At 37.2% G+C, this 66,439-nt stretch overlaps 1 protein-coding gene across 1 annotated transcript; it reads right to left on the reverse strand.

The window, feature by feature from the left end:
* Positions 1-6,235: 6,235 nt before the first annotated feature.
* On the reverse strand, positions 6,236-35,033 carry LOC105254287 (laccase-1). The gene is made up of 6 exons (XM_011262843.3): positions 34,881-35,033; positions 31,127-31,265; positions 26,937-27,066; positions 23,683-23,840; positions 21,301-21,574; positions 6,236-6,714 (listed from the first exon to the last, which is right to left on the reverse strand). Exons 1-6 carry the CDS (start codon positions 34,972-34,974, stop codon positions 6,430-6,432), a joined length of 1,080 nt encoding a protein of 359 aa, XP_011261145.1. The 5' UTR covers positions 34,975-35,033; the 3' UTR covers positions 6,236-6,429.
* Between the last annotated feature and the right edge of the window lie 31,406 nt (positions 35,034-66,439).

Below are 66,439 nucleotides of genomic sequence, written 5' to 3' on the forward strand. Positions count from 1 at the left end.
CTGAGAAACACGACATTAATCATATTCTACATATTCGACATTAAAGCGATCGTTGAGCGATTCAATCCGCACGCTGAAAAAACGATCATGGTGGAAGATGTTTACGCTTAAAGGATCTTTACAGTGGATCAAACGTTGTTGCCGGAAACTCGTATCGATACAACGGCGCGCAAGTCATAGAACGATCGTTGGCCCGTACGACTTACCCCACCGCGATCCTAAGATTTGGCACTGTATACAAACCATGAAAATATCGCGGGTCCGGCGAAATCAAATAGGTGATTCGGTACGCGTTAGCAAGTACAAGACAGTTTTCGAGGAAAGGTACACCCAATTGGACAACCGGGTGTTTAAAATTATAAAGCAGTCTACTAATCCCGTAACTATTCTACTGATCGCAAAAAAATCTATCGCTGGGCTTCTACGAACACGAGTGCATCCGCGCGAATATCCGGCGGTATCTCGTGGAGAAAACTGCGAGGAGGATTGATGAGGTTTACGTGAGAAATGGGCTGGGATTTACAATTCGGCACAAATTTCTGGAACATAAACAATGTGATTTAATTAATTAATTTATTTTCATACAGTGGTTATTTTTTTTAAATTTTCTGGAAAAAATAATATGTATAAAATATAATATTTGAAAATAAAATTACATAAAAAATATATATAAAAATCCTTTTCATTATCCCTTTTATAGTATATGTATTTAATTTATAATTAAAGATGCATGAAAACATAAATATATATGAAATATAAAAAATCCTATATATCCTTCATAGTACATGATTTTTTAATAAGATAATAATGTATGAAATACAATTACATAAAAATAATATACAATATAAATATCTAATTATAATTCTTTCTAATAGATAGTTATCGCACACCATTTACATTTTACATTTACATTTTACATTACATATTACAATGTATCATATGTCCCCACGGTAATGTATCTGTGGTTTCAGTACGATTTATCGCTTATCGTTCGTACGACTCAAAGCAATATTTCGTCTCGCAATCGTGGATACTTGGTGCAGTTTTAGATCGTAACCACGACTGTGGCGCGTCATTCAATTCTTCTTCAAACACCGCGTGTAACATCAAACCGTTATCGTTCCTCGCGACAACGTTGCTCTTGACGCACTTTAACTTTTTTCGTGTCTTTCTTTCCCAGCCACTCGTTAATTGCGATACATCTTGTCTTGAGTCCGACCGAATTCCGGTCATTATGGCACCGTTATTTTTCTCCTCATCAGCCCGGTACTTTTTTATTTTCAAGCGGATACCGTACGCATGTTCTACCGCATAAATTCGCTCGTGCAAATCTGTCGATATCCGCTTCATGTTCTCATACACATCAAACGCACTCAAGGAAATCAAACTATCGTATCGGATATACAAATCTACATTTATCGCGATACATTGGCGTCATTCTGTGATATTCATACAACATGTCTTGGATATGTCGAGTATGCACTTACCCACATTAAATCGCTTGAGAATATTCACCTCGAGTTATTACGCCAATTCCACAGCGATTAAGTTTCTGAAAAAAAACGCTTCTGCTGGGAAATTCGGTATTCGCGAGTCATCGCTTCTGCACCTTACTGGCCAATCCCATTTCTGTAATTAATTTACATCGACACGATTCCGCACATTTTCCATCGTTTTTACCAAACAACAGCAATTATCATTCAATTTATATAAATTTTTTCTCGAAATTCGTTTTTCGCAGTGTCTGAAATTGTGTATTTAATTCGAATAATCCGCGAAGCCAGTGAAAATTTGCGTAAATTGTAATACAGCGATGTATTTTGTAACGAAGCCCCGGTGACGCGTCACTGCTGTAGGTTACGGTAGTGTATCAGTAAACGCTTCTTTATCAATCATAACGTTGGCAAGTAGAGTTTGAAATTCCCGCTTACCGGGGCGGCTTGTCGCGCTCGGACACAAAACGAGTAAGGTCATGTGCGTATCGTGAAAGATATGTCGTTGGGTTATTCCGAGATCGACCTTCGAGGAGTCATAGCCTTAAGGTGAAAATCTACGCGATGGGTATACAATACCTAAAAATTCGACACGTACCGTTACGTGAGACCATCGAAAAATCGGTCAATTAGGGGCAACGGTGAACTAATGCCCTTATCCGTATAAATTAATACAGGCGTCAAAATACATCAAAGTACGACGATGGTTTTCGTATGGATCGTACGTACTCCATGACTTGTTATAAGCGCGAGGATCGTATCTGTTGTAACAATATGAGCTACAGACCACTCGACTGTATACCGCGTTCGAATGAATCATAACCATTCGACTACCGTAATGCAACCGATCACGTGAGTTCTTGTCAATGCTTTAAATGCGATGCCACGTGATATCCGGGGAGAGTATTAGATAATAACGCTGGTCGAGTCCCGTAACTTTCATACACATTTATCGCGAAAAATTTTGAAAATACTTGCTATAACAATACGTCGATTTGGAGATACATGTCGCTAATAATCACCCAGCGTCCGAATGGAGGAACCAGCGTCCCAGACCGTAATTCTGCGTGGCGTGCGCGGTAATCGCCTCTCGATAAGTTTCAACGCGTTCCAAAAAACTGACGGTCAAAACGTTAGTTCGCTCAGCGTTGGTAAAACATCGTATCGTTGCATATCTCCTGTCAATGGATCGATGTATTCTCGTAATTGGAAATAACCTTTTTCGCAGCTTTTAACAAAATGAAATATTGGTCGCTAGGCAGAATAAAATTTATGAAAATTCCGATTTTTAGAAATTTTTGAGTTTTCTTTGTCCAAAATGAATGCCAATTTTCACGTAACTCGACTTGTGGATTGAGTTGTATCAAGATGTAATCTTAACAGTAATTTATTTTTGAATTTTTTGATTCTTCTTTATAAATCAAACAACTTTTTAGTAAATGAAATATATTTTTTCTTAGTTATCGGCAATAACTTCAGATATTTCTCCCTTCGCAACGGCTGTATGGCTGCAATTCCTCGATTAATAATAGAAATCTAAACCGGATAAATTTGTGAAAACTATCGGAATGCAACAAGAATCTTTATATTTAGATTACAATGTGAATGTGCAGGACCTCTGTACCGCCCGGTCAGATGGCAATGATCGCGAACGCGTGTTCGTCTGCGAACGTTTTTTGCATATGTACATTGAGTAACGTGTAAATCTTTCTGTTCTTCGAACGTTAATCTCCATGGGGACATTTGTTTTTAAAATATTTTTTACGCGTAATGCCAAATTTTTAAGATCTTTAACGAACCATGCTATACAATCGGCGCTACGATGCGAATGATACGCCGATAAAGATTTGTCGAACGACAATGTACATAGTAAGCTATGCTAAAATACTTGATGATGATTGATATAATTTCTTTCTTCCTTTTTGGCCAGACGCATTCCAAGTCGGCGTACACAATGATATGGAAGCCGCTCTTCCGATTAGGGTTCTGAACTCGAGCCACTTGTCCTTGTCGCTCGGCAATCGGACAGCGCAGTCGTTTAGCTTTCCGCAGTCGACCGTATGCAACTGCAACTTGTCGTCCGAACCAAAATAATGTAGACATCTGTAAAGGAAAAAATTTAATTAAGATTTTACAATTCATATATAATTATACAAATAATAATTATTCAAATAATATAAAATAAACTAACCGATCGCAGATATATTTCTTGTGATCTTTTTTGCTGAGTTGCGAGCTCACTAGTCGGGATAGATTCTTGATCCACGCGAAATGTCCCACGCTGTTGTTACCATCTTCACTATAGGCAGATTCACACTGCTGTCCCGTATTCTGCTGTGAAAAGATGTATCGGGGCAATGTTGTTCTCTTTTCTCGATGCTGTACACGTTGATTGAAATGTTATTTGCATGTTCAAATTTCTTAATCTGATTATAGTCGCTGGAAACTCAATGTCCGGAGATTCAACACTGTCGCGTAATGCGGGTACGAATGATTTCGTTCCGCTGACTTTCGGCGGGATACAGAGCGGCGACCAACTGCCCACGCGAAACATGCATTGTCCTTTTGATTGCACATTAATCACCGCCTCTTCAATCATAAATCCCGCGGTAACTTGATGTGACATCCCGCGTGCATGGGAGTTGAACTTGATTAATATTTACAGTCAAGTTCAATATTCGCGACAAAGCCCACCCGCTATCGCGTTTCACTGAAATTCTTCCAGGACGCTAGGTGGGGACTCGATAACGCGCTGTTCGTACCACTCGCGTAAATTGGATGTGCGAAAGAGTTCATGGTTTCTTGTATTTACACTTTTATTTTCGCATGTTTATCTCCGGCCACAAATTCACCATTGAATATTGTGTTCACTTTTATACTGCTGTGTTTTTCTAGAGCGTCCTGCACATGTTCTATCACAATGTCTTCGGCATCCTTGAGAAATTGACGCGGTTCGATGTGATTATAATTTATCACCGCACCAGTCGATACGCGACTCTCGAACGCGGTATCGATCTCTCGCCAAACGAGTCTCTCCGCGTTATTGTCATCGCTGTATTCACCACCACTGGGAATAAATCTTCTCTGCAATCGAGTTTTTGCACCTTCGAGCTGCGCGATTTTGGCTGCCAGAGATTGCCTCTTTCCGATCGAGAGTCGCGGACGCTTAACACGACTGCGTTTTTCGAGCTCTTTGATCAATTCTTCGCAACGCTGCAGCCATGCAAAATACTCGCCCAAGGTGGTAATTTGGCGAGATCGCTCTATCAGATCGCCTTCAGTCTGCTCGATGTTTTCCATTTTATGTATTATCACACAATATATATATCACAGAAGACTAACAGAACACTATCTTTTTTCTGACAAAACACTTTCCGAGAGAACACTATTTTTTGCTACCGACGTGTCGATGCGTTTTCAAATGATGTACTATGATCTGCTGCGCTTCGATCCTTCTTATATTCGACCAACAAGCTTTCAGAGACTGTTGGGGGTTGACACGAAAGAAAATTTTCTTGCAAATGTACCTAGGATCGTAGAAAAAATGCGCTATTATATTACACAGATTGCTTGAAAAGGTTGGACTGAAATATCTCAAAAATGTAAGTTTATGAAATAAAGTCATAAAAATATGTATAAGAGTAAAAAAAAAAAAAAAGAGTATAAAAGGTTTTCTATAGTATCCCATTTACAAGAAAAAATTTTCTTTGTGTCCGCCGATAATCTCTGAAAGCTTGTCCGCTTAATCTCTATTGTTTATACGTCGAACGGGAAAAAAAACCTGGAATTATCTATTACGGGTGTACCTCGAGAGTACAAAGCAGCCGAACATCGGCGCTGATATGTAAACGAGGGAGACACCTCCGATTAGTCAATCAAAGCCAATTGTGTCCAATTGTATTGTGTCTAATCGAGTAATCCCCAGACAAAGCAGCCGATCATTAGCGCTATTAAAATTTTTCCTTAAAAAATAAAATTTTTCCTTAAAAAATAAAATAAAATACAATAAAATAAAAGAACAATAAAAAGGATTAGGTCCGCAAAATCTTTTTCAAAATATATAATAAAATACAATATATATAAAAATATATATAAAAATATAAAATATATATAAATATATATAAAATATATATAAAAATATATAATAAAATACAATAAAAATAAAATAAAAGAACAATAAAAAAGATTAGGTCCCCAAAATCTTTTTCAAAATATAATAAAATACAATAAAATAAAATAAAAGAACAATAAAAAAGATTAGGTCCCCAAAATCTTTTTCAAAATATAATAAAATATAAAATATAATAAAATATAATAAAATACAATAAAATAAAATAAAAGAACAATAAAAAGGATTAGACCCAAAAAAGGATTAGACCCAAAAAAGGATTAGGCCTAAAATCCTTTTCAAAAGAATACCGCTCTTTTGTTTATGCTTGTCATTAACGTGACCCCCCCCCAACCCCCGCGTGACGTCATACCCCCGCTCCGCTGAGATCCCCTCGCACCTCATCTCCCTCAGAGGACCTGGGTTAGAACCGGCCTACTACATCTACTACAGTGCATAAAGTTATTTGTGTTTTTAAGAAAGTCCATTTTTCGTGTAAGAGAAAATAATTTGAAAGATTATTGATATTGTGTGTGCGCAAAAACGTGACAATATACAGGATGTTTCCGGTATCTCGCAACAAGTAAAACCGTAATTTTACCAAAGTAAAATAATAAGTAGAGCTCGTTAAACTAAATTAAAAAGTCTTATATCATTTTGCAAAAACCACGTAAAATTCGAGATATTAATTAAAAAAGATCGGCCAATGCGCGTGGCTAGAAGCGCGCGGCGGCGAAAGTGATCTCACTGTAATATAATAGCAGCGCGCGGCGAAGCGGTAAGAAGGGAGCGGTGGACGGACTCTTCGAACATGATGATGGTGCGCGGTTATGGTTTTATTTTGTTACGAGATACCGGAAACACTCTGTATATACACATTATATACACATATGTCAAATAAATATTACCTGTAGCCATAGTAATTGCATCTGCATCTCGTGGCTTCACATTTTCACCATCTGTAGCTATTATTTGCATAGGATGATTTTCAATTTTTACTTCAATCAAACAAACTGTACTGCATGCATTAATCATGCGAAATCTACATTTTTTGCCTTTTTCAATCATAAACATCGGAAGTAAAACATTTGTGCTTGTTCCAGATGAAGGATCCTACAGAAATTAATTTAAATATTAATTTAAATATTAATTTAAATATAAATATATATATATAGAGTGTCAGTGAATTTTCGACCTTGACGAAGTAAAGAGGTAGATTGGTTCAAATTAAGAAGGAAGGATCTCTATTGTTTTGTGATTGTCGCAATAATTAACGAAAAATTAAATAAAGAAGATCGGCCAATCTGCGTGAGTAGAAGCGCGCGGCGACGAGAATCGTTCCACTGTAATCTGGTCTAGCGGACGGATCGCTCTCCGAGACATGATGGTAGTTTGCGATATATCGCAATACCCCGCGCCGAAAAATGACCCATCCTTTTAGTGGCACAATATTTCAACTAGTTTTTACCATTTTTGATATAAAAATGACATATTACTAAAGAAAAACGTAGTTTATACGAATCGAAAAATACTTTTAAGACGATCAGGATTATATCAACATTTATTCAATCGAATAATCAATTAATAGCAACATCTTCTTTTTAATTTACGTGGCATTTATACATAATGTATTATGTATAAAGATATAAGTTCATATTATTGCTTGCCTTTTTTGTCTGCAAAATGTAATATTTATTATTGCGTGCATACTTTTAATTTTGCGTATAATTGTAATAATAATGATCAAACCTGATGTGCTGAAATATGTATTTTTATTTATACAGGGTGTCCGTCGATTTTCGACCAAAATGAAATAAATAAGTAGATTGGCTCGAATTAAGAAGGAATGACCTGTATTGTTTTGGGATTGTCGCAATAATTAACGAAATATTAAATAAAAAAGATCGGCCAATCTGGTGTGAGTAAAAGCGCGCGGCGACGAGAGTCGTCCCACCGTAATCCGATACTACGAGCGCGGCGAAGCGGTGGGCGGATCGCTCTCCGAGACATGATGGTGGTTTGCGATATATCGCAATACCGCGCCGAAAAATGACCCGTCCCCCCTTTTCGAGGCGAGAAAATGATGCGCTATCATTTCCACACCACCTTGCGGTAGATAGCATGGTGCGCTTTTTTTTATAGTGATTTCCTCCATAGGCCTATTCCACTCTCAATTTGAAAATTATTCAAAATGCCATTACTATACGCTGAATGTATCGTAAATGTAAAAAATTGATGGTGACAGTACCTTTACAAAAATTGATCCATAGTTGAAAATCCCTCGATAAAATGTATTGCACACGTTAATAATAATACGTTGATAAAATGCTTCAAGAATTTTTTCTTCATCTCGTACACGAAGACGCACTGCCGGTTATCCCGATGTTATGCATGACATCCAATTTCACATAATTATTGCACAACACGTAAAATTGTACGGCCACTTGGTTTTCGTGCACGTCCGGGAAATGATTCCATGTAAATTGTGGCTGCACGATAAGTATTTTCTCCCGCTGGTCCGTATGTCACAATCACATCCGTATATTCCTGCAGAATATACTTCATTTTCACTGTTAATTTACTACGAACACAAGATTTTTATTAAAATGTCTTAGCTGTCGCACGCTGTTGCCAGAGTGCATACGCCAGCAGCACTACAGCTGAGCGGACATGTGAGTGTAAGCGTACGTGTGAGTTCGACGCCTGCGCACTATGATTACACTCACATGTCTGGCTCAGCTGTAGTTGCGTGCTGCTGGCGTATGCAATCTGGCAACAACGTGCGAGAGCTAAGATGTTTTAATAAAAATCTTGCGTTTGCGTATAATTTGACGTTGTGCAATAATTATGTGAAACTGGATGTCGTGCATAATATCGGGATAACCGGTCCAGCAGTGCGCCTTCGTGTACAAGATAAAGAAAGGATTCTTGAAGCATTTTTTCAACGTATCATTATTAACGTGTGCAATACATTTTATCGAGGGATTTTCAACCATGGATCAATTTTTGTAAAGGTACTGTCACCATCAATTTTTTACATTTACGATATATTTAGCGTATAGTAATGGCATTTTGAATAATTTTCAAATTGAGAGTGGAATAGGTCTATGGGGAAAACCACTATAAAAAAACGCACCATGCTATCTATCGCAAGTTGGTGTGGAAATGATAGCGCATCATTTTCTCGCCGCTAAAAGGACGGATCATTTTTCGGCACAGTATTGCGATATATCGCAAACCATCATCATGTCTCGGAGAGCGACCCGCCCACCGCTTCGCCGCACGACTAGTACCAGATTACCAGTGGGATGACTCTCGTCGCCGCGCGCTTCTACTCACGCAGATTGGCCGATCTTCTTTATTTAATTTTTCATTAATTATTGCGACAATCACAAAACAATAGAGGTCCTTCTTTTTTAATTTGAGCCAATTTACTTCGTCAAGGTCGAAAATTCACTGACACCCTGTATTTTTAAATATATTAAAAGTTGAAGTATATATATTAATGATTTAAAAACTTGTAATATTCTTTTATAATCTTTAAAATTTTTTTAATATTTATATTTATATTTATTCAAATATATAAAATATACTATATTCACTACATTTGCATTGTAAATTATCATGAACATTTAAAATATGATTTTAATCTATTTGTTACGAAGTATTGTAATAGTAACATCTAAATCAGTGCTGGGATTTACTTGCAACTTTCGACCGGATTTCTTAGCTTACACTTACTGTTCCCTTCATACCGCTCGCGCCGCTCGTAACTAAGGAGCGCTCAGGAACGTGCGCGTCACAAATGTAATGTAACAATCTTCCTGAGCGCTCCTTAGTTACGAGCGTCGGGTGGCACGATCGCTAAGGCGCGAGCAGTAAGAGGGAAACAGTAGGCGTAAGCTAAGAAATCTGATCGAAAGTTGCAAGTAAATACCAGCACTGATCTAAGTAATGTTGTTTAAAATATTTCAAAGATGCCATTTCCAGAGAAAGATAGGGATATACGAGTATGTGGGAGGAAGTCGGACGTGTTTTTATCATTTGATCAACGAGAGACAGAATCCATCCGTGGCAACGGCATTGACACATATCCTGTGGAGAGAGCATTCATACATTTTTCAGCCTAACGAATAATTGCTAGAAAACAATATTCGCAGACTAGAAAAATATATGGAGGCGCAAGAGGCTGGATCGGGAATCAAACCCAAGTCTTTCGTTTTCCGGGCAACTGCTCTAGACCACAGAGCTATCCAGATCTCACACCTAATGCTGCTGCTTCTTAATACAGTGATATGCGACTCTAGAGCAGTATTCGTACCTCACTCGATAGATGCAATGCCGATTGCCATGGAGGTAATTGCCCTGAATTTTTATAAAATTTTTGTACCAGTTGAAAAAATTTGTTTTTCATTTCTTAAAGTCTGTTTTCAACGTCCGTCGTTTTAAAATATTTTTTGTAACTCAAATTTGTGTTTTTGCTTTTTAAAAGAAATGTTCAAGTTTTAATTTGAGTTTTATTTCATTTTAATACGATGATTTTTCGTTGATTTTTTTTTGTTATTGAAAGATGTTAAAAAATTGTGCTAAAATTTACTGGTCCGTATTTTTGTGTGTGTGAATATAGATATGTGGATATGTACATCTACTAGAGGATATGGACCTCATATAGACATTTAAACATTTATTAGATATCCAGGTAACAAGATGACGTCTAAAGACGCCTATGACGTCATTAAGACGTTATTAAGACGTCTTTAGACGTCATTTTGTTATCTGGGTATCTATTGGATAAATTTTTCCGTGTAGGTTTTATTATACTTTAATTATATAATATTGTTATATACAGGGTGAGTCATTTTAATCAATACACTCGAATATCTCGAAAACAGCACTCTTCAGAAAGAAATGTTTCAAACAAAAATTGTAGGGTGTGAAGGGGGACATAAGATGGTAGCATTGGTTTGACCTTGGAAAGTCATTTGAAGGTCACATAAAAGTCACCTTCAATTTCTTAAATTGAACCCACTATTTTTCATTACATATTCTTGTAGCTTATCTCGAGAGCTTTCCAAAACACTACAGACAAATGTTTTTTCATTAAGTACTTTTTGAGTTATAAGGCTTCAAAGTTTGCAGTACTTCGATATAAAATGCAAAATATCTCGTAAAATATTTAGTTTTCGGTAGTCTTACCCTAATACTTTTGTGCACAGGATAATGAGACAAAACTATTGGTGCAAAGAAAACGTATGATTGTTTATAATAAAAAATGTGTAATTTGCAATGGACTTTTTGTTATAAACGATCATGCGTTTTCTTTGCATCAATAGTTTTGTCTCATTATCCTGTGCATAAAAGTATTAGGGTAAGATTACCGAAAACTAAATATTTTACGAGATATTTTGCATTTTATATCGAAGTACTGCAAACTTTGAAGCCTTATAACTCAAAAAGTACTTAATGAAAAAACATTTGTCTGTAGTGTTTTGGAAAGCTCTCGAGATAAGCTACAAGAATATGTAATGAAAAATAGTGGGTTCAATTTAAGAAATTGAAAGTGACTTTTGTGACCTTCAAATGACTTTCCAAGGTCAAACCAATGCTACCATCTTATGTCCCCCTTCACATCCTACAATTTTTGTTTGAAACATTTCTTTCTGAAGAGTGCTGTTTTCGAGATATTCGAGTGTATTGATTAAAATGACTCACTCTGTATAATACAATTAAAGAATAACGAATTAACTCAACCAAGTCCTTGAAAATGTCTAATTAAATCGACTTTTTGCTTTGCCGAAAAGCGACTTTAATTTTCTGAAAATAGTCGACCTTAAGTCAACTCATAGTCGATAGTTAAAGTCAACAATAAACCGTACCAGAAATAGTTAACTAAACGTCGACTTAAAAAGACGACTTTGACTAAAAAATATCGACTATCAGTCGGCAAATAGCCCTTCATGCTGTGTGAAACTCTATGGGATGGAATTAATTTATCTCATAAATTTCTTGATAACTATCGTAAAATATCGTAAAATACTATCGTAAAATATGAATTTTTCATCATAAAAATTAAAAAAAAAATAAAGTACGATTTTCTTTCGCAGAATAATGATGTATTAAAGTATCCATATATTTTTATTTAACAACCGATAACATTAACATTATACGATGCCCATCACAAGAAGGTTGCTTATTGGATTTGGTGTATGTGTGTATGTGGGCGTGCATGTGTGTGAGTGCGTGCATGCGCGTGCGTGCGTTCGTGCGTGCGTGCGTGTGCGTGCGTGCGTGCGTGCGTGCGTGCGTGCGTGCGTGTGTGTGTGTGTGTGTGTGTGTGTGTGTGTGTGTGTGTGTGTGTACACGCACGTATGCACACATACATAAACGCACGCACACATGACAAAGAAACCTAGTTAGCCAAATCTGCTCTAATACAGATTTTACTAAATGCCTGCTACAAATTATTGTCAGCAGAAAGAATGCAGATTGAATGCAAAATTTATTATCAGATAATAAAATTAGTCGAAATGTAACAAAATCTGCTGATAATTTTATAATAGGACACTAACAGAAACCGAGCAGGATTGGCACAGAATTATCATAGCAGATTGACAGCAGAAATCAAGCAAAATCTGCACGATGCAATTTGTCAGATTGCCGATAAAAATCGATCAGGACTTTGCACACAATATCTGATAATAGATTGAAGAAGCAGAACTTCGCTTACTGCTATGTGATGTATTTTCTTGTAATCTAATTTCTGTTAGAAATATATATTTATAAAGTCACGATTATTAATAAAAGATAAAAAATATAGTAATTATCACTTTAATTTCTGATATCTGATAAGCAGATAAGATTTAGAATATTAAACTAATTGGAGTCAATATGATAAATGGAAAATTATTCATTTACTGTCTATTTGAAGGATAAAGCAAGAATTTAATTCTAAATAAATTATATCTCAAGTTTTATAAGTTAAATTTAATTACTTTTATCATTTGCTTTATTATTAATTCAATTTAATTAAATTAAACTCCTTCGCTATGTAAGATTTAACCTATGATATAATTACGATATAACATATGTTATATTATATGTCATATTATTAAGAGTATAACTAAGTTCCCGCCGCTCATAATTAGATGGTTCCAGCTGCAAATGTAGTGAAGTTAGGCATTTGTAGAAATTGTATACAATTGAGTGCGCAAAGATTCATTTTGTGAAAGAGATATTTTTTGAATTAATTTAGAATGGAACGAGATAAGTTGTTTTTATTGACATGTTATTCAGTTGACATGTACTTCTTCACTACTTTGATTTAAATAAAACTGTAGCTGAAACTCATTAATTGATTTCTGAAACAGTCACGCTGATCGCTACCAACAATTATACTGATTGAATGATGAATTGATGTGAAAAAGGCCAGTGATCGACGTCAAGTGATTCTTTTGCACGACAACGCATGATCTCATGTTGCAAGAATCGTAAAAGAAACACTATTGGAGCTTGAATACGAAGTTCTCCCGCATCAGCCTATTCTTCAAATTTGGTTCCATCGGATTATTATCTTTTCCGATCAATACAACACACGCTTGCCGATACATACTTCTCCAATTACGAAGAAGTCCAAAAATGCGTCGATCAATGGATTGCTTTAAAAAACAAGTCATTCTATCATCGCGTAATCCAACTTTTGCAAAAAAGATGGGAAAAAGTTGTAACGTTCCGTTTTCCGGAGATTCGATTGCGGATAAACTCGTCGGATTCGGGGTAATGAATGGTGAGCGAATGTGTGATGTAAAAGAACAGAAAGTATTTATTCGAATTAAGGCGTGTATACAAGTCGGGTGTGTATCTCGCTGCGATTATAATTGCGAGCGTGTTCGAGTGTATAAATTGTTTGATTACGCGTGCAGAATGCAAGTCAGAATGCGCCGATATAATCGTGGCGTGTATGTTCGATAATTCGCTGGTATAATACGCGTGTATAAAAACGTTGTGTTGACGCGTGCGGATATGCGCTCGGTATCGGTCGAAAACCTCGCGTTGTTGTGACGGTGTTTTTGTCGCGTTTCTTGCACGGGGAATCCCGTCGTTCCGGGAATCCCGTGTACAACGAAAAAGCCGGTGGATTCCGAGAAACGATGCGTTATTTTCGCGAAATAATATGTGGTTCCCGCGAATTGAAATATCGTGCCGATAAATTGGAATCGCGTTTAAAACAGCTGGCCTCGAGAACTCTCGATCGGGGCGGCTCTGAACTCCACCTTCCGTGGGTTTTGCCAGCCGGGATGTGGAGGAGCGGATGGAGGCAGTACCCCGCGCGATAACGAGAACTCTCGGCTTAGGCTGAGCACGCTCAACCTAATTGATCGGGGCGGTAGTGCCGGTTTTCAGGTATCTGGTAAATTCTCTTGAGCGTACAGCTTAGAGCGGAACAGGAGAATGTGTGTTTTAGCCGAAACACGGCCTTTTTATACCGGCTAATTACCCGCGTCGGCGCGCGGCGGTTTACCCCTTCCGAACGGGTTAATTGCGGTACGGTACGGTTGGGCCCGTTCGGAGGGATTCGGATTTTGCGCCGAGCGCGGGTTTTCGCCGGTCGGTCGGTCGGGCCGCGTCGGCTTCGCTCGGCAATTCTCGGCCGTTTTTGAATTTACAACGGCCCCGGTTTGTAATAAGTATTAAAAATGTGGGCGCACCGCGCCCCTGCCTCTGCCCGGCGGGTGTTCTACCGGGCGGCAGCTTCCGGCGATGTTGTTGCCGGGAATTCGGAACGGTGCATCGGAGTGCACCGTTACATCACCCCCCATGTCAAATATGCCCGAATCGGGCATCCGCTTCGGTCGGTCGGTCGGTTGGGCGGGTGGATGCCTGGTCGACGGCTCTGTTTACAAAATAAACATTCGTTTTCCCATGATTAAGCCGCGCGTGGTGGAATGCGGCGGCAGTAACGCACCCTGCCATCGCGGGTGAATCGAATAATCCACCGTCCGGCAGGTGTTCGCGCCTTGTATCGGTGCGATACGTAGACGGCAAAGTGAGGGACCTCTACGGTGATCCCTGGCTCGACTTCCACGAGGATCGGTGGTGGCGGCAGCGGACCCATTGGTCGCAGGATGGTCGGCGGCTCGGCTGGCGCGTCCCCTCGGTTGACTGGCCGGGGTGGTCTTTCATATGGCCGCTGGGCCCTTCGCTGCGGTGGTGGCGGTGGCGGCGTCAGGAGAGCCTCCTGCTTCTGCCGGTTGACTCGGTCGGACCGCTGGATGGTGGTGCCGACTCGAGGTGGCCGCGGCGGTGGTGGTGCGGCAATGCGGGGCGGCGCGGGTTCCTCGGTCCGCGTCGCGAGATTGCTCGCCTCGTACTCCTGCAGTAGAGCGGTTATCTCGTCCAGGATTTCTCGGTTCTGCTCCATCTTCTACGAAGTCTGGCTCAGTTGTGAGCGTTATCGAAAAACGAGGTATCAGGCTCGTGATCGATGTCCTCGCTGGGGGGGATAAGGTTGACATTGTTGTTGTTTTGGTGAGCCGCTTTTAAATCCTGGATATGTACATGCCTTATCCGTTTTCCCCTCTTGCTCTTGAGATCCACAATAACGGGTGAGACGATTTTTTGGATCTCGTATGGCCCGCTGAACTTGGGCGCCAACTTGGCGTTGTACGCTTCGCTTTTCTTAGAAAGAGGGTGGTCGCGCTTCCACACCCACTCCCCGACGTTCGGTTTCCAAGGCCGACGCCGGAGATCGTAATGGCGTTTCTGGCGCTGGAAAGCTTGCGCCATATGAAGCTTCACCACTTCGTACGCCTCGGTGAGCTTGTTTCGGATGACGTCAGGCGCGTCCGGTGCTGCTGTCTGCGGGTCGGTGTCTTCCGGGGCCTGTATTTCGCGCCCGTAATTTAGGAAAGCCGGCGTGTATCCGGTCGCGTCGTGGAGTGCCGTATTATAAGCGAATTGCAAGGCCGGTATGTGCTCGTCCCAGGCTCGATGATCTTTTGCGATGTACTGGGTGATCATTGTTTTGACGGTGCGGTTCGTTCTCTCGACCGGATTGCAATGCGGCGAATAAGCGGGTATCGTGATATGCCGGACATTCCACGCTTGCAGACGCTCCTCCAGCTGGGTGGATCTTAATTGTGTCCCGTTGTCCGATAGCACGGACTCGGGTCGGCCGTGGCGCAGGAGAATGCGCTCGGTCAGTGCCTTGGTGACGGCGGCAGCGGTAGCTCGGCGCAACGGCACAAGCTCTACCCATTTTGTGAACCGGTCTTGGAGGACGAACAGCCACGTATGTCCCTGGTGCGAACGTGGCAGTGGGCCGACGAGGTCCAGCGTCACTTGTTCCCAGGGTCGGCCGACGTACATAGAGTGCAGTGCCCCGGCCGGTCGTTGCTGAGCGACCTTGTGGGCCTGGCAGTTCTGGCAGGCTCGTACGTAACCGGCAATTTCGCGCAACATCCCCGGCCAGTAGTACCTCTTGGCGATCCGGGCGATGGTTTTCGCGATGCCCAGGTGCCCGGCGGTGGGGGCGTCGTGGTATTCCTGCAATATCTTCCTCCGGTCCTCCTTGGGTAGGCAGCGTTTCCACTGCTCGTCCGGGTGGCTGTCCTTGAAGTCCAGGCTATGGTATATGAGGCGGTGCAGCTGTCCATCCTGGATGCGGTAATCGGGATACGCGGCGGGGTCATTCTGGACCCCTTCCCGCGTGCGGCGGTACCAGGAGCATTCCTGGCGTCTGGCAGCGCAGGTAGCCGGGTGACGCGACAGTGCGTCTGCGACCCGGTTTAATACCCCGCGACGGTATCGTACGTCGAAATCGTACTGCTGGAGCTCGAACACCCAGCGTCCGAGGCGTCCGGTTGGCGCCTCCATCTTTTGAAGCCATCGTAGGGCCTGATGGTCGGTTACGACGGTAAACGAGTAACCCTCGAGGTAACTCTTCATGCGGCGGATGCCCCAGACGATGGCTAGGCATTCGAGCTCCGTCGCACTGTAATTCCGTTCGGCTGAATTCAAAGTGCGACTCGCGTAGGCGATCACGCGCTCGCCTTCTTCAAACTGTTGCGTTAAGACGGCTCCGAGCCCGGTCGTGCTAGCATCGGTCTGCAGAGAGAAACGGCGGTTGAAATCGGGGCAGGCCAGAACCGGCGCGGAAATCAGCGCTTGTTTTAACCGATCGAACGCGGTGGATTCTTCCGGGCCCCACCTCCAACGGGCGTGCTTCTTAGTTAACTGGGTGAGCGGCGCGGCGATTGTAGAAAAACTCGGAATAAACCGTCGGTACCATGACGCCATCCCCACGAACTGACGGATCTGTTTCACGGTCTGCGGTTCTGGCCAACCGGCCACGGCGCGAATTTTCTCAGGATCGGTGCGAATTCCCTCGCGGTCGATGACGTGCCCGAGGTATATAAGGCGGTCTACACAAAACCGACACTTCTCCGGGTTCAGGCGGAGGCGCGCGTCACGTAGACGGCGGAAGGTCTCCCTGAGCAGCTCGAGATGTTTTTCAAATGTTCGGCTAATTATGATGATGTCGTCCAAGTAGACGAAAACGTGCGGTTCTAACTCGGGCCCGAGAACCGAGTCTAACAGTCGTTGAAAAGTGGCGGGCGCGGAGTGTAGTCCGAATGGCATCACCGTGAACTGGTAGAGCCCTTTACCCGGTATGGTGAAAGCGGTAACGGGTCGACTTCCCGGGGTCAGCGGCACCTGCCAATAACCGTCCTTTAAATCCAGGGTGGACAGATACCGGGCCCCCCTCAACTTGTCTAGAGTCGCGGTAATTTGCGGCAGCGGGTAAGCGTCCTTATGGGTCACCTCGTTGACCCGTCGGAAATCGATGCAAAACCGCTGCCGGCCGTCTTTCTTTTTTACGACGACGATGGGCAAACTCCACGGGCTATGTGAGGGTTCGATAATCCCTCGGGCCAGCATCTCGTCTACCTCGTTCTCGATTATCGCCTGCATCGCCGGATTGCGGGGCCGATACCGTTGTTTGATGGGAGTATCGTCTCTCAATCGGATAGAATGCTGTGCCCGGTCCGTAGGCCCTTTCACCTCCCCGAATTTTCCGAGCTCGTTGTGCAAAAATTCTCGTAGGCGCTCGCTCTCGGCGGGGGTCTTCCCGGCCAAACCCCCGGTGGTGCAACATCGCCCTCGTGCTCGAATCACGTGCCGAGGAGGGGCCGGCGTGCCCAGACGCAACTTGGCCTGGAGGTCTACTCCGATGAAGACTTCACCGGAGAGACGCGGCATAATTGCGAACGTGTGTGTAGTCTTTCGTCCCGACACCTTGACCGGCAAGGTGATTGCCCCCGCGGTGGTGGCTTCCTGGTCATCGGCCAGCTGGATCTGGCTCTCTTCGGAGGTGACCCTGAAACCCCGTTGTTGGAGGGTCTCGGCGATTTCGTCGTTGATGAGCGACGTTTCGGATCCGGTATCGATCAGGGCGTCGCACGTCAGGTTCCCGATCGTAACCCGTATATGCGGTCGCGGCGTGAAACTTATGCGGGGCTGGGAGTGGCGTCGACCTGTGTTCCTCCCGCCCCGTTGCCTTTTCCCGCCGGTGGATGGCATTGCGAAGTGAGCACCCCGTCCCGTCCGCACTGGGAACATAATTTCTTCGCTGGCCGCTTGCACTGGCGGCGGGTATGCCCACGTTGTTTGCACCGCCAGCAGCACTCGGTTTTGCTATACGCGGCGGCCACCACGGGCTTTACTTCGGCCTTCTCCCTCTTCGCGGCCTCCTGCCGTTCTTTCACCAAATCCTCGTGCTCGCGGGCTCGCGCCTGTAGCTCGGCGATGCTACCGAAATCCGCGCTCCGGATATAAAATTTATACTCTGGGTGCATGTGGCTGTACAAGTATTCGAGCTGCTCAAACGGAGAGAAACCGCCCAAACGGCGCATCAGCGTCATCATCACCGTGGAGTACTGTGCGAACGTCTCGTGGGCCCCCTGGTGCTTATTCTCAATTTCGCGACGCAAAGAAGCTACGTAACGATGGGGCAGGAACTGCAGTCGGAACGCGGCCTCAAAGTCCTGCCACGTGAGCCAGCTGCCTCGATGGTTACGATACCATAAAAGGGCATCCCCCCGTAGCAACTCCGATAAACCGCGCAGAATTTGCTCCGCTGTGATCTGATAGTTATCGCGGAGCTCGGCCAGGCGTTCTAAGAACGCGGCGGGGTCACGGCCGTCGAAGTGACAACCGCTCTTCCGCAGCTGGTTGATTACCCGATTATCGGGCAAGGCCGGCGCTGCCCCGTCGACAGGCGCGTCGCGGACGATAGGAGACGGGGCCGATACAATGACCTGGGGGTATGCAAAAGAAGGTGCCCCATGGTCATGAGGATCGGTCGTAAAATCATCCGGATTCGCGTCCGCGTACTCCCGCATGCGTCGGCGAATTTCATCGAGAGTGCCCGTGCTCTCTATGCCGTAACCTGCGGCTAGCACGGCCAGTTGCTCCTTCGGGAGCGCATACAACCACGACTTCATACTGAAATATTCGTACAACTCGCTTTTACACCTGTCGAAAGCTCACGCAAACGGTCCCTGTTCGGGCGCCAATGTAACGTTCCGTTTTCCGGAGATTCGATTGCGGATAAACTCGTCGGATTCGGGGTAATGAATGGTGAGCGAATGTGTGATGTAAAAGAACAGAAAGTATTTATTCGAATTAAGGCGTGTATACAAGTCGGGTATGTATCTCGCTGCGATTATAATTGCGAGCGTGTTCGAGTGTATAAATTGTTTGATTACGCGTGCAGAATGCAAGTCAGAATGCGCCGATATAATCGTGGCGCGTATGTTCGATAATTCGCTGGTATAATACGCGTGTATAAAAACGTTGTGTTGACGCGTGCGGATATGCGCTCGGTATCGGTCGAAAACCTCGCGTTGTTGTGACGGTGTTTTTGTCGCGTTTCTTGCACGGGGAATCCCGTCGTTCCGGGAATCCCGTGTACAACGAAAAAGCCGGTGGATTCCGAGAAACGATGCGTTATTTTCGCGAAATAATATGTGGTTCCCGCGAATTGAAATATCGTGCCGATAAATTGGAATCGCGTTTAAAACAGCTGGCCTCGAGAACTCTCGATCGGGGCGGCTCTGAACTCCACCTTCCGTGGGTTTTGCCAGCCGGGATGTGGAGGAGCGGATGGAGGCAGTACCCCGCGCGATAACGAGAACTCTCGGCTTAGGCTGAGCACGCTCAACCTAATTGATCGGGGCGGTAGTGCCGGTTTTCAGGTATCTGGTAAATTCTCTTGAGCGTACAGCTTAGAGCGGAACAGGAGAATGTGTGTTTTAGCCGAAACACGGCCTTTTTATACCGGCTAATTACCCGCGTCGGCGCGCGGCGGTTTACCCCTTCCGAACGGGTTAATTGCGGTACGGTACGGTCGGGCTCGTTCGGAGGGATTCGGATTTTGCGCCGAGCGCGGGTTTTCGCCGGTCGGTCGGTCGGGCCGCGTCGGCTTCGCTCGGCAATTCTCGGCCGTTTTTGAATTTACAACGGCCCCGGTTTGTAATAAGTATTAAAAATGTGGGCGCATCGCGCCCCTGCCTCTGCCCGGCGGGTGTTCTACCGGGCGGCAGCTTCCGGCGATGTTGTTGCCGGGAATTCGGAACGGTGCATCGGAGTGTAAAAACAATGGATTATATTTTGATTAATTTATTATATTAATTTATTGTTGTATTGAAATAAATGCATTTTTTAAGTAAGAAAACAGCGGGTACTTAGTTATATACCTAATAGAAGAAAATTGTAATTAACTGATAATTCGCTGATATTCTTATTTGCAGCACCTGTAATAATCAATTTTATTGCATTTATATAACTTTAATCTAAGTAAGCGCAAATTTTGTTCAATTTCTGCTATAAATTTGCTATCAGATTGAGTGCGCGGATTCTGTTCGGTTTCTGCCAACAAACCTGTTGTCAAGTTATGTTGTACAGACTTTGTCGCCAGAACACAAATTCAATGCGAACACAGATGGCTATAACTCTGCTGTGGGATTCTGATCGAATCTGCTGCCAATCTGATGACATTTTGCTGAGGAGTTTGGAATCAGTAAATATTCTGGGAGTGCTTTATTTCTACCTTAACATACACGCACGCGCGCGCGCGCACACACACACACGCACGCACGCACGCACACGCATGCACATACACATATACGCCAAATCTGACTAGCAACTTCCTCGGTGAGCACCGAGTAATGCAAATGTTGTCGATTATTGAACAAAAATATTTTAAAATGTAAATGGACATTTTAACGCCATTACTTCGCGAAGAAAAGTCGTGCTAACTTCATTTTTTTAATTGATAAAGAAAAGTTCATATTTTACAATAGTTGTCAAAAAATGTACAAGAATAATTGATTCCATTCCGAAGAATGCATAAACTATGTAATTTTTTGGATATAAAACACATCTTTGGTTTGAAAATATGGTGAAAAGGGGAAAGATAAATTAAAAATCTAGCCAACTTTTTAAAGTAGAGGCTTTAGTCTTGAAAAAAAAATTATTGAAATACGATAATTTTTGGCGAAGCTTTGCGTATTAAGATCTGTGCGAAATTTTGATGTGAAGTTACCTATGCGATGATTTTGTTGAACAGTATATTATAATTCTCTCAAATTTTCAAACTGTTATCTTACCATGTTTCTAACAAAGTGAAATTTTTCTTACCGTCCAATTTCCCCTGCCATTGATTAAAAAATTGTCCGGAGTTTGGCCAGAATTAGTTCTATAACGACCAGGAAGACGTTCTAACGATAATTCATGCATCCAGTCGCTGATAATAATCACATGTTCCAGACGATCCTCATCATATGATCCGTAATGAGGATTTAATTGTGGCGGATCGCGTACGATAAGAGATCCGTACTGTCCATCTATCATATGCACCGATATATGTGAATGATAGAAATGTGTACCTGAATTTTTTACCCTAAATTGATATCTAGAAAAAAATTTCAAAAATAATATTAAAGAATATTTTTAAAAAAGCCTTAAAAAAGAGATGAAATTTTGTAATTTTAATTTACAATTTAAATTTTGTTCAGAATTAACACTGCAAGATGTTTCCGATAATGTGTAACAAAGAAAAACCATAGGAAGGAATTAATAGAGATAGATTGCGTTAAACTGAACTAAAAAATCTTATATTATTTTGCAAAAAAATCACGAGTTTTTAAAATTTCCAGATATTAATTAAAAAAGATCGACCAATGCGCTAACTAGAAAAAGGCCGTTCCACTGTAACTTAATATTAGGCGCGTGGGGAATACTAAGAAGCGGCGGGTGGAGCGCAGTGATGTGCTGTCGTGGGATTTTTTCCCACGCGAGAGCCTCTATGCGTAAGCTTACATCATAGCTGATACCACATATGTATTTAGATGCAACATTAGGTGCGCATAAAAGGTCCTTCTCCATATAGTTTTCTCGCGTTTTTCAGTAACGCGTAATGTGTTATATACAAAGTGTATTATTATATTTAATGTATTTAATTTCTTGGATAAAAATTTTCTTCTCTTCTTGCAATTTAATATTTTTTTTCGCACTGAGGGGAATCTAACGATACCTTATATTTCATCAAAATACATACGTTACTGAGAATTCATAGCGTTTGCTAGTGCGTATGCACGACTTTATTCCCACAACAGCGCATCACTGGTGGAGCTCTCTCTAAAACATGATAACGGCGCGCAGCACTTCAGCATTACGTTGATGAGTAAGCTCCGCTTTGACCGTTCTCCTGATTATTATTATTTAAAAGTAATTATTTACTTATACGGACCACCTCCCGATTTCAATAATTCATATGTTATCAAAATCATCACTCTGAGTAATGTTGTAAAGGTTTTAATCGGCGGTCATTGTTTATTCAAAAGATAGCATCACAAACACAGGTTGGGTTAGATTATATCTTCTGAAAGTGGAGCCCCCTGCAGGGAGGCGGAATATACTGTACCTACCCAGGTACTTCCTAAGATGAAGCAAAATTTACTCTTAACTCCTTGCCCTATCATTTAAGTTCCGACGGCGCGTGCCACAATCAACAGCAAGGTCGGTCAAGTATCGAGCCATTTAACGGTTCGGCCGAACGCTCGAAGTTGTGCAATCGCACACATTTCTTCTAATATTAAAAAAAATATATATCTGAACGTGCGAATGTGGCCAAAAATAACACGTAACTGAGACAGAAAGACATCGGCGACAATTAACCACGAGCCTGACCCGTGTTGGTTACGTTTGACTTGATCGACCACGACCCTTATCCGTGGTTCTTATATTTAGCCCGATTTTTTTACCACGAGTCTTACACGATATTGTAGGCGAAGGAATTAATGGAGGTCAAGATTAAGTGAACTTTGCTTCATCTTAGAAAGTACATGCGTGGACAGTGTATTCCGCCTCCTTGCAGGAGGTTTTACTTTCAGAAAATATAACCTAACCTCATGTTTGTGATGCAGGATACATTTCACTTTCTATAGAAGAGTTACAAATGTAACATTTTTCGCGCACAAATAATTTAATAATTCATCATATTGTTCTTGGCTTTCTAAAACGAGAAACTCGTAAAACTTCATGTTAACTGTATAACAATCTGTTTTTTGCTAACTCACCTTATCTTAAATATTTTCAAAGAAATCATAAATCATAAGAAGTCATAAAAAAATATTAAAAACATAGAAGTCTATTATTATTCTACTATTTGATTTCAATTTAAGAAAAGTAAACGCACGGCGAAGCGGTAATTGGGGAGGGGAGGAGCGGTGAGTGTGTAAACACGTGGCGAAGGCTCCTCCAATCCCCAATCATCGCTTTACTACCTCCGCCATTATGTTACAGTCAGACCGCCTTTGCCATCGTGTGCTTCTAGCCACGCGCATTGGCCCATTTTCTTTAATTATTCATTAATTATTGCGACAATCACAAAACAATAGAGGACCTTCCTTTTTAATTTAAGCCAATTTACCTCCTTATTTCGTTAAGGTCAAAAATTCCCTGTCACCCTGTATAAAATTAATATTACAAAATTAATATTGAATTATATTTATTATATACCTGAAGGTATTAGATGACAAAATTGGACATTGCGTTACAAATGGTACACCATCAAAATATTGATACCCATTTTGAAATATTCCATGCCAATGTATACTCGCTTCAAGACCTTCAGCATCGTTTTGTACGTCAATGATAATATAATCATTTTTGCAAACCTTGATGAACATATTTATATATATTTATGTAAATTATAATTAATATACAAGGTGTCAGGAAATTTTTCGCAGTCCCAAAGTGTGAAGGTAGATCAGTGATGGTAGGCCGGATGACTTTTTCGCGCATGCGAGTAGTAATCACAGGAAAGCAACGATGTATCAAATAGCGGATTATGGGCGCTAAAGTTTTGGCGGGCAAGCTGAGGTCGGTGATGCCAGAAAGAAGTCCCGAGTAAATGTTATAGTGTTTTGAAGTACAGCGAGAAAAGTGATTAGTGAAATGAAAGTGTGCTGTTGGTCGCTCGTAAAAATTTTTTAAAAATTTTCTTTCAGAAATTTATGTAAGGGCGACCAGTGACACATCTTTTGCTTCTATTAGATACTTCGTTAACGCCGCGTTCGCGGCGCATGCGTGAAAAAGTCACCCGGCCTACCATTACTGAGGTAGATTGGCTCAAGTTAAGAAGGAAGATCCTGTTTTACAATATTTACAATAATTAACGAAAAATTAATTAAAGAAGATCGGCCAATGCGCGTGACTAAAAATGCGTGGCAGTAAAGGCGGTCTAACTGTCACATAATGGCGGCGCGACGAAGCGGTGATTGGGTAGAGGAAGAGCAATGAGTGTGTAGGCGTGCGGCGAAGATTCTTCGCCTTCACCGCTACGCATTTCTAGCCACATGCATTGGTCGATCTTCTTTAATTAATTTTTCGTTAATTATTGCAAATATCGCAAAACAGTAGAAGACCTTCCTTCTTAATTTGAGCTAATCTACCTTCACACTTCGGGACTGCGAAAAATTTCCTGACACCCTGTATATACATTCACATATTTTAATATTTCTCTAATTTCTTAATATATCATAGTGATTATCGAAAAAGTATATGGTAAATGTTTACTTTACATCACATAGTTCGAAAAATTTTTATTTTTACATATGTTGTAGAGGATACATTCCTAAGTAATACACCGTTTGAATTTTGTGGCGCTCCCTCTTCGTTCTTGAGATATGCAATTTTGAAGTTTCATACTTTCATGTCATCTTTTCGTTATATCGTATTTATGTGTTTATATTTTTTGTTTACATTTGCTCAACACGGTTTCATATTATATTTTCCTTGTGTTTATATTTTTTTGTTTATGTTTGCTCGTTGTGACTTCCATGTTGGAATTTAATATAATTTAATACAATTAATAATTTAATACAAAAAAAATATTACAAATGTATGTGTACACACACACACACACGCGCGGGGGGGTGCAAGGGGGTTGTCGGTCCCCTCTTCCCCAGCAACCATCCCGCCGGTAGTCAAGGTGGACCTCGCTTTACAATTTACAGCATATATCCATTATGATTGAACTTTTCGCAATGCGTCCCCTACCGGCGAAATGATTGCGGGAGGGGGGCCCGAAGGTCCCCCTTGCACGGCCCCGCGCGCGCGTGTGTGTGTGTGCGCCTATATTTCTTAACATACATGATGTCGTAAAATTATTTTCTATTCTTGAAACTTTTTTGTTTTTTTTTAATAACTATTTAATAAATAACAATAAGCGGCTAAAACCTTCTGAAAGATATTCAGAAAGATGACCTCAAGAAATGTAAACAGAAAAATATAAACATATTTAAAAAGTAACGAAAAGATTATACAAATAAGTATGAAACCTTAAAATTGCATATTTCAGGAACGAAGAGAGAATGCCACAAAATTCAAACGGTGTATTACTTAGGAATGTGTCCTCTACAACATGTCTGAAAATAAAAATTTTTCGAGCTGTGTGACGTAAAGTAAACATTTCCCAAGTATATAATTTAATATGAGACTTGAAAACATAAATATTTTCCTAATAATCTAATTCTTAATAATCTAATAATAAAATATTAATAATAAAATTTTAATTATGAATACAACGTATAAATATACAAAAAATGTTTAATGAGAATCTCATGTTTGGAATACATAAAATGATATGAAAGAAATAACTTTTGTGATAGAATACGTAACGATCTCGATCTCGAAAATGTTCAAGAAATAATACAAGTTGATGTGCTACTTTTTTATAGAATATTAATAAAAATACAATAATGTACATGTATAATATAATATTAAACAATATAATATTAAAAGAATACCAAAAAGATCTCCAAGATAAAATTATCTGGATTTAACTATATTAAAATTTTTATTTTAATTCTTTATAGGAATTCAATTAATTTATTTATTGTTAAATAAAAAATAAATTATTGCTATATGATTGTATATAATAATATTTGTGCATTATTATCAATTATTTGTTTCAATGAGTATTTCTTATTGTGTAGAACCTCTTAATCTTATTTTAAATTATTGATTAGTGTTGTAATAATAAACAACTTTAGAATATATGAAAATTTGTCTTTTTATATAAAAAATAGTTAAATATTATTGGTAAATTATTAATATGCAATTACTAATAATTTGTTATTAAATATTATTATTAAGTGTTATAATTAAATATTAATATGCAATTTACTTCTTATAAATTCACTTAACAACGAATTTTATATAAATAATTTTGGGAATCAAAATAAAAATATCAGATATATTTTTAATATTTATCATGATATTTATCATGATATTTAAAAGTTAGAACAAAATACTTTAAATCTTTTAACAAAATACTTTAATTCTTTACTTGTTAATCTTTTTAACATTTATTTATATAACTCTTTAACTAGATGTATTATAATTGTACGTCACAGGTCAATATTATCGCCACAAGTGATTGGTTAAATTAAGTACATCATGTTTAAAAGAAAGAAAATATTTTGAAAAAAGTATTTAAGGAATATTAGATCAACAAAAAATAAATATCCAATTAATAAGATGTTGAAGTTAGTACTACATCATTCTTATTCGACTTTAACATTAAAAATATTGAATTATAATAAAGGTATTTTTGAAAAATATTATTATATATAAGAGATATTTAAATAAAAAACATATCTAAAATATGATGAGTAATATTATTAAAGTTTTTATAAAAATTTTATGTTATACATACAATGTATATATTATATATTGTGTAAATACTACGTTTAAATTTGTTGCATTACCTGGATACTTGGACTTGGAATCATACGATTAATGGAAAATATTGTTTTTTCAATTCCATCACCTTTAACACATTCGCATAATGAAGTAATTCCTGAATTATTTAGTGGTTGTTCACAAAAGTCACATGCACTGAAATAAATTTAAAAATAAATATTTTTATAATCTTACTTACTGTTAATTATATAATTTTTAAATATTATTTTAAAGCTAAGAAATATATGCAGGATGTTTCATTTTAATTTAGGCATAATATTTCATAAACAAAAAAATAAAAGTTGTATGATTTGGAGACGGAAAAAGATAAGGATATTAGTTTAATCTTACAATTAGATATAGTTACTAAAGATAACTTAAGTTTTATAAATAAATAATTACCTTAATTTATCTATATAATCGATTCTTCACAATATTTCGTATAAAAAGTAATAAAGATAAGATAATAAAAAATTAAATACGAGATATTTTATGAGATATTTTATATTTTAAGTTGACATATAATTTTACATAAATTAAAAAATCTTTATTTTTCGATTATCTTACCTTAATATTTTTATACATAGAATAATGAGAGAAATCAATTTGTATTAAAGAAAACAAAACACATGATCTTAAGAAAAAATATGTATCTCTTCATTGCAAATTCATATATTTAGCCTTCTACAAGGCTAAACTAATATTCTTATCTTTTTCCTCCTCCAAGTTCTACAAATTTTATTTGAAATATTTTTTTGCATTGTTTTCGAGATATTACGGTATGTAAGTAAGTTCAATTGAACAGTCTGTATAATTATAGCATATACGGTATGTTTGATAAAGATTGAACCAACGTTCGTGAGGAGCGCAATACTTAAGAACAGAAAAGTCCTTCATCATTTTACTAGTTTTACAATAATTATTGAAATATTAATTTAAAAATTGGCACACGTTGGCATGCCTAAATTATGGAATGTATTTTCTTGTGACGAGTGTCACATGGCAACGAAAAGTTTGTTCGTGCATTTGTACAATTCTTATCTTTTCGTAACTTGTGCAATATACGCTGTTGACACGCTTAAAGCACATCCCGCAGTTATAGCAAGAAATGTGCGCTTATTTGTTGATCACTTTTATTTAATATTTCACTTTTATTTTATATTTATAATTATTACAAAAATAATGATAAAGGATTTTTTGTTCAATTTACTGCACTTACTTATTCATCCTTGGTCCATTATTAAACACCTCGTATAACAATAAATATATTTTATTTATCGTTTTCTACATTTATAAGCAAGGCTTCGAAAGTTATTCTTTTTTTCATTAGTTTTACTCAGATATTAACTAACAGATAGAAAATAGCAATATCTGTTTCCTATTTATATAATTTTTTGTATCGATAAAATAAATATTGTATTATGTTTTTTAAATATAGAAAACAATATAAAATATAATTAATAAAAAATAGTTATATAATTGGTTAAAAAGAGTTTGATCTCTGTGTGCTAAATTTGTATATATATTATTACATTAAATATACAGGGTGTCCGTCGATTTTCGACCAAAATGAAATAAATAAGTAGATTGGCTCGAATTAAGAAGCAATGACCTGTATTGTTTTGGGATTGTCGCAATAATTAACGAAATATTAAATAAAAAAGATCGGCCAATCTGCGTGAGTAAAAGCACGCGGCGACGAGAGTCGTCCCACCGTAATCCGATATTACGAGCGCGGCGAAGCGGTGGGCGGGTCACTCTCCGAGACATGATGGTGGTTTGCGATATATCGCAATACCGCGCCGAAAAATGACCCGTCCCCCCTTTTCGAGGCAAGAAAATGATGCGCTATCATTTCCACACCACCTTGCGGTAGATAGCATGGTGCGCTTTTTTTATAGTGGTTTCCCCCATAGGCCTATTCCACTCTCAATTTAAAAATTATTCAAAATGCCATTTACTATACGCTGAATATATCGTAAATGTAAAAAATTAATAGACAGTACCTTTACAAAAATTGATTCGTGGTTGAAAATCCCTCGATAAAATGTATTGCACACGTTGATAATGTGATACGATGATAAAATTCTTTAAGAATTCTTTCTTCATCTCGTACACGAAGACGCACTGCTGGACCGGTTATCCCGATATTATGCACGACACTCAGTTTTACATAATTATTGCACAACACGTAAAATTGTACGGCCACTTGGTTTTCGTGCACGCCCGAGAAATGATTCCATGTAAATTGCGGCCGCGCGATGAGTATTTTCTCTCGCTAGCCTGTATGCCACAATCATGTCCGTATATTCCTGCGGAGTATACTTCATTTTTACTGGTAATTAACTGCGCGAACATAAGATTTTTACTAAGCGTCTTAGCTCTCGCACGTTGTTGCCAGACTGCGTACGTCAGCAGCACGCAACTACAGCTGAGCGGACATGTGAGTGTAATCATAGTGCGCAGGCGTCGAACTCACACGTACGCTTACACTCACATGTCCGCTCAGCTGTCAGCTGTAGTTGCGTGCTGCTGGCGTACGCAGTCTGGTAACAGCGTGCGAAAGCTAAGACGTTTTAATGAAAATCTTGTGTTTGCGTAGTAAATTAACAGAGAAAATGAAGTGTACTCTGCAGGAATATACGGATATGATTGTGGCATACGGACTAGCGGGAGAAAATACTCATCGCGCGGCCGCAATTTACATGGAATCATTTCTCGGGCGTGCACGAAAACCAAGTGGCCGTACAATTTTACGTGTTGTGCAATAATTATGTAAAACTGAGTGTCGTGCATAATATCGGGATAACCGGTCCAGCAGTGCGTCTTCGTGTACGAGATGAAGAAAGAATTCTTGAAGAATTTTATCATCGTATCACATTATCAACGTGTGCAATACATTTTATCGAGGGATTTTCAACCACGAATCAATTTTTGTAAAGGTACTGTCCATTAATTTTTTACATTTACGATATATTCAGCGTATAGTAAATGGCATTTTGAATAATTTTTAAATTGAGAGTGGAATAGGCCTATGGGGGAAACCACTATAAAAAAAGCGCACCATGCTATCTACCGCAAGGTGGTGTGGAAATGATAGCGCATCATTTTCTCGCCTCGAAAAGGGGGGACGGGTCATTTTTCGGCGCGGTATTGCGATATATCGCAAACCACCATCATGTCTCGGAGAGCGATCCGCCCACCGCTTCGCCGCGCTCGTAGTATCGGATTACGGTGGGACGACTCTCGTCGCCGCGCGCTTTTACTCACACCAGATTGGCCGATCTTTTTTATTTAATATTTCGTTAATTATTGCGACAATCCCAAAACAATACAGGTCATTCCTTCTTAATTCGAGCCAATCTACTTATTTATTTCATTTTGGTCGAAAATCGACGGACACCCTGTATAAATAAAAATACATATTTCAGCACATCAGGTTTGATAATTATTATTACAATTATACGCAAAATTAAAAGTATGCACGCAATAATAAATATTACATTTTGCAGACAAAAAAGGCAAGCAATAATATGAACTTATATCTTTATACATAATACATTATGTATAAATGCCACGTAAATTAAAAAGAAGATGTTGCTATTAATTGATTATTCGATTGAATAAATGTTGATATAATCCTGATCGTCTTAAAAGTATTTTTCGATTCGTATAAACTACGTTTTTCTTTAGTAATATGTCATTTTTATATCAAAAATGGTAAAAACTAGTTGAAATATTGTTTGCATTTTAGTAAAGAATTTAGTCAAATAAGATATATGTTTTTAGTTATGTATTTGATGTTTTTACATTAATATATGAATTTAACATAAAGATCTATATGACATAAAGATTTACATACTTTTCTCATTATAATTGCTTTTTACTATTCCAATAATAAAAAGACAGATTTAGAAGAAATAATTTATTTTTAACTTCATTAAATATAATTAACATATTACAAAAATTACTCAATCTAATATATTTAAATTACTAAGATATATTATATGGTAAATATAATGAAAATATAATAAATAAAACGTATTTTTGTAAGCGAATTAAAAACATAATCAAAAATTAAATTTTATTTAATTTGTATAATTCTTGTTTAGAAGATTTATTAAATATAATATCAGATTTTTTTCTCTGAATTATTTATTTGTATACAAAATTAAAATATATACATAAATATACACACATATAGACACATACATACCGATTATTCGAAGTATAATATTCAAGAACAAAGTGATAATAACAAGTTTTTGGTTGTTCTCCGTCTTTGCATTCACGTGCACATTCTTCTGGAGTTGATATTTGCATAGATTTCTGTGACGAACTCCAGAAAGAGGATGCTATTTAATATAACAATAGATTTTTTAAATGTTGCATAATATTACGAGTTCAAATTAAGTTAATTTATTGAAAATATATTTTTCATATTTTTAAAAAGATTATTTTAATATAACATCTCTAATATCATATAATTTGACAAGAATTAATTTGTATGTAATGAACCATGATTTTGTCAGAAAAGAAATTTTTTAATTATATTTTTGTAAAAATAGAATTATTAATTGATTTTATCGATTATTTTATCAATATATTATTAATTGATTAATTAATTTTATCGATTATTCAATAAAAAATTGTTAAAATAAATTTATTATATAAAGTGAATAATTTATTTTATATTTTTCCTTTTATACTTAGAATAATGAAAAAGAGATTAATATGATTTATATGAAAAAGTGATAAAATCCTAGTCCAAAGAAATATATTAATTTAATGTTACGTCCGATGGACGTCGCGATTCTTTCCTTTTTTCGAAACCATACACAAACTATACGATAACCACGTGCGCGGGTAACTCTTGGTAACATCTGAACCAAGGAAATAAAAAAAATAATAAATAAGCCTAGACTACGCGAATAGCCTGTCGCTATAAATAAGAAATTCCACTCAAATAAAAAACTGTAATAAAATCAAACTGTCGCATATGTTTACAGTTGGAACGTCCGTTAAAACTTTAAAAACAAAGAGATCCTTCTTAAGAATCGCACCAACAATAAACATATGTATATCTAATCCTTGCTACAGATATCTGGGACTCGAAGCAATAAATAAATAAGAAAAGTTAGAGCTAAGAATGGCCAGTCGTTGTAAGTTTAAAATTCTGAACAAAAATCGGAATCAGAGCCGGAATAAAATTTTTATAGTGCTCCACACGTAGAGCTATGAAATCGGAAACTTTTCTGCTAATTCTTCCGACGAGCAGCAGTTGACGGTTCAGTTCATAGTTCCAGTCAAGATTTAGTCATTCAATTTTGAAATTATATAGCCTCGGAGATCCTTTTTTTTGCATTATGCAATTGAATTATTAATCTGTTTTATATCACAGTGAAAATGATTTTCTTAACATTTAATTGTGTGAATTTTCTGATGGACTTTTCCATTACGCAGCTCTTCATGTTATAAACCTCCGATCTCACCCATTGCAATTTTATTAACACACTCATTTTTGTGATGCCAACGAGTTGTGAACAAATTTTTATTTTCTCTCTTTTCCATATCTTACTATCTTACAATTTAAAATCTATGTCTGACAAATAATTTTAAGCGGTTTAATAACCATTAAATTTTTACTAATTACTATCAGTCAATCAATCCTTATCCCACCTGTCTTCCAATCTCATTCCTTGTTCTTTCTAATTCGCCTAGAATCTCCGAAAGACGGTTCGCGAGTAATTTCCCAATTCGCCTAGAATCTCCGCAAGGTGGTTCGCGAACGATTGCCCGTTCGCCTGGAATCTCCGCTAGGTGATTCGCGATTACTCCTTAATTCTTATTTCCTTTTAATTGTTTTTTCTGATTTATTTACTGAGAATTTGTATTGTTTTCTATCTTTATATCTCATTTCAACCCTTCTTTATATATATTTAACTTTTCATTTCCATTTTTTCTTTACTTTTATTCCCTTTCATTTTCTTTTAATTTCCCATCTTTGCATTATTATTATTTTTTTGTCCTCTATATTATTTTCCTTTGTATTATCACTACTTTTGGGAGAAACCGTTGAAATAGATAAATAATTTTTGAACTAGACTTGGCGAATCTCTTATCATAATTTTATTATTGTATTTTAATTTAAACCTGTGTTTCAGCGAATTTAGAAAAATTTTAATTCTAACTATAACACATATGCGCAAGCGACGAATTCTATACTTCCTTCAATGAATAATCGTTATTCGTATTTTTATTACACATTCACTTTTTATTTTATTTTATTTCTTATATTATATTAATTGTATGTATATTGTATTGACCAGTCAGAATTTAATTTTTAACGTAAATTCTTCCCTGTATATTTTGACTGATGACTTCCGAACAATTGTAACACCCGCGAAAATATATACATACACACACAGATACCTACGCAGCTACAACTCCTAAGATGTATTTTTCTTTCTTTATTTTGTTTATAATATGTTTTTTTAATTTAATGTATAATTTAATTATTGAATCCGTTCTCTTCCCTAAATCCTGAGATCGCACTAAGTCCCATCCCGCGTAACAAGAATTAAATTCCTTTACCAAAAAAGAACCATCGAACGAATAGGCTTAAAACCGCAGCGTTAAAGAGACCTTCGGTCGCTAACCTGTGTCAGACCCTTCACATTCGTTCGACCTGATCTATACACACGCCCAAATAAAGTGTGTCATGGGGTAAGTAAGTTACGTTCTTTTATACGGTTCATCCATTCCAGGGTCTGGACGTAACATTAACATGAATAACTTTATGAATAACTTTATGAACATTAACATTAACATGAATAACTTTATGAATTTCAAACACGAGGGGTTGGTCACTAGTGGTTGTACACTAGTGTACAAAAATTATCCTTACGCATACAGATTACCTTTAAATTACCTTGGATTACCTCAGATTACTTAAGATTACCTAATATTACCTTAAACGAAGAAGAGATTTTAAGAGATTTTGCACATATCTTTTCATTGGTAAGGATGCATTTCGCAATTTTTATATATTTGTATTTTTATTTATTTCTAGCTTTTTTGAATTTTGTTTTGAATAAGTAGACGCCTGACTTACGAAACGACTTTACATGCCAATTTGAATGGCATTATTCCATCTGTATCCACTATCAGCAGGGTAATAAATTCAAACACTATTGTTTATTTTGGGAAGGTGAATTTCGTTTTAAGGAACTAAGCGACTTCTTAACACAAGAAATTTGCTTAAGTAGTTTGGTTTAGTGAAAATGCGACTGGAATTACCGGTAGAATATTCAATACATGAAAATTGTAATATAGGTTTTGTTTTACCATTAAATGACGATGACTTATCAAAAGTTGTGTATAAGAATGCATTTCGCAATATTTAAACTCTCGTGTATTCGTGGCCTAAGAGATAAAGCATTACAAGACGATACCGCGAAAACCTAATCACAATTCGTAGACTGCAAAAAAGCACGTTTTTACGAAGCATCGATTCCAAAAAATGATTGCAAATGTATATTATTGTAAAAAGATACAAGTTCGTCAATGACATCTACTAACTTCAAAAAGATTACCTTAGATTACCTCAGATTATTTGAGACTATCTTAAGAATATTTAGAATTACCTACAGATTATTTGATATTACCCTCAGATTACTTAGATTTCCTATTAGATTACCCAAGATTACCTAAGAATGCTAAAGAATATTTAAAATTACCAAAAATTATCTTAGATTACCCAAAATTTCTTTTGGATTGCCACTGAATTACTTAGCTCTTGTACAGAAATTACCTCAGTGATCAACTCCTCGTTTTCCAAACCCTATTATATTAATGTGAAGTATAATTTTGTACTTATTCTTTATTGGAAAAAGTAGCGAGAAGAATTTACTTTTTGCAAATGTAATTTAAAAAAATGTAATTTTAAAGTTTAAATCCTAAACGATTACCTTCACAAAACTGAATATTAATATTTATCAAAAATATCAATATAATTACTGGTGTAGATAGTGACATAATAGAATAAAACCAAAAAAATCGCATGTTTATGTCACAATACCAATGCTTTCTGAACACAGTTTTAATGTGTACTTCCTTTTTTAATTTCAGTACAACTAATATCTCTTCTAGAAAACTTATTTTTATATAAACGTACACTTATCAATTCTAATGCGAACTTGTAAGTTTATCACTTAAACTTTTTATTCACAGGAGTAATATTTTTATCTTATCTTGTTGATTATTTATCGAACTTTAAGCTAATACAAAAAGCATTATTAACATAAACTTTTCATTTAAGATACATTATTAAAATGAGATAACTAAACATACATACATGTACACATATATGTATAATGTATGTATATATACATATGTGTGTGTGTGTGTATGTACATAGATTGTATTAACAATCTTGCTCAAATTTCAAAATATTGTGTTATGCAATAAATATATGAATGTACATGTTTAGCTAACATATATATATCCTAACATATGTCATACATAAGCAATGCAAATAGGCTTTGAGAAACAAAATGGTTTTGCATGCGATCGCGAAATTGGAAATGAAGTTTAAGGCAAAAAGATTATCAACAAAAGATTATCTTTTCGTGGAATAAGTTTTAAAAAATGTAAGAGTTAATTATACTAATTTTATTCTAAATAATAAAAAAGACTAACAAGCAAAGATGGTCGAAAGATAATAATCAAATAACGATATAAACACAGGCTTATTTTAAGGACCAACCAAATAAGAAAACAATTATAGGCAAGAAAAAATTGTATATAACATTAAGCAAATACAAAGACGTTAGTAATCATTACTGATGTTAAAAAAATTATAATTAAAATTGAAAATTACAAAATAAAAAATAAAATAAAATAAAGACGCAAACGTTTCGATCCGCTTCGGATCATTTTCAATGCTTATAAATAAACGCTATAAATGTATACAAAAAAAAATTTGAAAATATCGAACGACAGCAAGGTATAAGCGCAAACACAAGAGACTCTAAATCATAAAAACAGATAAAAAACATTCTTTTAGAAGATGTTAACGCAAAAAATTAGGGATTGTAATGGAAAGCATAAGGAGCAACGAACCACCCGCGCATGTTAAACGGTAAAGGCGGACGCAGAAATACTCCAACGGAAACGCCACCACACAGTTGCGTAAATTGCTCGTCATGCCCGATCTTCCAAATTCCTCAGATATAGTACAGATCTAAAAAACCATGAGAAAAGAGGCAGAGTGACAAGCACTGTCACATGCAAGCTATGCGCAGGAGTAAAAGCAAGAAATTATAACGTACAGGTGGAGAAACCGTGACAGAGCCGAAGAAAGCAAGCCAGAAAGAGAGAAAGAAGCAGGAGCAAAATTCAAGAAGCAAGAGAGAAAGGCTGATGTGGAGCGTCCTCAACAAAAAGTCACAAAAGACTGCGTGGCTGTGAGAAAAGAAATTTTTCAGCCAAACGGAAAAGGAAAGGGGAAAGAAAAAAGGAGGAGGAGTGGGGGGAAAAAGAGAACAGGAACGGAATAAGAATGAGATCATGTAGGGTAGAATCACTCTGAAGAAAAAATTTTTTATGTATCACACCGAGGAAAATTTTTTTATGATGGGCAGATAGGCTCTGTCTAAATTTATTAAGGGGTTAAAACTTGTTCTGGACTCGACGTTTTTTCTCTTCAACGGCGTCGTTTATAAACAGATCTTTGGCACGCCTATGGGATCTCCGCTCTCTCCCATTTGCGCCGACATCGCCTTACAAGATCTCGAAGAAAAAGCGATAGCACGCCTTTCCTTCCACCTTCCTTTTTATTTCCGGTACGTTGATGATATTGTGTTATTAGCTCCACTAAATTTTTCTAAATTATCTCTTAAGCACCTTTAACTCCTTACACAATCGACTACAATTTACTATTGAAATTGCAAATAATAAACGCCTTAATTTTTTGGATGTTTCCATTATAGTTAATCAGAATCAGTTGGAATTTGATTGGTACCATAAGCCTACGTTCTCAGGCAGATTTCTTAATTTTTTCTCCCAACATCCGCTGATTCATAAAAAGGGGGTTATTATTGGCCTTACAGATAGGGTGTTTAAATTATCTCATCCTCGCTTTCATGAAAAAAACTTGAGTGTGATCATGGATATTTTATTAAAAAACGGTTATCCTATTAAATTAATTTTCAATACCATCAAGAATAGAATTAGATCTCTCATTTATAGTAATAACACATTATCGGCTTCCCCTTCCCCCCTTTCCTCTCCTTCCCGTTCTTTCCTCGTTATTCCTTTCATTAATAAAGTATCCAACTCTTTCAAGAAAATAGCCCGAGAGAATAACAGATTTTTGGCGTTTACTGTCAGCAATAGACTCAATAGATTCATCAAAGTACACAAGGATCCTTTGTGTAGGTGGAATCACTCGAATGTTGTTTACGAAATTAGATGTAACGATTGCACTGCAGCGTATGTTGGGCAGACTAAAAGACAGCTTATCACTAGAATCAAGGAACACAAGGCAAATATTAACAGGCCATCTGAAGCTGTTTCTGTGGTTTCTGATCATAGACTTGCTGGCCACGAATTTAATTGGTATGACGTAAGGATCTTAGATGAAGATCCCTCCTTTCTAAGACGGATCATCTCTGAAATAATCCACATTACTCGTCACAACAACAGTTTGAATATTCAGAACGACACTGATAATTTAGACAAAGCCCATCATAAAAAAATTTTCCTCGGTGTGATACATAAAAAATTTTTTCTTCAGAGTGATTCTACCCTACATGATCTCATTCTTATTCCGTTCCTATTCTCTTTTTCCCCCCACTCCTCCTCCTTTTTTCTTTCCCCTCTCCTTTTCCGTTTGGCTGAAAAATTTCTTTTCTCACAGCCACGCAGTCTTTTGTGACTTTTTGTTGAGGACGCTCCACACCAGCCTTTCTCTCTTGCTTCTTGAATTTTGCTCCTGCTTCTTTCTCTCTTTCTGGCTTGCTTTCTTCGGCTCTGTCACGGTTTCTCCACCTGTACGTAATTATAATTTCTTGCTTTTACTCCTGCGCATAGCTTGCATGTGACAGTGCTTGTCACTCTGCCTCTTTTCTCATGGTTTTTTAGATCTGTACTATATCTGAGGAATTTGGAAGATCGGGCATGACGAGCAATTTACGCAACTGTGTGGTGGCGTTTCCGTTGGAGTATTTCTGCGTCCGCCTTTACCGTTTAACATGCGCGGGTGGTTCGTTGCTCCTTATGCTTTCCATTACAATCCCTAATTTTTTGCGTTAACATCTTCTAAAAGAATGTTTTTTATCTGTTTTTATGATTTAGAGTCTCTTGTGTTTGCGCTTATACCTTGCTGTCGTTCGATATTTTCAAATTTTTTTTTGTATACATTTATAGCGTTTATTTATAAGCATTGAAAATGATCCGAAGCGGATCGAAACGTTTGCGTCTTTATTTTATTTTATTTTTTATTTTGTAATTTTCAATTTTAATTATAATTTTTTTAACATCAGTAACGATTACTAACGTCTTTGTATTTGCTTAATGTTATATACAATTTTTTCTTGCCTATAATTGTTTTCTTATTTGGTTGGTCCTTAAAATAAGCCTGTGTTTATATCGTTATTTGTTTATTCTAAATATCGCAATCCAATGTTTATATTGACATTATATCAGAAAAGTGTCATTAAATTTATAATTAAGACTTTAATCACATCCTATTTTGTCACCGCATTCGATTTTGGATTAAGATATCTTAAAAACTAAAGTCTTAATAAAAAGCCTAACGACATTTTTCTGTTTTCCTTTTATAATGTTAATTGATTTAGTAAATCATGTACAGGGTGTCCCATCTAGAAGTGGCCACCCCCTTTTATCTTTTAAACTAAAAGAGTAATAAATATTTAATGTTAATAATAATATTTAAGAATATTTAATAATAATATTTAGTATTAATAATAAATAATATTTAACATTAATAGTGAAAGTATTAACATTTATTTATTCTAATTAATTTTAAAACAAATATCGTACGATGTATAAATATTATATGATAATAATATTATATGCTAAATTGTCGCGTCTTCAATCAAGTACATGTTCACGTTCAAAACTGTTTGCTGTCGCCAGGTAAATATCGTCGCGTTGTCGCGTCATGTAATAACGTGTATCTTTCTTTAATCGAGTAATTTTTAATTGCCAACAGTGATTATTCGACATTGATTGATAATGATTAGTGATAGAGTCATTGGTAAATTTCTCGTCTTATCGAGTGAGTGAATGAATGTGATTATGTTGAAGTTTATAAAAGAATACGGTTTATAAAAGAAAAAAGAATTTTCGATTAATTATTTAGTGTGGATCTCTGTCCTTTAGAACGTGATATCTATGTTCAATTTAAGTGAAAGTACGATCTATTGGAAAATTCATTTCTCAAGAAATTACAGCAATACATCGAACAAGGTAATAACTATTCTTTAATAACTATTCTTTGGTGTTGTGTGAAAACAAATTTCGAGATGTCAAATAAACAGTGTTAGAGAAAATTAGCGAAAGAGAGGGGTTTTTAGTGGATAGGGAATATCGAGTTGGTAATTCGACTTGGTACTCGAGTCCCACATAACTCACCGGATTGCCCGGTGAGTATGCATAAAATGCATTTTCCCCTCTTTCGTAAAAAAAAAAACGGCACAATATAAAAAAATAATTAAAGTGAAAATGTGTAACAATAAAAAGTAAATAATAATTTTAGTAAGAGTAATAATATCTTCAAGTAAGCAAATAAGAGAGAGAGAGAGAATGAGGGGCAGAGAGAGAGAGAGAGAATAGGGAGGGAGGGAGAGGGAGAGAGAGAGAGAATGAGAATTATGTATTCGCATGTGTGTGTATGTAGCACAGATTAATAGACAGATAGCCAATGACCCGGGTAAAGACTAGACCGCCATTTTTGTGCTACAGACTTTGCCCCTTACCGGGGCCGTTACGACTATCTTAAGCGCCCCTACGCTAGAATTCGTTCGCCACCCCATGCCCCAGCGCAAATATGTAAAAACTAATAAAAATTAATCTAAAAAATACCTGCTTTTAGCGTTATCCAGAACCATGACGAGGACGTAGCAGGATAATGGTTCCATTTTTTTTGTTTTTTTGTTTTTTTATATTTTTATATTTTTTTGTATATTTTTAAATTTTTATATCTTTTTGTACTTTTTATAATTTTTGTTTTACTTTTATATTTATATTGTCTAAATGTTATTAATAGATACATATTATAGAATTATTAACACATAAGAAATAAGATTATTAGATATTATTAATAGATATTATTAATAGAATATATATGTTTTATATTTTATTTTTTAATAATACATTTTATGAGAATTATATGAGAAAAAAATTAAAAATTAAAAATTATGTCTTCTGGCCTTAGCCTTTGCGAATATTTCTATAACATCCTTATAATCAAGATTATTGGCCAGTTCTTTTTCGATTGACAGGATTGCTAAATCGGATAATCGGGATGCGTCATTGTACTTCTGAGATAATTTTTTATTAATTTTAATTTTGAAAAACTTGCCTCACCAGTTGCCACGGATATTGGCATAGTTAATAGTATTCGAAACGCTATTGTTAAATTAGGAAATATTTCCAGGAAGCCATTTTGAGCTAATTTATTTAAAATATCTATTGGGGATTGCAAGATGTTTTGTTTATCTGAAAATGTTGTTTTATATAGATTTATCTCGTCAAATAATTCAATGGCATTTATATCAGAATAATTTGTGTTTTTGTTATAAAGTTTTGATTCTAAAGCTTTGCATTGATTTAATGTAATATCAGAATCATTTATATCGTATAAAAATTTGAAAGCATCATTGTGATAATTAAGCTGATGGAATCGTTCTTCCAAAGAATTTAAAGCTATGTCAATGGTATAATTAAAAAACTCTACTTTAAATTTCTGTCTGGCATCTGTAAATTATTCGTTTTGACATTGATTGCTAAACGTTCGTTTTCTGAAATGAAATTGTGACACGGATGGAAATTCTGGAGGAACGTTCATTTGAACTGCTATTTCTTTGGCATTTATTTCAATGCCTATAAAACCATTTTCACGATAATCTTTTAAAAAAACAATTACATTTTCAATTAAGTGTATGCATTTTGGTATGTCAATTTCATGCGACTGCAAAGATTTTGAAACAATGTTGATTTTTTGTAAAATATCATACCAACAGAGCACGGATAATATAAACTTATAATTTGCAATTTTTTCGGCGATACCATGAGCTGTATTCTTCACAATATTATCATTTGTAGTTTCAAATATCTCTAGAAGACTATCGTAAATAATTGGTAAATTATAACGTAAAGCTTTTACTGCATTCACACGTGATGACCATCGTGTAGCTGATACATTTTTTGGTGTTAAACCATAGCTGTCCGAATTGCCGAAATGTTTTTTTAAAATATCCCACCGACTTGTAGATCGAGAAAAAAAATTAAAAATTTCTTGTATAAGTGAAAAAAATGAAAATGATTCTGATGATGCATCAGCTGCATCATTTACTACTAAATAATTTAAGGAATGACATGCACAAGGAACAAAAAAAGCTAAGGGGTTCTTATCTAAAATTTGTTGTTGCACTCCATTGTTTTTTCCTTTCATATTGGAACCATTATCGTAACCTTGACCTCTCAGGTTTTGTATATCTAAATTATTTGTTGATAAAAATTTTAAAATAGCACTTGCAATGGCTGTACCTGTTTTATTATTTTCTTTAATAAAACCAAGAAAGTGTTCATAAATTTTAAATTGATTATTTTTATATGAAACAAAACGTACTACTATCGTTAATTGATCTTGATGAGAGATATCTGGTGTTGAATCCACTATAATCGCAAAATACTTATTTGAATTAATTGAAGAAATTATTGAATCAAAAATTAATTTAGACATAGATGATAATAGCTCATTTTGAATAATATTACTTAAATAATGTCCATTTTCTTTTTTTAAATATCGACGCAAGTGTTCAGCCATGGTTGAGTCAAATTCGGCTATCATCTGTACAAGTTGCAAGAAATTCCCATTATTAGAGGTATATAAAGTATTAGATGTACCTCGAAAAGCTAAATTTTGTTGAGCAAGGTATTTAACAATTAGAATTATTCGTTTAAAGACATCTCTCCAATGCATTTCTTCAATTTTTAAAACTTTTTCATTATGAAAATCTATAGTGTGTTGAGAGACCATTCGATTAGCGAAAAGTTGCCAGGATTTAAAGGCTTCTAAATGTTTCTTGGTTTGCTCATGATCTTTAATGGCACGATATATATTCGACCAATCAGAATACCCAGAGGAACTTGAAAATTTATTTTCATTTCGTTTATATAAAGAACAAGAGAAACAGAAAACAGCATTTTTGGATTTTGAATAAATTAACCAATTTCTAGATAACTTCTCACCGTTAGTCATTGTACGGGTATATAAAGATGTTGAAAAACACCTATTATTTGAATCTAATGGAAAATTAAAATTCATAATTTGATTGGGAATACCATAATCTATCACCTGAGTTCGAAAATCTTGAGAAATTATATCGGGCCAGAGACCTGGGTCTTCAAATTGATCAATCCAAACTAATTGAAAACTATTGTCATTTTTGTCAACATCGATATCGGTATTAACATGAATTGAAACAGGAAGTGGAATAGAATTTAAGAGAGCTTTGTCAGATGAAACGTCTGCGGTCGATGTTGATAGTATTGGATCTAAAGAAGTAGACATCAATGAGACAGTGCAAGATGTGCTTGCCATCGAACTCGTTGAACAAGGAATAGAAGTATTTGTTGTAGTTTTCAAATATTTAGCTAATGAACCCGATAATTTTTTACCTTCTTCTTCTTTCCTTTTTCTCTCTTGACGAAATTGAAAACCAGACGGTTTTTTGCTATTCATGGTTGCGTATAATTCATAATTCATATAAGTATTGTATAATATATTTTTTATTTTTATATAAATCAATACTTATAAATTAGAAAAAAGGAAATGGACATATACAGTCAACAGTCAAAGTAAATTATGTTTACTTTTCAATAATATACGAGAAGAAATTATCTATAAATCTCGAAAAAAAACTCGAGTCACAATAGATACTCGATCCGTATTCTGCCTGCGCGCTGCGCGTCTTATCCGCCCTATATAGCGTGACGTGCGTGTAGCGTGTACGTGTAGGCCGTCGTATAGGCAGAAAGAATACGTCGCAAACCGCGAGACGCGAGCGGACGCGCACGCAACCGTAGTGGAGGGGATCAGTGATGTGAGACGAGACGGGACGGGTTTTCTCGCTCGCGCATGCACGGCGCGCGCATGGAGGGGATATGCAGATGCACACAAGTGACAAACGATCTCAATACATGTAAGCTCGCATACGCTGCGCTGCCGACGCTGTGTAGACTCTAGCGCCTCTAGCGAATGTTTTTTCTCGCTATCACGTCTCGCGTCGCGCCGCCACTCGGTTAAGCGAAGTTCTGCAAGCGGAAATAGCCGAACTAAGTAGCGAGTCATTGCAGTTCGAGTTATTACTTTTAACATGTTTTTAAAAATTTCAAAAATTATTGCCGTCATCTAAAATTTTGCGCCCCTCTAAATGTTGCGCCCTACGCTGGAGCGTACATTGCGTAGTAACGGCCCCGCCCCTTACCGACATCCTTTGCCCCTGGTTCGAGTCCGTGCTAAATTTCGTTGACTTTACCAAAAGACTTTGCCCCTGGTGCGAATCCAGGTTAATCGATTATGAGTAGAGTTTCCAATCCCGAAGACGATTTATAATCCCGGGATTTCGGGATATTTTGTATTATATCCTGGGATCCCGGGATCAATCCCGGGATCATGTACAGGAGAAAGTTGGATAATACAGGGTAGGCGAGTCAAAAAACAAAAAAACAGTTTATTAGTTTATTTAGTAAAAAAAATTGCCCCACTTTCCCTTATATATAAAAATAAGAATATAATTTTAATTTATAATTTTATTAATGTAATTAAAAACAGAATAATATATATATATATATATATATATATATATATATATATATGTATATATATATAAAATTTATATTATTAATCAAATATCCAATATTAACTATTAATAAGAATCTTTTAATGGAAAGTTAAAATCAAACAAAACTTATTAAAATAAACTAACTTATTAAAATAAAAACTTATAACTTATTAAAATAAAATCTCATACAAGTAAAATAAAATCACATACAAGTAAAATAAAATTTAACATTATCTTTTTTACGTAAAAATTAGAAATTATGAATGTAAACGCAACTCACAAATAAAGATAATTTTTATAAATTTTACAATAATTAAAACCTAAAATAAAAAATATAATTTCTATTAAATTAGAAATGAAAGATATAACTTTTACTAAAAAATTACTTTTTATAAGAAATGAAATATTTATAAACTATATACTTAATGTATATAGACTAGATATATTATAAAATATAATCTTAGTTTAGTAGTAATAAAAAAAACAATCTATAATATTAAAATCATTAAATAAAATTAAAATCAGTCTTGAAAATAAAATTATAAATAAAACTAAAGCTTTTAAAATTAAAAATCAAGATCTTATTTCGTTCTTTGGTTTTGAAAAAATGATCTTAAAAATAGTAATGCATCTAAAGTTGCATCCCCAAGTCGACTTCTGATCTTAGTTCCAATACATCCAGCTGCTGAAAACGCTCGTTCAGATTCCACACTTGTTGGAGGTATTGACATTAAATATTGATATGCCAAATCAAGATGATGCCCTCTTTTCCCAACTGATTCAAAAAGAGCCATTTCTTTTTTTAAGGTTGACATTAAATCATTTAATTTTTGAATTTCTGGTTTTATTACTTGTATACTTTTTTCTATTTGTTGCTGAAATTTTTCTTTTAAAGTTAATGGCTCTTTTTCTATTATTTTTGGCTCACTCTCGTTTTCTGCGTTGCTATATGTTTTTTTGCAATAATTTTCATTAGCGTTCAATCTTTCTATAATTTTTTTTAATTGTTTTCTAATAATTATTTGGCTAGGCAAAGGAAATAATTGAAATTCCTCTTCATCATTAAATGCGGGTTTATGTAAATATTGTAAAACTCCGGACAATTCTTCTTTACGTCTTTGGCTTATTCTAGTCTTCAAAGCTTGAAATATATTTTGAGCTAAATATGATTGTTTTTTGGATATTTCAGACATAAGGAGTTTAAGAACTGCATCTGCCGTACACAAATTTGCATCTCGACGACATAATGCCTCCACAGTTAATTTCACTGGAGTAAGCACGTCTATTATATCAGCAATTATATTAAAATCATCTTCCTCAAATATTATAGGAGATTTTAAATCAATCAAAGCTTTTTGTATGCATGTTTTCAAAAAAAGGAATCGTTCAAGCATTATTAAAAGAGAATTCCATCGTGTTTTACAATCTAAAAGGAGAGATAACTCTTTTCCCTTTTCTGCTTTCACATATTTTTGTAAAATAGAATCGTTTTTTGTTGAAGATCTCTTGAACAAGACAACAGTTTTACGTATTTTCTTCGTACTAGCTTGTTAATATTAATCTCATTCTGACTTGATAATTCAATATCTTTGTAAATAGATTCAAAGTCTAATCCCATCTGCGGATTTGTAAAATCTTCATCAACATCATCATTGCTACTGTAACAATCGTCTTCTATTTGTGAGGCAACTATTTCATTTGTTAGAATTTCCGATATTGTAGTGTTTAGTTGTAATTCTTTATTTTTATTGTAAAGAACATCACAAACAGCTAGGTGTATACCGTGTGCTAGGCACAAATGATGTTCAGTTTCTACTATTCTTCCAACTTTTAGCATTATGTTAGGGCCATCTGTAACTATAGCAACTATGTCTTTTGTAAGTAAGATGCTGTGTTTATACAAACATTTCTCTAAAATATCTTTACATCTTTTGGCAGACATAGATCCGTGAATACGAATAAGACCCAAACTCCAAAATTTCTCTTTGCAATGTACATTAATATTCATATATCTTTTATTAGCTGTGGATGTCCATTCGTCAAAAGTTAATGAAAAACGCATTCCCTTTGCTTTGTATTGACATATTTCTTTAATTAGACGTTCTCGTATTTGCAATGAATAATTCACAACTCTATTACGTATAGTAGTGACAGAAGTAGGTAAATCATTATAACCTCTTGATATCAAAAGTTGTCTTAAATCTTGTGAAGTAACAAATAGATTAAACGACAATCCATCTAAAGCAGTCATCCGAGCTAAAATTACATCGCATGAAGATTTTTCAGAAGGTAGGAAATAATTGGAGATTTTTCGTTTCATTGGTGGCACTTCAACTTCACTGTCATTTATATTACTTGGTCCAGGCAAGTTTGAAGTGTTATCATTAATCTTTTTGTTATGTTTAGACATTAAATGAGTATGTAAACCTTTTGTACTGCCACCAAGGGTCTTCAACACAGCGTTACACTGTTTACATTTTGCTGTTCTTCCATCTACAGCTTTTAAATAATAATACCATACAGATGTATCACATTTATCTTTTTTATGTGTAATATACGTAACATCTTGTTGTTCCATGTTTTACGAATTAAAATTAGTTTTTATATTTAATGTAAAAAGACTGGTAAAACGAGTACGTATTTGTTCTAACTTATAATTGTATACTGACAAATACGCGCTAGCGACATGATCATTTGATTATGCTGCCACCTGCCGCCTGCCACCGATAATTTACGGGTGCCGGTTATGTTATATGTACGCTTAAAAATTCTAAATAGTGAATTTTATAATCCCGAAAAATCCCGGGATTTGTAATGTTGAATCCCGAGTATTTTCGGAACCGTAAATTTGGCCGGGATCCCGGGATCCCGGGAACCGAGATCCCGGGATTGGAAACCCTAATTATGAGACGAATGAGAGATGAGAGATTTGGCTCCCGCTCGCACCTACTCACCAGAGATGGACAAAAAATTGTTAAAAAATTAATATTACTTGATTGCTCGAATAATTAGTAATCAATTTAAAAAATTATTTGATTACTTAGATAATCAGTAATCAAAGTAAAAAATTATTTGATTATTTGAATAATCAGTAATAAAAGTGAAAATTTCAGTAATCAAACTTCAAAATTTTTTAATTATTCAGTAATTATATAGGATCAGATGTTTATTGATTAACTATATAAATAATCAAATTAGGGTCAGATGTTTTTCGATTAACTATAAACAAAATAATCAAAGAACTTAATTAATCTGACCTTAATAACTGAATAATTGAAAAATTTTAAGGTTTGATTACTGAAATTTTTACTTTAATTACTGATTATCCAAATAATCAAATAATTTTTTATTTTGATTATTGATTATTTAAATAATCAAATAATTTTTTACTTTAATTACCGATTATCTAAGTCATTAAATAATTTTCTACTTTAATTATCCAAATAATAAAAAAATTTTCTAAATTGATTATTCATTATTTGAGTAATTAAATAATATTAACTTTTTAATAATATTTTGCCGATCCCTACCACTCACATGCCGTGCATTGCAAAGCAATTGTTCAATTACTAAAAGCTGTTCTGTTTGCTTCGTCTAAATCACATGTAATTAATTGTATATTTGCGTCTATATTGTTTTATTTTATAAACATATATTTTGGCAAGTTGGACAAAATCTTTCTTATACGTTAAATTTATGCGTGCGTGTATGAGAGAAAGAGAGTGAGAAAGAGAGAGAGAGAGAAAGAGAGAGAGAAGTTTACATACATATAAAATTTATTAAATATTAAAAATAAATTTTTTTAAATATAAAATGCTTTTTTATTTAAAAAATCATTATTTTAAATGTGAAATCAATCTTTTTAAATATTTTGCACATTATACATTTGTTATTTTATTATTCAACACGGTGTTCCAAAATTTTTAATTACCTTTCATTAAAGAAAATCACTTGACATTTTTAATATTAAGAATTTAAAAGCTCCTTATATTAAAATAAACTATAAGAAATAAATGGGCTAGCTAGAAATAAATGGGTGAGCTGTGCGCAGATGTAAGGCGCGTTATATCAAAATTTAATATTTCGGTATAACTTTTTTTAAACATGCATGAGGCACAAAAAATTTGTTTGAACATTTCCAAGACTTTTAAAGTTGAAATTAATTTTCAATTCTTTAATTAAAGTTTGATATAACGCGCCTTACATCCGTATGGCTCACATAGCCCATTTATTTCTTAGCGCAATTTTTAAGTTCTTTATTTTTCACAACGTTTACCTTTTTCATTATCATCAAATATTTTTGGTACATATTTTCAAAAATTTTATATTTTTACTTACCGTAGTTTCTTATACAAATGTTAAATCTTTTATTAATCTTCAGTGGAAAACGAAACAATTTACAATTTTATGATATGACATTATTACAATTTCTATGTGCACATCTGTCGAATATTTTGTGATTTTTTCACACATTGTCGTAATCTATTTTAATCCAAGAAAAACGCTTGCAACAATCGAAAATAATCTGCCTACCGCGAACGGTAAAAATCGAGAAAACACGCAATTATCGCGAATTTCGTGATTTTTAAAAAAAATCTACAATTTCGACTAAATTATAAATTAATCAGATCACTGCATAAGTATATAATTACTAATAATATTAATAATATTAATAATTTATTAATATATATTAATATATTAATAATATTAATAATTTTCAGTAACTACGAAAAAAAATTGTTTACTGAAAACTGTAAGCAAAAGTGCAATGGAAAAAAGTGTGTGAGAAAATAAGCAAAAAAATAAACAAATTGGCAATAGAAAATTAATAACTTTTAAACAGAAAATTATTGAAATTATCGAGGATTACAAATTATAAAATATAAAAATTTAATTATCCATTTCCGAACTTTGCTCGCGGAAAAGATCTTTGAAACGGGACAAAATAAAATCTTTAAAGAAACGTCGCAAACGTCGGAAGAATTAAAGCGCCGCGTTTTAACAGATTTAACAACGTGAAATCGACACGCAATTGTTTTATCTTATCGCGGCGAGTTCACAAGCTTTTGGCGTTCTTGAATGATCACATCGACTGTGTCTCACAAAACGAATTCTCATTGTGCTTTTCTTTGCGATTTTCAATATCTTACGATTTTTTATCGTTGTTATTGAAATAATTATTGTGACGTGAATAGTGTGACGTGTGTGTGTATAGTGATCCGATTTTACGAATCTACAGTTTTATCGAAATTGTAATTTCGATAAAATCGAAGATTCGCGGAAACTGCGTGCTTTTTCGGCGTTCTTTGTTTGCGGTTTACGGTTTTCGATTGTTTTAGGTACTTTTCGTAGATCAAAATGGATAAGAATAATTTGAAGAAAATCACGATATTCGACAGATGTGCATACTAAAACTAATAATATCAAATCAGAGAACTGTAAATTGTTTCGTTTTCCACAGAAGACTGATGAAAGATTTGACATTTGGATAAGAAATTGTGGTAAGTAAAAATACAAAATTCTTTTCTTCTTCTTATTTTATGTTTATTGGCTTTTGCTGACCTCAAATTAAGAAAGATCTTATCTTGCCGGCCATTGATCTTCAGTGAACAAAATTCTTGAAAATACCAAAAATAATTGATGATTATAAAAAAGCTTAATTGTGTGAAAAATGAAGAAACGACTGTCTTAAAAATTTCAAGTAATTTTGTTTAATGAAATTTAATTAAAATTTTTTAAAGTGCACTATCAAGGATTGCGGTTGACTTTCATCAATTTTGATCTCCTTTCTTGTGATGAATCTGTATTAAAATTAAGTTGATCTGTATTCGAGCTTTTCGTCCAATGCGCCTTGTAATATTTTTTTAATCCAGGGATCCTAGATTTAAAACTCGAGCTATCATAATTATTTTTATTTTTTTATTATTTTATATGTCATATATGTAATATTTATTATGTAGAAATAAATATTCGGCATTTATTGTTAGATACGAATATATCTTCTAATATATATAAAATGCATAAAATAATCGTAATATAAAGAAAATATTTTTACAAAAAAATATTTTTCATGTTTTTATAATTTCTATCAACCGGTGCGAAAAATATAAAAAATAAAAAAAAACCTTGTCTTATTTCTTTATTTATTTTATTTTTTAATTATTTATTATATCTTTAAAAAGTAAAAATATTATTAAAAATATTACTCTATAAAAATACTTTTTTATATTAAATTCATTTTATGTATTTTAAATATATAAGGAAATATATAAGCGTATCTAACAATACATATTTGCCGAGTATTTATTTTTATGTAATAAATTATACATATATTACATGTATAAAATAATTTAAAAAATTTTTTAATTAAAAAACTAAGAAAAACTTAATAGCCCAAGTTTGAAACCTAGGATCCCTAAATTACTATTTTTACTGACACTGATCGAACATGTATCTTTCTATATAGGTCTTATAACAAACAAAAAGATTTCGAAATTTCAAGTATAAAATATATAAAAAATATTGTTTACAAGGGACATTCGACGAAAAGTTCGAATACGAATCAACTTAAAACACGTGCTTACGTATGTGCTGAAATCTCGTATCTATTAAATCATTAAATATTAAAAATATATTGTTTAAGTATAAATATGTCTTTTTATTTTAAAAAAAATAAAAATCATGGGAGTTTCAAATGTAAAATAAATTTTTTAAGTAATTTTTAAAAAGTAATTTTTCTTAAAACATGTAAAAAACATTATTTCAATGTTAAAATTAAAATTTTTGTAATAAATAAAAAGTTACATAACTATTTTAATGTTTTAAAAAATGCTTTCTAAATTTTTTAAAAACATTTTTATGAATTTGTTTGCTATTTGGTTTTATGTTAAATGGTTAAAGGTTAAAATGTTTTTTTAGTGTATAAATTTAACTATAGATTTATATTTAAACAGGTAATGAAAAGTTACTTAAGTGGTCCCCAGCAATACAAAAAGCAGGATTATGTGCAGACCAATTTAATAAAGAAGATTTTATAAGTTGTACAAAATTACATATTAGAAAGAACCCTATACCATGGACCCCAAAGGAGACTGAGATTACACATTTTGTGAAAGATAATGCTGAAAAAATTACAGAAAAAAGCAGAATTAATGAAAATATTATACAAGAAAATGTAAACCATTCGGATAATCAAGACTACATTCCAATGAAAGTCGAAACGCATGCCGATTTTCAAGTAAACGAAATAAAACAATACAAATGAAGAAGTAGCTAAAAAAAAATAGCGACATGTAAGAGATGTTACCCTTTCGAAAAAGAACTTTTCTGCAATTTCAGAAATGACTTCGCAGACGATGAGTAGTGTTGTGCCGGTACGGGGTGTGGGGTAGCCGGGTATCGTAACTAAAACCTTTAGCCGTTTTAGTCTACAACATTTTTATTGTAAAATCCTTTATACAAATATTTATCTTTCTAATATAGATTATCTTTCTTATTTTTAGTCGGTTTCTTTCAAGCCCTCTCTTCGTCCTTTCTTGAATCGCTTCGTTCTTAGCTTTTAGAGTGTTTAGTAACTTCGTCGTTTGATTCGTCGCACGGTATAACGGTTAGCCTTTTGTCTCGTACTAGTTGATTGATTTATAATTAACGACTGTCCGCCGTGGATTCGCGGTGGACGGCTTTTATTCCCTCGGTTTTGGGGGTGTTTTGGAGGGGATCGCCTAGCGACATGATCATGTATGGTCATGGAGGTTTTTCGTGGCGTCCAAAGTCTAAGTGCAAGCGAAGGAGGTTCAAAGTCGAATCCCTTCGTTAGCGTTTTCGCGTTTCCGGCGAACGTTCTTACGCGTGGTTCGTTGAGGTAGCGGTTTTGCGCGGTTCGCGAATATTCTATTAATATTATCAATGAAATAATAAGTTATAGTCTTTCGGACTATAACATCCCTCCTCCATTGGAAAAGAAAAACGGAGGTTGTAAACGGAGTTTTTCTATCTTTTAAATGTACATATGCCTATCCTTATTTTAAATACAATATATTTCCCGTGTACAATATTCATTATCGTTTCTTAAATTAAAATTTATTTATTCTAAAATCGTGTGCTCTTAGTTCTTTTTAATATTGGTCTAGGCATTCCGTATGGTTTACTGTTACGTGTTTTATGTTACAATATTCGCGATAATCTGTTTCGTATACATATATTTTCATTTCGCACGGCGTATTTATATTTAAATGATATGTCGGATGATTGCTTTCACATATGTATTGCTTATTTTTATCTATACAATTAGTTAGATCTTGTTTCGTTAGGCTTAAGTAGGTACGCATTTCTTTATTTTGTTGTGCCGGACGCGGCACGGGGTGTTGGGTAGCCGGGTATCGTAACCAAAACCTTCAGCCGTTTTAGTCTACAACGTTTTTATTGTAAAATCCTTTACATAAATAGATTATCTTTCTTGTTTTTAATCGGTTTCTTTCGAGCCCTCTCTTCGTCGTCCTTTCCTGAATCGCCTCGTTCTTAGCTTTTAGAGTGTTTAGTATCTTCGTCGGGTGATTCGTCGTACAGTATAGCGGTTAGCCCTTGGTCTCGCACTAGTTGATTGATTTATAATTAACGACTGTCCACCGCGAATCCGCGGCGGACGGCTTTTATTTCCTCGGTTTCGGGGGTGTTTTGGAGGGGATCGCCTAGCGACATGACCATGTATGGTCACGGGGGTTCTTCATGGCGTCCAAAGTCCAAATGCAAGCGAAGGAGGTTCAAAGTCGAATCCCTTCGTTAGCGTCTTTCGCGTTTCCGGCGAGCGTTCTCGCGCGTGGTTGCTGAGATGGCGGTTTTGCACGATTCGCGAATGTTCTATTATATATTCTATTATAATGACATAAAAAGTTATAGTCTTCCGGACTATAACATCCCTCCCCCGTTGGAAAAGAAAAACGGAGGTTTTAAACGGAGTTTTTCTATCTTCTAAATGTACATATGCCTATCCTTATTTTAAATACAATATATTTCGCGTGTACAATATTCATTATAATCGTTTCTTAAATTAAGATTTATTTATTTTAAAATTGTGTGCTCTTAGTTCGTTTTAATATTGGTCTAGGCATTCCGTATGTTTTGTCAGTTTCGTCTATTATTGTAACAGTCGGTTTTTTAGATTTCTTCTTTTTATATTGGACAATTATTCATATTATTACTATTATAGTGGTTATTCCACTGGAAGCCATTGGATATATAAATGTTTTTTATTTAAAGAAGTTATTTTCGTTATTATTTAAATCTTTATTTATCTTTTCTAATTTGTTATTTAGTTCCTTTAGTTCTGTTGGATTATTTACTATGCTTTTAAGTTTTTGTCTGTCATTTGTATAGTTGTTATCTTTAAAGATTGTTATATTATATTCGGGTTGAAATTCTTCGATTTCTGAAGTATATGTAATTGTTTTAGTCTGTAATATTATGTCTGTGACGTCAATTTACAATTGTCACGTAGGGTGATTCGACCCGTATTTCTGATTATTTTCTTATAATCAGGGTGCTTATCGCATTTTATTGTGACTTGCTGTTCAGATGCTGTCGAGTACAGTCAGGTGTGTAGTTGACGTAAGTCAATCCATATCGTATGGTTTACTGTTACGTGTTTTACGTTACAATATTCTCGATAATCTGTTTCGTATACATATATTTTTATTTCGCACGGCGTATTTATATTTAAATGATATATCGGATGATTGCTTTCGCATATGTATTGTTTATTTTTATCTATACAATTAGTTAGATCTTGTTTCGTTAAACTTAAATAGGTACGCATTTCTTTATTTACAATCATTAGTTTATTCTCTATTTCTATATAAGCAAATTTGTTGTTATAGTCGGTAACGGAATGATTAAAAATTTCGTACATAGGTTGCGTAATGATGGGGAATTTTAATATTGTATATATTTTCGACTTTTCGCAATACGCATTTATTTTTATAAAATTTTCTATCGTTACCCATTCATTTTGATTAATTTCAAAGAGGAAATATGAGCCTCGTGGTAATTGAAGTACGGCTTCCTTTAGTTGGTTTATAATGTCAGTTATGGGTGTTAGCAATGGATGCATTTTACCCTGACGTATATATGTTAGATATTCCAAAATATCTTTCGCATCTCTTATTAAATTATTTATCATTGCTATTATTACAGTAAAATGTTCATCTATTTCTTCTCGCGTAGTATAATCTCTAATATAGTGATTAATTAGTTTTCCATTATAATCTAATATATTTTCCAATTTGTTTAGATGTATTATGGTGGAGTTTAAAATTTTAATCTGATTTTTTGCGACGTGTTCTAAGATTTGTTGTTTGTTTTCTAATAATCCTATTTGTTCGTTTATTAATTTTCTGTCATTTTCATCCATTATTCCAAATAGGATTTTTGTGATAGAGCCTACGCCATTGATTAAGCCTCTACGTTTATCTGACTTAACTTTATATAATGTATTTATTAATGTTATTATTTTATCTAGATTATTTGAATCATTATTAATAATATTTTTTAAATTATCGCACGTTTGTTTTATGCTATTTTCTGGTTTTATTTCTTTGCACATTTCGTTAGTTTGTTTAATATATTGGTTGATTTGCCAGGTTCGATCATTTAATTCCGTTATGTCGAATTTGATGACTAATTTCCAGGTTTGCTCGGTTTGATATAGATGTCCGAGTTTTTCATAGTAGATCCCCGGGTTGTGTCTGAATTCTAGGATCTCGAACGGAAGACAGTTCTCGTCTTTCCTAATGAGAACGAGGCTGATTTCCCATATCAGTGCTCTGTAAGAATATATGTTAGGTATTGTATTATGCACTCTGCGAGTATCATATTTTTTGTTTCTTGCTAATTTTATCAGTGTGGGGTCTTTCCTGACTGGTTTGCTTTACATGATGTCCCTTTGCGAGCTTCAGTCCCTCGCCAGTCGTTGGACAGTTTATTAGAGAGAAAAAAAAATTCATTAACTATGTCGAGTTATCCGTCCTCGTCGGAGGAAGGTCCGTGCGATGTTTATGCTTGCGAGGCTGATTTGCCTCGAGAGCGGGATTTATCTGGTGGCCCGCCTTTACCGCGCGATCGGTTTGAGCAGGCCTGTGCGCGGGTGTATTTGCGTGGCCCTTTGTCTTTACGGGTCACCGTAAATTTCGACTCCGGTGTGCGTGTGGTTGAGAAGATGGTCCCTCTCTCCCGGGAGTTCCTCGAATGGGACTGGGATTTTTTGGAAATTTTTCGAGCAGAGAAGGTCCGGCATTTTGAAGACTTGGGCGCTATGCGGGCACATCGCCGTGTAGAGCGCCTCCTGCGCTTGGGCCGGGGTCAAAACGTGGTGCCCAGGGGAAGGGCCCTCGCCGTCTTACGATTATCTGAACGATTGCCCCCTACTGGCCGTGGACATGGTCGCTCATATGGGTAAGTGAATTTATTTATTATTAGTGTGTATTTATTCTTGTGTTTATTAGTGTTCTATAAATAGTTTTAATTTGTTGGTGTGCATGCGGATCGTTTTCCTTCCTTTTTTTATTGTATAATTTACGTCGGAGTTCTTTTCTAAAATCGTATATGGTCCTGCCCATAACGATTCTAGCTTTTTTGATCTTCCGCGTCGTAGTGTCTCGTCGTATACTAACACTTTATCCCCTATTTTGAATTGTGCTTCTTTTGTGTTTCTATCATATTGTTTCTTGGCTTTACATTTTAGTAGGAGTATAGGGAGAGTTCTAACTCAGGTCCTCTCAGGGGGGGTGAGGCGCGCGGGGGATTACGGCGGCGCGGGGGAATGACGTCACGCGGGACGGAGGGATTTCGGCGGCGGCGCGTGTTAGATGTTTTATGGTAATATTATATTACATGCCCAGCTGATAAACAGTATTGCGTACGGACATGTTCGGTTTATAAATAATATAAACATCAGCATTTTTGAATTGAGATTATGATCGTATAATAGAGATGTGACATTATCGCCATATCGTCCTAAAAGCCTCGTAAAAAGTACGCGCGGTCTCATATATTTATCGAAAGTATAAGCAATATTGTGTCGCATGCCCGGTTGATAAATAATATAAACAAATAGTACCTCAGAATCGTCTTTCACGATTTTTTCTCGGAAGAATTTTTAACGTATCAACGCCGATGTTTGGCTGCTTTGTGCCCTTGCTTCCACCGCTCGTATATCAGCGCTTTCGCGGTACACCCCTCACCCCCGATATAAGTAATTTTAGATTTTTTTCGTTCGACGTATCCTTATCTCTCTCATTGAATTACACAGCACATAAATTTATAAACAATATAAACAAACGGCACTTCCTAGAATCGTCTTTTACGATTTTTTTATCGGAAGAATTTTTAACGTATCAGCGCCGATGTTTGGCTGCTTTGTACCCTTGCTTCCACCGCTCGTATATTAGCGCTTTCGCGGTACACCCCTCACCCCCGATATAAGTAATTCTAGATTTTTTCGTTCGACGTATCCTTATCTCTCTTTCTTTCCTAGTGTTTGCTCTCTCATGATAACTCTCTCTTTCGCGAGGAGCTATGCATGAAAGCTGGGATGGGCAAACGCAAAGAAAGTACACCACGATATAGTAAACTTAAAACTCTTTATTCAAGTTTTTACATATTTTTTTTTGTCTTACATATTATATGGACTAAAAGCTAAAGCCGCCAGCTCGCAATCGACGAGTTGATGCTTGTTGAAAGCGTCACTCGCGCGTATTACATTTGATACTTCTTTAAGATCCGTTACAGCGGACGCGATATTGGAGAATTGCGTAAATTTGACATCGACTGTTTGGATAATTTTATCTAATCGATCAAAAGTTACATCTATGCAATCATCGAGATCGAACATACGATGTAACGTCGATTCGACCATCATCATGCATACGTTCAAAGATTCGAGACTTATGAGTTTGGCGTCGTTAATCGTATGAACTCGCACTGTTAGCGGTCCAACGCTTATAAAATTATACATGTCGTGAGAGTCGTTCCGAAGGAGATTTAGAATATTGCGACGTTGCTCGCAGAGTCCCTTCCACGTTTCGAGAGATAATATCAGTCCCTTTCCCCGATGATCTCCTATGACAATCTCCACGTAACTCGGCGGACCCACATTGATACCGATTTCGAGGAATTTGAATTCCGTAGCTGTCAATGCGTATCGTCTGCCTAGTATACGAACCGCACGACGCTCCGGCGAAATGCTACGGGAAAAATTAAAATTAAGTAATACTAATAATACAATTTGTAAAAATAGAAAAATAGAAAAATAGAAAAAAAAATGTTAAACGAAACTTACTCATCATATTTGTTCTCAAACGATGGAGTTTTATCACGACTCGGCACGTAATTATTCACGTGTCTTCCGATACCGTTGCTGCTTCTTTCAACGTAGTACATTTCTCTGGGAGGTTATGAAAAGTGTACCCACGAGCGGTTAACGCGACACTGATGGTACAGGAATTAATCAGTTATACCCGACGCTCATTTATTAAAAATATAATGTAGTGGTGGTGGATCAATGCTTCTAACGCATTGGAATTTAGGATAAGGGGGAGGCGGTGCTCGAACAAAAGAATTCTTAGAAACGCATGCAAAGGATTAGAGTGAGGTAAATAAGAGATAACGCATATGAATGTTTACATATTTTATTTTTATCGCAATTCTTTCTGGCGTCGCGACCACCAGTTAAATATTTTGAATACATTTTGTAAGGCGCAATTCTTAACATGTTTTCCACATCGCATACTATTCGTATCGTCTAATTTATTTAGAGCATCGATATCTTCGTAATCCGCATCCAAGGTTTCAATAATATAGCCGTTCCCCGCATCGTCTAGTATATCGGCCAGCCATTTTCGCTTTTCAAGTCCTTTGACGTACACGACGGATGATTCTTCTTCTTCTTCTTCTTCTTCTTCATGTATCGTACCAACGACAGCTGTTGTAATCGCACGCTGAACCAAGCCATACGAAACGTTTCCGTCTTCCCATTGTAATCCGTGATGATTTCTAATCAGCCATGAGACTTGACATCGCTCAGATTTTGTAAGCGTGTGCCACGGTACGGGACTTGCGAAAAAGTAATGCGATAGAACGTATCCCTTTCTCAAGATTGCCGCTTCCTTCACGACAAAATTTTTCCCAACGATAAATCCTTGCAGATCCACAAACGTTGGTATAGACATGACGAGATCTCTCTCTCTTCGATACGCCAGTCGAGAGGAACGACAAAACTCTAAAACCATCTCGCAAGACTTTGATTTATATCATGCTCCTCTTCCCCCTCTCTCTTCTGTCGATGTTATCGCCTAGGTGATTTTGCGTACAACGTTGGTCAACGGATTGTACTGGATCACGCGATCGTGTATGATGAGACAGTACGCAGTGGTATTCGGCGGCACGTTCTCCTTACACTCGAATTCCAATCTCACATCCACGGTCGCGCTCTTGACCGATTCGTTTTGTCGAGAACAATCGATAATCACGAACGGACCGTGTTGTAGAAACTTCAGGACGTTGAGATTCGGCTCGAGATACTCGTATCCATAATAATTCTTGCAGAAGCGTGTGTACGTATCATACAGAATGGAATATCTGTTTTTATCTAAATCCAGATTCATATCGTCGTACGGATAATATTCCGAATTCAGATAAAGTTTAACGTTGATCAATTTGCAGTGGTCGAATCGACTCGTATCCTTAGACATGACATTCTTCCGACCTGTCTGCAGAGCGAAGATAACGTATCGTGGTTTCTCCAGTTGAGTCGCAGTCTTAATGGCCCACGAATGCTTGGTTGTAAGCTGCAATAGCGGATACTCGTACAGATCCCACGAGCGAAAAGCCATGCTGAGATATCGTCCGCTTTCCAGAGCACGCAGCATCGACAACTTTTTGATTTCGCTCAACAGCACATGAGGCATTCGCCATTGTATCTTGAATATGTCGATCACAGGCTCCTGCGCCGAATTTCCATGCAGACAATTGTTGTCGTTGCGCGATCGTATCAAGATCAATTCGTGACGAGCGTTAATCACCACGCGTCTGTAATCCTCGCAAAATCCCAGCAACATGTAGAGCGGTACGCAAAATTTGAAATGTTCATTCGTGTAGGTAAACGGCTCCCAGCCAGCATTTTTCAAAATCGTGTCTCTATCGGATGATACCGTTACATAGTTTTTGAGCGTAGTAGTTATTCCTACGTTTCTATTGCGATCAATCTCAACGCCGTCGAGTTCGTATCGAATCTCGTCGAACATGAATGCGACGCAATTATTTCCCATTATCACATCATTTTCTCCTTCAGCTGGTGGTTTGTTTTTCGTTAGTCGTCCCTCGATGTATAGGAAACTCTCGTGCGGCAGCGTATACAGATCCTGTTGTTGTATGGGTATTCTTATCTCGTCATTGTGTCCGAACGTTGTATTGGCGAACGGGTTGTACGTGTGAGTCTCGACCTTGACGATACGATCGTCAAAGATAGGTTCGTCACCGATGTTGAGAATATCTGTCATCGTTCAGCTGTTTCGCACCGCGAATCCCAAAGATTGCAAAAACGCAACGTTCGATGCGCTGAGTTTCTTTTTCTCGGATGATTGGATATTAGCGAACGTCGACGTTGATGTTGTTGGTGTCGCTGATTTCGTAAAGATTGCGTTATCTCTCGCGTCTTTCGATCCGTTCAACACGAGCATCTCATACGTCGCATACGTACGTACGTTATCGCCGCAGCCGTCGTACGTGCAATCTTACGGTGATCTCTTCTCCTCGAAAATCGAGCAATCGCCCGTTCTGGTCGACAACGCGTAACGTTAAATCCGTAATGCTCCGTGCAATGATCGGAAGGTAAATGATCTGCGCCGGCGTTTCCGATATCTTATATCCCGGCGGTACCCTCGGTGAAAATTCGTGTATCGTATGAACGAGTTTGCCGTTGTTGTACGCGCCCGCGGTCACGTTACATTCTACGCGGATAATATTAACATTGATAATGTTAATCGGCATGTTCGATTCGTACCATTTTCCCGGCTCGAGAATACGATTCGAGAATCCTAGCAGCGATCCAATGTTGTCGGGTTTGCTAAAATTTAATCTGTATGCGCATTTGATCTTGCTTCTCATCGTATTGTAATTAGCGCGGAGCACTATCGGATATTCGCCATCTTCGTAGTCATCACCGTCAATGTGTTTCTTATCGCGATGTTTCCGTGAAATTGCACGTTTCAAAAATTCATGTATATCTCGCAACTCGTACGATCCCTCGGGAATCGTAATTTCCGCGTCGTCTTTGCCAAAATAAAATTTATTATTCGAGGAATTCACGTTCGGTATCGTGTGATAAGTCTCAAAATCCGTTAGACCGAGTTCGTATTCATCGTCGCTCAAGTCTACAGTGGGAAAGAAATTTGCCGCGAGAACGCTACTCTTCCCAGTCAACGTGAATGTCATAGACACATGTCGACAAAACTGTTGAACGAATACTGAGTTAAATAGCGCGATATCCGTCTTTAAATTCGCACGCATCGACCGTTCGAAGAAATTGCAAGCACAATTGTCCGCAGATGCTCTGATCGTAAGTTTGAACAGGCGTGTGATTGTACTGTATCTTCGTTACGTTTCGTCCGAAATATCGCACAAGTTCCTTGGGAGGTCGAAGATTGCCGAAACTGTCGAAATATACGACGCGATCACCCCTCTTTGCGTACGCTACCCAATGAGTACCCGGTCCTTCGACGCTATCTAAATTTACGATGCCGTTCTCATTTTGATAAATACCACCGATCGGTAAAGAGTCGCGCATGAAAACACCTCTAAAATATGGAATGCGCATACGTTTCGCCAGTTGTAGCAATTGTACGTTGGTAGTTGCGCCCTGCGGCATTTTTAACGTCTCTTTGACGTTTTTTTTTTTTCTTCTTCTCGTTGAGACTCCTCGTCCGTGTTTGTAAGGAGCGAGGTATAATCCGCGACCTTCCATGGCGCGATTGTGACGTAGCATCTCTTGCATCTGACGTTGCGCGGCTTTTCCGTCGTTCACCACCTTCGCTACACCCGCCGCTCCGCCAATCAGGGATCCGAGCGCGCCCAGCATTGGTAGAATCGGCAATACGCCGCCGCATTTCGCTACCGGAAGTATCCGTTTCTTCACAGTTTTCTTCTTCGTCTTCGTCCTCTTCAGGCCCATACCGAGCTTCATCTTGGCTTTCATCGCCGCCCAGACAGCTGTGGCGGCGGCTCTCTCAGCGAGAGTCGAATCTCTCGCACCGATACGATTTCGCGCTTTCTCAGCGAGTATCCTATCCGCCGCGTGTCTCTCGGTGAGATCGTTGCTCCGAGAGTACGCTATATCGTGTTCGCGACACGCCGCGTCCAATAAATTTATACCTCGATCGCCTCTGGCTAATCGCTTCCGCAACCGCGTGCCTGGGCTGCAAAACTGATAACCGGGAATATGAAATTCGACCGGAAACGCGTTTATCGCACGATTTAAGAGACCGCTGCCTCTTACGATTCTCGCTGACATACGTAGCAATCTTTTATCAACGGAGGCGGACCGTCGATGTGCGTTCGCTGCCACGGCTGGTTGTAATGTCGCATGCACGAACGATATTGTCGAACCTCCGGATCAGCCTTTATATATTCTGGAAGCTTGTCCCACAATCGTTCGACGTAATCACCGAAATTTTGCAGTAAAAGAATCTTCGGAATATACTGCAGCTGTTTGGCGGTAAGTCCGAGAATGTCTCTCTCGTCCGACAGAAGGAGAAACATTTTTGATACTGAACGGTTTCGAGTCGCGACACCTCTATAAATAGGCCTCCCCCTCGCGATCATTAGCAAAATTGGATCGAAACAGAAAACATGCGGTTCGTACGACAGCCTTTGACGATACGCGTGACGAATTGTGACGACAGATTACGCTCGATGGGGGACAACGCGGAGATGCGCAGACACGGTACGATGTTACCGACTACTATACGCGCGATCGTTTGCGGTCCCTCAAATTGTGGTAAAACCAACGTTTTGATAAGTCTACTGGAAAGTCCACACGGTGTACGTTTCGAGAACGTGTACGTGTACTCAAAGTCGCTGCAACAGCCGAAATATCGATATCTGGAGAATTTATTGACGCCGATCGACGAAATCGGCTACTTTACGTTCTCGAATAACAGTGACGTCATTCCACCGAGCGAGGCATGTCCAAACTCGATTTTTATCTTCGATGACGTGGCGTGCGACAAGCAAGATACGATAAGAGAGTACTTCTCAATGGGTCGTCATTCGAACGTCGACTGCTTCTATCTTTGTCAGACGTACGCGAGAATACCGAAACATCTTATACGCGACAACGCGAACCTGCTGATCTTGTTTAAACAGGACGGTACAAATTTGAAACACGTGTACAACGATCACGTGAATACCGACATGTCGTACGAGGATTTCAGTGAATTATGCCGTACTTGTTGGCAGCAAAAGTATGGATTCCTAGTGATTGATAAGGACAGCCTGCTTACGAACGGGCGATACAGAAAAGGATTTAACGTGTTCGCGATACCTCGAAATGATTAGTCGCTGTCGACATTCCTTTGAGAAGGGTGAAACGCTCGACGTTCCGTCATCATGGCTGGAAACGATAATATTCGCGAGCGTGAAAAGATTGCGCGGGAGATTGAGAAAACGAGCGAATCGATCCGCAAGAAACATCGCGCTTTGAAGACCGGTAAGATCGACGAAGATATCGCGGTCACGGCCCATTTTAGACCTATTATCGAGCCGCTGCAAAAGATCGTCGACAACTCTAGCGCAATCGCGGTGAAAAAAGAGCCGGAGAGTAACGCTGACGCTATAATTAAAACGTTACCCATCAAGCGATACAAGGAGGAGGAGGAGGAGGAGGAGGAGGAGGAGGAGGAGGAGGAGGATGCGACACCGAAAAAGAGGAAACGATCGGTGAAGGCGAAACGTTTATCGATGTCGCGTATATCCGATCTATCCAAGACTTTATCGGATGAACCGCCGATAACCTCTACACCGCTGAAAACCTCTACACCGTCCGGGACAACGAGAACCGTACAATCCAGGATACCCAAATTACTCGATGAGATCGAAGAAGTTCTCGAAAAATCCCAAAAAAACCTGTTTCAAACGGAAGTTTTCGAAACTACGGGCAACCCGCTCGAAACATCCGTTCGAAACAGATTACAAACATCGGAAGGTCAAGAAGTGTTACGAGAGCACTTGGGATCACTGGAGCAAAAATACATGGGTGCTCTTCTTAGCGGCGACGAAAGAAAAAACGCGATCGATCACGTGTACGGCGTCTATTTCGACGAGAATGGAATGCGTCTCGGTAACAAACGATTCGACATTGACAAAGATGACACTATAATCATAGACAATGTGAGATACATCGGTACACCGGGATTATACGAGTTGATCTTCAAGAGAATTCCCGACGACGTCGTATACACTGAGGACGATGTGCAAAAATATAAGAGCATATTGATGGCGACGAGTGCGCATAAACGTCAATATGATGCGCAAGGTCAATTAAAGAGCAACAAGGGATACAAGTATAAACAAATAATCGCGCCATTGATGTCGTTCGAATCGAAAAAGAAAAAAACGGGAACGGGAGTATTCACGCCTCGCGCGATGACGCTAACCGACAATAAGATCGATTACGTGCACTGGGACGATCCCAACGAGCTAGTGGATCGCCTGCGATTGCTCGATGCTTCGCGTCGAGCTGGCCACAACGCTCACGACAACGAGATCTTGTCGATCATAGAGGAACTCCGCGAAGCCGGCATTATTATAAATTAAACGGTGTCTCGACGAAACTAATCAGTCGATCGACATCACTAGCATCGAGAAACAATGCCTATCAACAAATTTGGATTATTCGAACGGAGAAACGAAGAAATCAGCACGAGCGATCATTGGGGTAAATTGGTTACGAGTTACTTGCGTCAAAACGCTCTGTGTCGCGTCGCAACGGACTATGACGCGAGGTCGCGCAAGATTCGCCGTGTAGCGCAACCTGAGGCTGATACCGATGCGGTCAACAAACTGTACGTGGAAGAATGCGTTAAAACGTTGAAAAATCAACAGAAAGAATCAGACGGGAAGCTGACTGCGTTCGAGAAGGACCTGCGAGCTTTGCAGGTTGCGATAAACGAGCTTCGTCGTACGATTAACGCTAATTCAGAAACGGCTATCAACCTGTAATGTGTTGTAGTGAACAGCTTAGGAGCGGCTATTGTACACTTATGAAACATCTAGAAAGGTTTACCGAACGGCTACGCACGATTATCCGACGATTATCGAGTTATAATGAGTGGCAGTGATCGAAGAGGAAACGGTCTCGAACGAGGCTACGAACGATTCAAGAACAACTGCGAACGAGGCTACGAGCATCTCAAGGACGGCTGCGAACAAGGCTATGAACACGTCAGGAACGGCTACATACGAGGCGGCATACAAGTCCACAACGGCTACGAACGAGTCAAAAACGATTGTCAACGAGGCTACGAACGGGTCAGAAACGACTGCGAACGAGGCTACAGACTGCTTAAAAACGACTATCAACAGGGTCAATCGCGACAACAAAGGGATCAAGAACGGCAGTGAACGGCAATTGAACGGTTATTGAACGGCTATAAACGGCAATTGAACGGTAATCGAACGACAGTGAACGGCTAAGGAACGGCTATTGAACGGCAATTGAACGGCTACGAACGGCTATTGAACGGCTATAAACAACAATCGAACGGGTCAGCAACAGCTACGAACGACTATTGAACGGCTATAAACAGCAATCGAACGGGTCAGCAACAGCTACGAACGACTATTGAACGGCTATAAACAGCAATCGAACGACTATTGAACGACTATTAAACGGCTACGAACGGCAATTGAACGGCTATAAACAACAATCGAACGGGTCAGCAACAGCTACGAACGACTATTGAACGGCTATAAACAGCAATCGAACGGGTCAGCAACAGCTACGAACGACTATTGAACGACTATTAAACGGCTACGAACGGCTATTGAACGGCTATAAACAACAATCGAACGGGTCAGCAACAGCTACGAACGACTATTGAACGGCTATAAACAGCAATCGAACGGGTCAGCAACAGCTACGAACGACTATTGAACGGCAATTGAACGGCTACGAACGGCAATTGAACGGCTACGAACGGCTATTGAACAGAAATCGAACGGCAGTGAACGGCTAAGGAACGGCTATTGAACGACTATTAAACGGCTACGAACGGCTATTGAACGGTTATAAACGACAATCGAACGAGTCAGCAACAGCTACGAACGACTATTGAACGGCTATAAACGACAATCGAACGGGTCAGCAACAGCTACGAACGACTATTGAACGGCTAATTCGATCGACGAATCGAAACAACAATGGGCCGACGATCGGGAATAACCGGGGAAGCGAAGAAACAACATAGTTTAGAAAAAACGGCAGTTGGTGAACGAACTGCACGCACCGGCGAGAAAAAATTTCCCCCGAAGACACGTAATAGTGCGGGGATACGATGATCTGTGGCAAGCCGACATTGTCGAGATGCGTCCGTACTTCGTTTCAAACAGAGGTACAACTACTACTTCACAGTATCGATGCGTTGAGCAGCAACGCGTGGGCCGTACCGCTCAAGAAGTAAAGGCGGAAAGCGAGACGCTGACCGCTAATCCCAGAGATAAATTCGAAGATGAGCGAAGAGGTGTCCAAAACATACAGACCGCACATGGGGAAGAATTTTAATAACGCCGACGTACAACGGCTCAGCGAAAAACATGGCATAAAATCATTATTCTTACGTATTCGGTATTGAAGGGCATCGATCGTCGAGCGATTCAATCGCAAAACGCTAAAGACGAACATGTGGAAGCATGTTTACGCTGAAACGGATCTTACAAGTGGATTAACGCGTTGCCCGGGACTCGTATCGGATTACAACGCGCGCAAGCATCGAACGATCGGTATGCGAACCCGTCGGACGTTACCCCCGGCGGTCGCAAAACTCTTGGCTACTGTATTACAACCGTGTAAATATTGCGGGTCCGGCGAAAATTCAAGTAGGTGACTCGGTACGCGTTAGCAGTACAAGACAGTTTTCGAGAAGAGTTACACGCCAAATTGACACCGAAGGTGTTTAAAATTGATAAAGTGCAGCATACTAATCCGTGAGTTATCTACTCGAGGATTATCGCAAAAAATCTATCGGCTGGAGCGTTCTACGAGCACGAGTTGCATCGCGCGAATTATCCCGACGTGTATCTCGTTGGAGAAAATACTGCGCAGGAGAGGTGAAGAGGTTTACGTGAAATGGGCTAGGATTTGACAATTCGCAAAGCTCTTTGGATAACAT

The sequence above is a fragment of the Camponotus floridanus genome, unplaced genomic scaffold (genome assembly GCF_003227725.1).
Source record: "Camponotus floridanus strain SB8 unplaced genomic scaffold, Cflo_v7.5 scaffold403, whole genome shotgun sequence".
NCBI lineage: Eukaryota > Metazoa > Arthropoda > Insecta > Hymenoptera > Formicidae > Camponotus > Camponotus floridanus.

Coding starts and splice junctions, on each gene's coding strand:
- LOC105254287 (XM_011262843.3), bottom strand. CDS start 34,974: ATGCGATTTTTTTGGTTTTATTCTATTATGTCACTATCTACACCAGTA. Junction 31,266..34,880: donor TAATATTCAGTTTTGTGAAG/GTAATCGTTTAG, acceptor TATATTAAATAG/CATCCTCTTTCTGGAGTTCG. Junction 27,067..31,126: donor TATTATACTTCGAATAATCG/GTATGTATGTGT, acceptor AATTTATTTCAG/TGCATGTGACTTTTGTGAAC.